The sequence below is a fragment of the Hyla sarda genome, chromosome 1, assembly GCF_029499605.1.
Source record: "Hyla sarda isolate aHylSar1 chromosome 1, aHylSar1.hap1, whole genome shotgun sequence".
NCBI lineage: Eukaryota > Metazoa > Chordata > Amphibia > Anura > Hylidae > Hyla > Hyla sarda.
The window spans coordinates 205616446-205688534 of NC_079189.1; positions in this window are offsets into that span (position 1 = coordinate 205616446).

The window sequence follows — 72089 nt, forward strand, 5'->3', positions numbered from 1 at the left end:
ACGGGGATCCAATAAGGAGCACACACTGGCCCTATAAGTCTCAGCCAGTGCTGGGGTGTGGCTCCTAGAGGCCGGAGGGGAAACTGCAGCACTGGCAAAAGCAGCAGGGGAGAATATAGAGGAGGAAGACCAGGGTGCACAGCAGAGACACGGCACAGAGAATGTCGTCAGTTGCAGGAAAGAAACAGTTTGTCGGTGCTTGCAAATCAACAGCATTTCGGTTGTAATCATATTGACCTACAGAATGAATGGTCATTTTATCATTAAAGAGCACTGCGTAGAAGAAACCTTCCCCACACCCCCACCCAAATGTGCAAAACTGAATTTTTATTCAATTTCATCCCACAAATAATATTTTCTGTTTCACCATAAATATTGTGGTAAAATGATTAGTGTCATTATAAAGGACAATTGGTTCCGCACAAAATAAGCTCTAATGTGGCTCTAGAGATTGAAAATGTGACGAATTATGACTTTAAAAAATTAAAAACACAAAAGTGAAAAATTGCTGCATTCTTAAGGGGTTAATGTCTTACAAAGAATTGCAAGCTGTTTAAGTGCTTATATAGAGAATGTGTTTGTGTATGGAGTTTGCATAGAGAATGGGTTGTATGACATACGTGCCAATTGGAAGCTAAAATTCTGGCACCCCTTAAAATCTGCCCCCGTATTTCTGAATATTGTAAACCTTTTCTTCCTTTTGTAGTGGGTGCAATTTTAGCAGCTATAGATCTAATATACAGTACAATCTAAGAGCCACCTAGGCTTTACAGAACTGCATATACCGTGCTCCCTATCTGTTCTACTCTCTGTGATTCAGTCATAAAGTAAAAATTGAAAATTAAAGTAAGAATTTATTTTGTTTTAAGGACATTTTACCATTGTGTCCTGATACAATTTTCAGCTGGAGATGCGATTTAATAGCATGTTTTCATTCATTCATTTGAAAGCTAATTCAGACAGACGGGAGTGAGCGCTGTGCCCGCAGCAGCTTTGGACATGGCTGGCCTCCTGGAACCAGGTGACAGAGCTGTGTAAGAAGTTCTCACCTTGTCCCGACTGGCCTGCAGCTCCTTACTCTTCTGCTCCTCCTCGTTCCCCCACCACAAGACTCTGCCAGCGTGAAGTGAGGGTGAAAGAGGTCCCTCCCCCCAAGCAGGCTTCAGTGATGTCACGCCTGCTGGGGCATGCCCACATCCTCCTGCCGGCAGCTCACACTATGTAAGCAAGAAGATAGGTAAGAAAAAAGGGCAGGAGGGATGTTAGGTGTAGTTAGGGAACATAGCCTGAGTTAGTTTAGAAAAGTTTATTTAGTAACAGGTACTCTTTAAATAGAACTTTTTCAGTTAGCTACTTTTAGGAAGAAAACTTAAACCAATGTGTTTGGTATGAAACACTACAGCATGAAGACAAAAGGTTCCCTTTTCCCAAAAAAATGGATTATAAATTATGAGTGAATGATATTGCACTACTTTCTGGAACCAATTTAGTATAAATTACATCCAAGGTTATATTCACTCCTTACACAGAAAATTGGTTTATATCATTGATAGACTGAAGGAAATGTTTATACAAATAGTTACTTTAAGCACAAGCTAGATAGCATATGTGCCGATCTTCAAATTCAATTCTGTCTGTCTCTGGGAACAGTCCATTTATTGTCGTCATTAAAGTGAACATTTCCCAGAGAAGTGAACAGGTTCTGTCATAGCCATAATCATACCTGATTGTGGCAATAATGCAGACAGTCAGTTGGCCAGGTGGCTGTGACATTACAGAATGAAATCTCTTTGTAGGATATACAAGTCACTGAGTTTTTCATTGAAACATGGCCTTAGTCTAGGCACACTTTGCAGTGTAAGGCAGGTGATGCATCAATGTTACTAACTATGAAATCTTTAAAAATAAAAAGTACATATCAAGTCACACTGAATGTCAAGCTCAGAGTTAGCAGGCCTTCTTTATTATCTCTAATTCTACAAAGGACTGTATTTTAACTCTGTACACTTTATGGGAAAAATTATGTTTTCTTTTTTTCTGTAGGTCAAAATGATCAAACTGATACCCATGTTTACATGCTTTTTACATGTTTTAAAGGGGAACTCCGGCTCTAATACATCTTAGCCCTATGCAAAGGATAGGGGATAAGATATCTGATCATGGGGGTCCTGCCGCTGGGGACCTCCAAAATCTGTAATTCAGCTCCCACCTTTGTGAGCTCTGAACAGCGCTGGAGGCTCCGAGTGCTCAGCGTGATGACCACGGGGCAGGATTATCGTGACGTCACAGCTCTCCATGTGATGCCCCGCTCCCTCAATGCAAGTCTATGGGAGCAGCATGAGGGCCATGCCAACTGAGGGTTGAGTCTGAGGAACCTACCAACTGTTGACTGGGGGTGTCGGATGTCACTTGGGATGAAGTGAATGACCAAGTGAACCAATCAATCACGGCTGCTGGGTTGCTGGTCGAGACACGAACGCTAGCTGACACCGGGAGCTCAGACCTCTCGTTGCGACTCCTGCTGCCACGTGACCCTACTCTGCTGCGACCTCTGCATGCGCCTGATGTATTTATGCTTCTGCCACTCCTCTGTGCACGGCCTGGCACTTCTCTGCCTGACATACTTGTAGAACAGTGGTGTGCGTATATATTTTACTTTTTATAGAGCACTACACCCCTATGTGGCTGCAACAGAAACTTGTGGAACACACAATGTGTTTGTGTTTATATCCCTGCTTTTACACTAACAGGCCACTATACGCTTGAAACAGAAAACATGTACAACAGCAGAGTGCATACATATTTCACTTTTATTTTAGAGAAATACACCCAAGTATGGTTGCACCAGAAATAAACATAACAATCTAGTGCTTTTACACTTACTGACCCCTATTAGCTTTAACCAAAAAAAAAACGTAGAACTGCGGAGTGCGTATATTTTTCACTTTTTTACAGTAATACACACCAGTACGGTTGAAACAGAAAAAAGCATACTATCTCTTTCTCTTTCTGAACTCTGCCTGTCTGCACTATGGTTGCTTGCAATCTTTGAATGGGGAGTGCTTCCTGTGATCACTGATGATCTCAATTGGCAGACTATGAAATTACTTCTGAACTCCCCCAGCCTGCCTGCCTGCAGTGATGCGGTCTTGAAGTCAATGGATTTCCCCAGTGCTGATCTGTATTGTCAGTAACGCTGATTAGTGACCACACAGTGTCTGCTCTCTCTCGCAAGAACAAATGCAGGCTTGAGGCGAATGGATTAGTCACTAGACAGATCTCTATTGTCAGTCAGTAACAGTCTCTGCTCTCTCAGCAAAATGTTTCTGTAATTGCTGTCAAATACATAGGGCTGTGACATCACAGGGCTGGTTGGCTGCTGATAGGCTGCATGCCACCATGTGTTTCAGGGTGATCCCGCCTATCAGCCTTCCTGCCTTCCCAGAGTTCCTTGCCCCATATCCTCAAATGTGCAGCCGCCATTTTAGCCCCCCCGGCCCACACAAAATGTAGTAAATTAAGCGATTTGTTGTCACAAAGCGCGTAAAAATTCGGATTAATTCCGAATCAAATTTTTCATACTCAGCACAATACCAACCAAACAGCAACAGCCTGATGTTACCAGGGTGGGCGAGGACCATTGTTACTGGCCCTCCCCAGCCTAAATAACGCCAGCCTGTTACCGCCTAGGTCCAGGAGCGCCATTTTTGACGCTCCGGGCCTGTTGGTACCGGCTCTTCCCGGCACCCCTGTGGCGGTGGGTACCGGGGTAATAATTGGGGGTTAGCGCTAGCTGTTTTTGTGGCTAGCACTAAGCCCTGGCCTAGCTTCCACTACTAACCCTGAAATTCAATTAAAAAAAAAAAAAACACAACACATTGGAAAAATTATTTTATTTAAAAAAACACTCCCCCACAGCCCTCGTTAACCATTTTATTAAAGGGAAAAAATAATAATTTGCCGTAATCCATCGAATCCGCAGTAATCCTCTGCATACACGGATCTGAAACGAGAAGAAAAAAAACACAAAAAATTGGTTATGACATTTTTGGCGCTGTCCGCTGGGGAGAGCACCCATGATGCAATGTCTACCCAAACAGGGAGCCACCAATTGGTGCAAAACTACAACTCCCAGCATGCCCAGACAGCCTTTGGCTGTCTGGGCATGCTGGGAGTTGTAGTTTAGCAACAGTTGGAGTCTCCCTGTCTGGGTAGACACTGCCAGAAGGGTCTGTTCACATTATACAAAACGTACAATGTGTACAGAGCTTCAGATAAACTAGCCTTGTTCCCTTCTGTAGCTCCGCCCCCTAATCACGTCATCACTAGGGGGCGGAGCTACACGGACCGGCCCGGGACTCGAGGGAAGTAAGCTGGACTTCGTCTTCTGTATACACTGTATACAGCTATCTATAGATAGCTGTATATATTGTATACTGCCCAAAGGGTTAACCTACACTGTTCAGCAGTGTAAGTTAACTCTTCCCTTGCTGGGCTTGCGCATAGCGCACAGCTCAGCAAGGGGTTAAGTGAGACAGCAATGTGTATACTGTATACACATTGCAGGCTCACTGTAAGTTCTTGCTGGGCAGTAGATTTACGATGTATACCTATGGCTCAGCGTCAGCTGTTCTCCCGGCTCTGTAGCCCTGAGAACAGCTGATCCCGACATTCACATCAGGAAGATCGCAGCGGGTGTCAGGAGAAGTGACATCCCTGGGATCTGTTCCTTACTACAAGTACTACCACTCCCAACATGGAGTACACTCTGCTCCATGCTGGGAGCTGTAGTACCTGCATTAATAGACATATCGCAGCAAGTGTAACTTCTGACACCCGCTGCAATCTGTCTATTAATGCAGATACTACAGCTCCCAGCATGGAGCAGAGTGTACTCCATGTTGGGAGTGGTAGTACTTGTAGTAAAGGAAAGATCACTGCGGGTATCACTCCTGACAGCCGATGCGATCCTCCAGTATAATGTATGGATGCGGCGGCCGTTCTCCTATGGTCCCCTGCACAGCGGTATATATACACATATTCCTATTTCTCACAGAGAGCTGTGATTGGCTGGAACCATCTGGCCAATCACAGCTCTGCAGGAAATATGAATATGTGTATATATACGTGAGTGCAGGGGAGGGGACCATAGAAGAACGGCCGCTGCATCTATATATTATAAAAGAGGATCGCAAAGGACCCCGGCAATCTGTCAATTAGTACAGATAACTACTACTCCCATCATGGAAGAGTGTGTTCCATGCTGGGAGTAGTAGTACTACCTAAAAAATGTTTTATAAAAAAGTGAAAAACGCACACACTACATTTTTACTATTGTCGGCTACATTTTTAGTGCTTTACCCGCTCACATAAATTGATCCCTGTTTAAAAATGAATAAACATTTCATAATAAAAAAGATACATTTCGTTAGATACAGTTTTTTCCATCACTACTGTATCTTTTTCATTATGATTTTTTTATGGTACCCTACGAAATTTTAATAAAAAAGGTATGGCCATAATTTTTTAGGATCGCTAAAGTCCACAAAAAAATAAAAAATTTACTGAATGTACCCGAATACCGAATGTATCCGAAAAAAATCAACCCGAATACCGAATGTATCCGAAAAATCTAACCCGAAAATATTGCCGAACCGAAATTTTTTCCAAAACGAAAAAACGAAACGAAATGAAACGAAAATTTTTCTAGTGCACAAGTCTAGAAAATAGCTCTACTGTAGACATTCTTTGATACATCTGGGCCATAGGGAGGACAGGATGAGGACAGGATTTTGAGATAGCACATACATATAGGATAACTGTCAAATAAGTCTTTAGCTGACAATAGCTGTAGGTATCCCAACTTTACTGTTAACAGGCACATTTAACTAAACTAAGAGAGATAGTAACATTATATGTCCCAGAAAACAAAGGATCAGGTTTGAAGCATTTTTAAATCGAAAAGTATAGTATAAACAGATTGTAATAGTGCACCCTGAGGCATACCTCAACAAACATGAACAACTAAATGTGGAAAAACTCTTCAAAAACTTGAAAATATGTCTTGTGCTTCATATTTTATTGATAATACTTTGTAAGAATGAAGAAGAAATAAGTGTTGAGTTAGTTTTCCCTTCATCTTAAAATCAATAGCTGTCACTGTAGCTAATAACAGCACTTTCTCACCATGCCCTCAAACTTAGCTTTCAGCTTTCTGCAAAGCAGTGATTACCCAACTTTACGGAAAAAATGTAAAAAGAAGTTAAGATCCTATTCTGGAATGTCCTTTCAGTGCTATGGTGACATTCCATGCCCAGCAGTTCACAAAAAGAAGAATAACCCCTTATTACTGCAGCCAATGTTGGCAATCCCCCCCCACAACCTTTTTAATGCTATTAAATTAGCTATATAAACAACTTATCTTCTTATTTTGGAGTACAAATAACTTATTGATTAACATTTACTAACTTTTTTTTAGGCAAATCAAAAAACATTCTTATGTGGGAATAATAGCATTTTTTTATGCTTTACTACTTATTTTTTATGTTATATTCTGACTTTTTTTTGTAGGACAAGCATTTACTTTTATTGGTACCATATTGGGCACCAAAAGTCAATTGGCACTGTTTCTGGTTCAAAAACCATGGAGTTAAAGGACTTATCAAAGATAAGGTGACTTTACTTATTACCTGTCAGCATGTGTTGGTGGTAAATTACCATGTCCTGTGTCCCGCATGACACTGCTGGCTTGTTTGTGTGAACTATTTCCCGTTTTTGTGCCCTTCCTCCAACTATGATCCCCAGGATTCCTTTTTTCTAGGTGGTAGGGGACTTATCTCACTCCCAGACATCAACTACCCCACACATTACAGCACAGCAAGGCTCCCTTCCATGTGTTCTTTTCTTGAAACTAGAATCCCCTGCAGTCCTGTGGAGAATGATTTCCCTCTCACCCAGCAGTTGCTCGACCCATTGAAGCACAGATATGCTCCCTTTCAACACCTGACTAGTAATGCATGTTGCCTCTGGCCACACTGCAACCCCGAAAAGGCCCAAGACAACACTTATTTTGTAGGCTGCTAAAAATGTACATCACTTTATAATTGTGAGACCAGTCATCAAACACAGGAACGGACACTATATTATGAACTACACTAACTTTGCAGCCCTGTATCACAGTCAAATAAATAAAACAGAATACCCCTTTAATAGTTGTGTGAACCATGCACTTACATTCCTTCACTGAACTTTCTTCTAAGCTAGTTTAAAGCCTTTGATCTGGTCATTAATCACTTTAGAAAATCCTGCAGGCTGGAGACCAACGCATCTGATAGATTTCACTCTGAATGGGACAAAGCAGCTAATACTACATGTTAAACCATGTAGGATGCTGCAGAAAAACTGAGCAAATAATGTAATCAAGATTAGAATGTGAGATATCTTAATCTCTTATATAATGCAAAGCAATACTTCTGAAAGACATACTACCACTGATAGGGCCTAATAGTTATAATAAGATGTTGGCCCTAACATCCACCCATTGTTAGGCCACATACAGTAGCAACTGTAGGGGTGTAAGAGGAGCCTCTTGTCTGTAAAACACTTAAAAAGCCAACATCAGCTTTCATCATAGCATCTAAGGTTTTAAATGAAGTTAAGGGGTTTTCACAAGATATAAACTCTTTTCAATGTGTCTATTTAGGGTATATGAACATCAAAGAATTAGATAAACAAATTGAGACCCTCTCTCTATGAACCAGGGTAGACTGATGCACACCATGAGTAGCTCTAAACCTGGGTGTAACCAGTCCCGTTCAAGCATCAGGTTAGCTACTACTTTAAATGTTCACCAATACTTCATGTTATTTGCAAGTAAAAGCTGAAACATGAGGGTAACAACATGAAAAAGATTGGGGGTACTCCGGCGCTAAGACCAAAGGATAGGGGATAAGATGCCTGATCGTGGGGGTCCCGCTGCTGGTGACCCCCGTGATCTTGCATGCAGCACCCTGTTAGAATCAGTCTCCGGAGCACGTACGCTCCGGGTCTGATTACTGGCGATCACGGGGGCCGGAGCATTGTGACGTCATGGCCTTGCCCCATGTGATGACACGCTCCGCCCCCTCAATGCAAGCCTATGTCAGGGGGCGTGTCACAATACTATAAAATCATTGTTAATTCTTGTCAGTAACCTTACAAAAATTGCACTTTTCTTAAAGAAAATCTTAAAGCGGACTTTATTTTTAAATAGAGGAAGAGTTGCATAAAAATAATAAAAATAATAATAATTATTATTAACCCCACCAGAACCAAGGGAGTACAGTTACTCTCTCGCGTCCTGGCACTTATGGACCCTGTACGCTTTTGGCGTTTCCGTCCACCACCGGTAACCGGCGGTGAACGTAATGGGATGCCTGCTGAAATCATTCAGCAGGCATCCCGTGCAAACCCCTAGGGTTGGAAAAAAGGGTGACTGGTGCTGTCTGAGACAGTACCAGTCACCCTTGCCCAGCAGGAGTGAAGTGGCACAGGTGTCACCTCACGATCGTGTGATCGGTCAGCCAAGAACGGCCAACCAATCATGGGACCTGTTCGGTGGCAATCGGCGGCAGGTGAGGTCCCTTACCTGTTCCGACGGGTGGCAGGGGTCCCTGAAGGAGGCGACGAGGGTCCCTGGCAGTGGTGGCATCGATGAGGGTCCCGGGTGGTGATGGCAGCAGCGGAAGCATATAGCAGGAGGTAAGCGCTGTTTGCCTCCTGGTGTTGCTTAGCAACAACTCCCAGCATGCACAGGCAGGGCATGCTGGGAGTTGTAGTTATGCAACAGCTGGTGGCACAACTACAACTTCCAGCATACCCCTTGGCTGTCTGTGCATGCAGGGAGATGTAGTTATGCAACAGCTGGAGGCACATTTTTTCTATGAAAAAGTGTGCCTCCAGCTCTTGCATAACTACAACTCTCAGGATGCCCTTCAGCTGTCAATGTATGCAGAGAGTTGTAGTTTTGCAACAGCTGAAGGCACACTGGTTGTGAAACACTGACAGTTTGTTACCTAATTCCCTAATTTAGGCCTCAAATGCGCATGGCGCTCTCTCACTTCGGAGTCCTGTTGTATTTCATGGCAACAGTTTAGGGCCATATATGGGGTATTTCTGTATTCGGTAGAAATTATGTTACAAATTTTGGGGGGCTTTTTGAACAGATTTTTTTGAACAGTGGTCCGAGAAAATGAAAAATAAATTTTTTCATTTGCACAGCCCACTGTTCCAAAGATCTGTCAAATGCCAGTGGGGTGTAAATGCTCACTGCACCCCTTATTACATTCCGTGAGGGGTTTTAATTTCTGAAATGGGGTCACATGTGAGGGGTTTCACTGTTCTGGCAGCATGGGGACTTTGTAAACGCACATGCCTCCCCCCCTTCCATTCCAACCAAATTCTGTCTCCAAAAGCCCAATGGCACTCCTTCTTTTCTGAGCCCTACAGTGGGCCCGCAGAGCACTTTACATCCACCTATGGGGAATTTTCATACTCAGAAGAAATGGGGTTACAAATTTTGGGGGCTTTTTCTCCTACTACCCCTTGTTAAAATGAAAAATTTGGGGTAACACCAACATTTCAGTAATGAAAAATCTAATTTTTAAATTGCACGTAAAATGTGTCAAACACCTGTGGGGTGTAAAGGCTCAATGTATCCCTTGTTACGTTCCTTGAGGGGTGTAGTTTCCCATGGGGGCTTCCTAAATGCGACATGCCCCCCAAAAAACGATTTCAGCAAAATTCGATCTCCAAAATCCCATTGTCGGAGCCCTCTAGTTCACCCAAAGAGCACTTTACATCCACATGTGAGGTTTTGCCTCACTCGAGAGAAATGGGGTTACAAATTTTAGGGATATTTTCTCCTATTACCCCTTGTGAAAATGAAAAACTTGGGGTAACACCAGCTTTTTAGTGAAAAAAATCTAATTTTTCATTTTCACAGTGTGTCAATCACCTGTGGGGTGTTAAAGCTCCCTATACCCCTTATTACATTTCTTGAGGGGTTTAGTTTCCCAAATAGTGTACTCCTTCCCTTCTGAGCCCTGTAGTGCACTCGCAGAGCACTTTACATTCATATATGAGGTATTTCCTTACTCGAGAAATATTAGGTTACATTTTCTCCTTTAACCCCTTGTAAAAATGAAAACAAAAATGGGTCTACAAGAACATATTAGTGGCAAAAATTAAGATTTTGAATTTTCTCCTCCACTTTGCTGCTATCCCTGTAAAACTCCTAAAGGATTAACAAACTTTCTGATTGTAATTTTGAATACATTGAGGGGTGCAGTTTTCATAATGGTATCCATTATGGCGTATTTCTAACATAAAGACCCTCAAATTTACTTCAAAGTGGAACTGGTCCCTGAAAAATTCTGATTTTGAAATTTTCATTGAAAATTGCTGCTAAACTTTGAAGCCTGCTGATGTCTTCAAAAAGTAAAAACATGTAAACTTTACGATGCAAACATAAATTAGACATATTGTATATGTGAATCAATATATTATTTATTTGGTATGTCTATTTTCCTTACAAGCAGAGAGCTTCATAGTTAGAAAAATGCAAACTTTTCAAATTTTTCATTACATTTTGGAATTTTTCACCAAGAAATGATGCAAGTATCAATGAAAATCTATGACTAACATAAAGTAGAATATATCACGAAAACAAACGACCTAGGAATCAAATTCATAAGTAAAAGCATCCCAGAGTTTTTAATGCTTAAAGTGACAGTGGTCAGATTTGCAAAAAATGCTCTGGTCCTTAGGGTCAAAATGTGCTTGGTCCTTAAGGGGCTAATAATAATAATAATAATAATAATAATAATAATCACCTACCCAATCCCCTATAGGTGCCATTCTGATGGCACCTGTTCCCCACTGCGCATAGCAACTCATCACTTTGTCTGATGTGCCAAGCCTGCAGGAAATGCCCAACCTGCCAAGTAACTAACTGATTGGGCATTTCCTACACAGTTGACTTATCGGAAGATGTGGTGAGAAGGGATGAGTAGTAGGGACTAGGCCATCAGAATGGCAGCTATAGTGGATCAGATATGTGATCATGCTTTCTTTTTATTTCCATAGCACCCTTACTCTCTTAAAAAACAAAATCCACTCAGGAATAACCCTTTAGGGTGCATTCACACCTGCAGGATCTGCTGCATATTTTGTGCAGCTTATTTTTTTACCCTTTTACTATAATGCGTAGAAAATCACCTGTACAATATATTCAGCAAAAATATGTGGGTGATCCTGTACATGTGAATGTACCCTTACATTTTTTTTTGTATGAAATGTCTCATTTTCTAAGGTCAGAAGAATTAACCATTACATTACAGAAGTAGTTTCATTTTACTGTTTCTCCTTGATCGTTTTGCATTTAGAATAAACTACTATTTAGAAGCAAGTAACAAGAATTCATGAATGAGAAAATGTAATTGATTTATTTGTTGGTTTTAAAAGGAAACAGATGGCAATACTTCTTTGCTGACTATGTTGAAAAAAAATGGTAAAAACAATATCGGTGTTGTGTTCTTTTTAATAGATACATGTTTGTTGAGAAAGTGAGTGTAACACCAACATAGCAGCCTTGAGGAAAACAGAATCATAATATGCTTTTTATTATACAGTATACTGGAAGAAAAAATATGAAGTATCCAAATTACATGCTCTGATATTGAAATGCTAAATATATTCATTAAAAGCTATGAATTGAAGCCATACAATTCTCTGGTTTTAGACGGTATTTGCTAATACAATGGAATTTTGAAAATTTACGTTGTGATTTAACCCCTTAAGGACTCTTAACCCCTTAGGGAAATTTTTCGGTACAAACGACACCTTATCTTTATTTTGTTGGTCCATACAGTTAAAATGATACCCTACTTATATAGGTTTGATTTTTTCATACTTCTAAAAAAATCTTAACTACATGCAGGAAAATGTATACGTTTAAAATTGTCATCTTCTGACCCCTGTAACTTTTTTGTTTTAAACGTATGGCCCGATATGAGGGCTCATTCTTTTGCGCCGTGATCTGAAGTTTTTATTGGTACCATTTTTGTATTGATCTGACTTTTTTATTTCTTTTTTATTCCTTTTTTCATTATATAAAAAGTGACAAAAAGACGATACTTTGGAATTTTTTTGCGCATACAGCATTGACTGTGTGGATTAATTAATGACATATTTTTATAGTTCATACATTTCCGCATGCCGCAATACCACATATGTTTATTTTTATTAACACAGTTTTTTTAAATGGGTAAAGGGGATGGCTCTTACTTTTATTAGGGAAGGGGTTAAATGATCTTTATTAACTTTTTTTCACACTTTAATTTTTCAGTGTTATAGCTCCCCTAGTGGCTATTTCACTGCACATAACGATCTCATGCACAGATCATTGACATGCATCAACACGACAAAGATCAGTGTTATCGGCGGTCGATTGCCCAAGCCTGGATTTCAGGCTTGGAGCAATCAAATGCTGATTGGACGCGGCGGAGGCAGGTAAGGCATGCCTCCACTCGCGTTCTAGCTGATCGGTACATCGGGGTTTCACCGCGATGGTACCGATCAGCCCGACTGAGCTGCCGGGAAGCTTTCACTTTCATTTTGGTTGCGGCAATCAACTTTGAACACCGCGTCTAAAGGGTTAATAGTGTGCGGCACAACGATCGGTTCCTCGCGCTATTAGCCCATTGTCCCAGCTTTCATTAGTTGCTGGGATCAACCCCACATTATATACAGGGACCGGTATATTAAAAAATCGGAATAATAAAGCAAAATAATACCTTTTAAAACACATCCCAGACCCTACTTGGCACCAAGAACCCTGCCTTTTACAGTCATGGCCGTAAATGTTGGCACCCCTGAAATTTTTCAAGAAAAGGAAATATTTTTCACAGAAAAGGAATGCAGTAACACGTTTTGCTATATACATGTTTATTCCCTCTGCATGTATTGGAACTAAACCAAAAAAGGGTGGAAAAAAAGCAAATTATACATAATGCTACATCAAACTCCAAAAATGGTCTGGACAAAATTATTGCCACCCTTAACTTAAAATTTGGTTGCACACCCTTTGGAAAAAAATAACTGAAATCAGTCACTTCCTATAACCAACAATAAGCTTCTTACACCTCTCAGCTGGAATGTTGGACAGCTCTTCCTTTGCAAACTGCTCCAGGGCTCTCTTATTGGTAGGGTGCCTTTTCCCAACAGCAATTTTAAGATCTCTCCACAGGTGTTAAATGGGATTAGGGATCTGGACTCATTGCTGGCCACTCAGAACTCTCCAGCACTTTGTTGCCATCCATTTCTGGGTGCTTTTTGACATATGTTTGGGATCATTGTCCAGCTGGAAGACCCAAGATCTTAGACGCAAACCCAGCTTTCTTACACTGGGCTGTACAATGCGACCCAAAATCCGTTGGTAATCCTCGAATTTCATGATGCCTTGCACACATTCAAGGCACCGAGTGCCAGAGGCAGCAAAACAACCCCAAAACATCATTGAACTTCCACCATATTTCACTGTAGGAACTATGTTCTTTTCTTTGTAGGCCTCATTCCATTTTCGGTAAACAGTAGAATGATGTGCTTTACCAAAAAGCTCTATCTTGGTCTCATCTGACCACAAGACGTTTTCCCAGAAGGATTTAGGCTTACTCAAGTTCATTTTGGCAAAATGTAGTCTTACTTTTATATGTCTCTGTGTCAGCAGTGGGGTCCTCCTGGGTATCCAGCCATAGCGTTTCATTTCATTTAAATGTTGTCGGATAGTTCCCACTGACACTGATGCTCCCTGAGCCTGCAGGACAGCTTTAATATCTTTGGAACTTGTTTGGGGCTGCTTATCCACCATCTGGACTATCCTGCGTTGACACCTTTCATCAATTTTTCTCTTCTGTCCACGCCCAGGGAGATTAGCTACAGTGCCATAGGTTGCAAACTTCTTGATAATGTTGCTCACTGTGGACAAAGGCAAATCTAAATCTCTGGAGATGGACTTGTAACCTTAAGATTGTTTTTCCACAGTTCTGGTTCTCAAGTCCTCAGACAATTCTCTTCTCCTCTTTTTGTTGTCAATGCTTAGTGTGGCATACACAGACACAAAATGCAAAGACTAAGTGAACTCCTCTCCTTTTTATCTGCTTTCAGGTGTGAATTTTATATTGCCCACACCTGTTACTTGCCCCAGGTGAGTTTAAAGCAGCATCACATGCTTGAAACAATCTTATTTTTCCACAAGGGTGCCAATAATTTTGTCCAGCCAGTTTTTGGAGTTTGGTGTGACATTATGTCCAATTTGCTTTTTTCCCCTCCCTTTTTTAGTTTAGTTCCAATACAAACAAAGGGAATAAACATGTGTATAGCAAAACATGTGTTACTGCAATCCTTTTCTGTGAGAAATACTTCATTTTCTAGAAAAATTTCAGGGGTGCCAACATTTACAGCCATGACTGTATAACACAGCAGCAATACCATAAATGTTTCTCAGTGTCTCCTCTCCTGGTAAGCAGCCCAGGAGACTATGTTCACACTTGCGAATGTCTGCACAGAAAATCTAAGTAGGGACATACTGGAGACTGCGGATACTGAAATTCGAATTTCCGTGCCAGAAATATCTGGTGCGGAAATTCTGCCATGTGCACAGCGTAGCAGAATCCTGTTGAATTCAATAGGACATTGCTACTTCAGAATCTATCTCTTCAGTATATTTGGATTATTACAGGTGAACCAGTTGTCAGTTTCGCTGAGCAGGGCGGGGTGTGACAACCACAGCTGCCTGAAGCCTAAAACAGCCAGCGTTCTGACCATAAATGCTAGCCTGGAAATCGCTATGCTTTGGATTGGGGATAAGATGTCTAGGGGCAGAGTACACCTTTAAGCCTTTAAGGCATTTGCTAGATTAATTTAGAGGAAATCTGAAGCTTTTTTGGATACATACTATATGACAGACATAATAATTTTGGCAATTCCAAAATATGTCAAGTATTTTCCCTTCATTGAATTTCCCCAGTTCCTTTTTACATGTGATATCAAGATTTTTGCTAAAACCAACTTTACATCCGTTATACTGTATGTACACAACCCCTCTTTTCAGTCAAAGCCACACAGCAAAGTCAGAGAAGAGGAAGGCTAGCAAACTTTGCCTGGAAATGGCCCAGGAAGAAAAAGGGTTGAGTTTGAAGGTGTGTCTGGATGGTAAACAAGAAAACTAAGAGATGTCCATGCTTGTTGGTTGAACAATCATGGTGGTCTGTCTAAGCCATCCAGAACCTGTCTGCTATGTGAGCACGTCCTCCTATAACCACTGCTTCAAATGTCTCCTAACAAAACAATTCAGCTTGGCAAGTAATTCATTGGATTTACCATTCTGTTTCTCTCAGTGCAGTGATGTTTCCCCTCCAAAAATATGTCAATTGGGAAAAATGTCTTAAAGTGTTTCTATAGAGGCATGTCTAGCAGATAACAATCTCTCACCAAGAAGCACACAACCCATAACTAATCTTTGAGAGACTTTTTATAGGGCAGCACTTTTATGCCCTCTTGTGGCAAGACCACAGTGTCTAAACATTTACATATCTGTTTGATACAACTGCATGCCGCGTTTTGCAAAAATCCGGTATTTTATTTATTTTGTCAGTGAGTGTATTGTTACTTTTTATACTAATACTTATATAATAATTATCATCATTGCCTTAGCAAATATTAGGCTGTAAAGGTAATAATTGTGCTTTGTCAATTTTAAAAACTGCAGCAAAAATTGTTACGCACTGCAACATAGATAAATATGTAAGTGCTGTATATGAAATCGCTACCAATAATAATACTTTGTTATATTATGGCTAAGCACAGACCGATATTGATACATTTTTGCACATGACAAACTCCCTGCGAGTAACTAATGCTTTTAATTACTACGGTTATATAAACTACAGTAACATGGAAAAATCAATTATATGAAGTTAAATGGCCAATCTGGTAATAATCTCATAGGTCTAATGATCTATAGCTGTAATTATAACTTTAACATGGTGCTAAAGTGTAAGTAAGTAAAGCAAATTGTATAGAAGCAAGTAATGGCTACACAATTCTTGCCTCACCTAAAAGGCCAGTGATGGGGATTTACTGTCATATTGATTTTACATGATGATTTCCAATGTCTTGAATGACATTACAAATCATTTGCAAAGTTTCTCAATAATTGGGTACTGTATTTAAGATGAACTAAAGTCTATCATATGATTTATTATTCATTTTGTTAAAACAAAGCTAACAGAAATATTGTATTATATTATGTACAATATATAAATAGGAAATGGTACATATGCAGTTTTTTATCTGATATGGCGGGATATTTTAATCCCTGCAATATTTCTCAGCCCTGCATGTGAATGCATTTCTCATGTATCACTGGTGTAGGTACTCTTGGTTTTTTTTTTGTTTTGTTTTTGCTGCTTTGTTTGAGTGAAACATTGACAACTAAACTATTGGGCCTGCCCAGCTGTACTGGTTCTAGGTTGGTAACCCTGTCTGTATCTCCACTTATTGTGGAAATCCTGCTGACTAAACCAATTGTGATTTTAAGGATTAGAGTAAAACAAACGTGCCCCTCCCCTGGCCATGTGCTTTCTTTCTTAGAGTCCCCAAAATGGCCACTGACCATCTGAAACTGAATCAGGAAGCACAGGCAAAATTTATAGCGCCAAAATCTGTTTGTAAACACCCAGAAACACTGATTAAGTTTTGTACAACTATGAAATAATTGTACCAGGCATTTTGGCAGAAATGTCTTGTACCAGCAGCGTATCCCCACCAAATTAACAATCACTCGGTAACCAAAGTTAATAACATTTAATAAAACATGAATTAGCTAAACCACAATAAAACATACATACTAGCATTAATACAATAGTACATACTCTATGTTTAGCAAACTAGCATGGATCTACCTGAGTGATATATAAATATTTAGTGGACAAATGATACAGCAATATACTTATCCATCCCAGGCTATGGTGAGGAGGAGCAGAAGATGCTCCCTCTTGCAAGAAGTTCCAAAGAGACCAAAAAAAGCCCTTTACCAGACTATTATCCCCTAATGTCCTGTCTAGGGTTTAGACTCCTCCTACTTTCCTCACATAAAGCAGGCAAACAGGTTTCTTTGGCCATACCGACTGTAGCTGTGCTTGAAACTAAGCTTTAGACTGCGGGGGCAGGGAAATGTATACTAAATGGTTATTAGGGTGTAAAAACTAAACTTTTTATGTCCTTAACACCAGTGCTATGGAGTTATGGACATAAAACTTTATCCTCGGTGTAACATAAGCTCTTGGCTGCCACCAACGTGCAAAGCATCCCACTACTTACCTCACTCAATTCCTGCCATCTACTGCCTATACAACCGTGCCCCACCTGTTCTCTGGTGTCGGAGCAACATAATTGTTTCTACTGCAAAGGTTCTTGTCTGCTGAGTTTCTGTTTTCATGACCTATTCTGCTACCTGAATCTGCCTCTGTCTGATCCTGCTTGTACCTTCCTGATTCTGTCCATCACCTTAACAATAGACCAAGCCTGTGCATAATAAGCTAGCTGAACACCACATGGCTGCTTCTAAGCTACTCAGCTCTGCTACTAACACCAAGTTATCTCTGCTATATTGTAGTCTTATTGCTGCACTATACTATCTACAGTGTCAGCCTGCCCCTCTTGCTTGTATCCCCAGTGCTCCAGGGCATTCTGGCCTGCCTTTGGAGATTAAGTCATTTTTTTATATCCAGGAGTGGGATAAAGGTTGAAAACCAGGGAAATACTTAGGCTTGGCTACATATTTTGCCCAAAGCCAACTGGGATTTTGGGCTTTACACTGGATCATTTTCCTGAGAGTCCTAATTTCCAGCTATAAAATAGAATAAAATGTGAGAGGGTTCCCCTTCCCTCAAGAAACCATAGAGTGATTATTCCTGCTGGGCACAGTTATAGATTGTGGGTAGTAATTGTTACTTGTGACAGACTGTGTGGTGTATTAGACTTAAATGCATCAGACTTAAATGTACGTCCTGGTGAGCTGGTACTTAAAGCACCAGGATGTACATTTACATCCTATGCATAACCGCGAGCATCGGAGCGATGCTAGGATCATGTGCGGCAGGTCCCAGCTGCTGATAGCAGCCAAGGACCCGCCGGTAATGGCAGACGTCCGCGATCGCCGTAATCAATACATGATTGCGGTCACTAAAATGGATGATAGTATCGCCCGCAGCACTGCCGCAGCGATCAGATAATCCAGAATGGCAGACGGAGGTCCCCTCACCTGCCACCGCTGCCTTCCACGGGTCTTCTGCTCTGGTCATTTTCCCTATTTCACCCCCAAAAAGTGTAAAAAAAAGTATTTTATATACACATTTGGTATGGCCACGTGTGTAAATATCCGAACTATTAAAATTAAATGTTAATGATACCGTACGGTGAACGGCGTGAACGTAAAAAAAAAAAAAAAAAAAAAAAAGGCCAAAATAGCTGCTTTTTTACAACATTTTATTCCCAATTTTTTTTTTTATAAAAAATTTATTGAAAGTTTTATATGAGCAAATATGGTATCAATAAAAAGTAGAGATCACAGCGCAAAAAATGAGCCCTCATACTGCCGCTTATACGGAAAAATGAAAAAGTTATAGGTCTTCAAAATAGGGGGATTTTAAATGTACTAATTTGGTTAAAATGTTTGCAATTTTTTTAAAGCTCAGCAGTCATAGAAAATTATGTTATTATAGGTATCATTTTAATCCTTGTTGACCCAAAGAATAAAGAACACATGTTATTTTTACCTTAAATTGTACGGCGTGAAAACTAAACCTTCCAAAATTTGCTAAATTGTGGTTTTCTTTTTAATTTCCCCACACAAATAGTATTTTTTTTGGTTGCGCCACACATTTTATAGTAAAGTGAGTGATGACATTACAACGGACAACTGGTCGTGCAAAAAACAAGCCCTCATACTAGTCTGTGGATGAAAATATAAAAGAGTTGTGATTTTTTGAAGGTGAAGAGGAAAAAAAGAAAACTTTAAAATAAAATTGTCCTTAAAGGGGTACTTCCATGGAAAACTTTTTTGTTTTTTTTAAATCAACTAGTGCCAGAAAATTACAACAGGTTTGTAAATTACTTCTATTAAAAAATCTTAATCCTTACAGTACTTTTTAGGGGCTATATACTACAAAGGAAATGCTTATCTTTTTAGATTTCTCTGATGTCATGACCACAGTGCTCTCTGCTGACCTCTGCTGTCCATTTTAGGAACTGTCCAGAGCAGCATATTTTTTCTCCTGCCCTGGACAATTCCTAAAATGGACAGCAGAGGTCTGCAGAGAGCACTGTGGTCATGACATCAGATAAATCTAAAAATATAAGCATTTCCTCTGTAGTGTACAGCCCTTAAAAAGTACTGAAAGGATTAAGATGTTTTTAATAGAAGTAATTTACAAATCTGTTTAACTTTCTGGCACCAGTTGATTTAAAAAAATAAATAAAAAAGTTTTCCACGGGAGTACCCCTTTAAGTGGTTAAGGTGGTTTCAAGAATCATGGAAAACCAGCAACATGGGAACTGTGCACTGTTAACTGCTGGGTCTAGAGCTTGTTTTGCCCATATCCTCTGTCTTGCATACTCTGAGCCCCTACATTGGCTGTGTTGTCAATTAGGCCATCATTGCTGGAACCTTCTAATTCAGAGAAATACTAAGCTGAAGGGAAGCCTGTGGAAGAGGGTGAACCATTATCCTCTTCTCAGATCATGATGTTAAAGGTTTGTTGAGAGATACGTTTTTGAAAAAATATAAGTTGAAAGATAAGTTGATGTAAAAACTATAGAGTATAGAATAGTATATTTGTTTGTATTGTGATGACCAATAAGCACCTTGGCTTTATTCCAGAGAAGTAAAACAAATTTTTGGTTTCTGCAACTGAATTTGGTCTTTAGCACGATATTAAAGGGGAAGAGCCTTTAAAATTGTATACATATTGTAATTCAAGGTCACAAAGTGCAGTCATGATACACAAAATTAGTTAATACTGAAGTGCTTAAATATTTTAAACACATCATTACTAATTTTGTGATTCTGAAAAATATTTCTATTTATTTCCTCCCACATTCTTCCACATTAAAGGTCTCATGTTATCCTTAAAGGGAAACTGACACACTGTTCACCCACACTAAACCCAATACACTGGGTTATTGTGGGGGTGTTCAGCAATAAAGCAAGGGGTCACTTATGTTAATCGGTCCCTTTCTGGTATCCTCATTGCTACAGGGCTGCTGTGAGCAATAAAGGCTGAGAGTCAGATTGCCAAGCTCCCCTGCCTCCTCTATACACAGTGCTATGCCAGCCCTTGATATGAATTTTCTAATTTCTTCACTCTCATGTCCTTGTGATATGAGAATCTACACGGTAGCAGTGCAGGTTTTCAGGTCACAAGGATGTGAGAGTGAAGAAATAAGAATATTTATCAGATGGGTAGGAACAGAGCTGAATATAGCGGTGCAGGGGAGCTTGGTGAGCCGACTCTCCGCCTCCATTGTGCACACCGCAGTATCAGTGTTATATTACATAAAAGTGACCCCTCATTTTATTGCTGTTCACTCGCATTAAACCCAGTGTATTGAGTTAACAGCTTGTCCATTTCCCTTTAACTCTCTCTACACTTAGTGAAACTTCTAGCAATCTCATTGCATCTCCCTTCTGGGAGGAAGCCCCTGCATGGGATTATCTGGCCTCCTTCCACAGCTGCCTAATAGATGGGAATTATGACTTCATTGGGGTGGGGGTCTGCATCACATCTGCAACATACTGGCGCACTTCAACAGCAAGATCACAGTGCAATATTTTCAATTTAGGTAACTAGTAACATATGTAAAAATCATTTTTCCATATCAAAAATGTCCATAGCCCTTAAAGTGCATTTGTATGAATCAAGTAATGTATGGATAAGCAAAACATTCAGTATAGTGCAGTCTCTTACCCATTTTAGTAGGGGACCTGAACATCTTCTGATCACTCATATAACACACTGTAATACTTCTGTACTACCACTGTAATCTGCTGAATTCTATTAGTTTGTGCCTCTGGTTGGGCCTTATGGCTGTATAACAATGGAAAACCTGGGGGGATCAATAAGCCATCGGCTTCAATGACATCATTTTATCACTCCACTTGTGGGTGACAGAGGGTTTAAATGTCTAGGACTAAATTTATATGGAATGCTATTGCAGAAAAGTATCAGCTGTAACACAGCTCAACTCCTAGCCTTACTTCTTTGTGCCAGCACCATAAGGCCAAGTTCACATGTCAGAATTTTCGTGCCGGATTCCGCATTGAAATTTGATACAGAGATTTTGCTGCAGCAGAGTCTCAATGAATTCAACAGGATTCTTCTGTTCATTCTTTCTACAGACTCCGCACAGAATGCATAGCCATGTATGAGATGGTGCATCCCTGTGCGGTCCTAGCACCAGCATATTTACACCAGTGTCTGCAGTTTGCAAAATGTTGCATGGAGATTCTCCGTGTGGATATTCTGCCATGTGAACATTGCCTAAATGTACAACAGAAGGCACCAAGAGGTAAAAAGAGTAATAACAGAATCTAAAATAAGTCGGATATATTTAGATAATGTTGTCTACATTTTTGATGAGCTGGTGAATTTAAACATGTCACAGCTCATAAAAAAGTTCTGTTTAATATCACATTGTTTACAGTCTGATTTATTTTTATTTTCTAAACATGATACAGATGCTGTGTATATATTATAGATTTAAACCCTTTCTACAATTTTTCAAAACTAAGAGATATAACAACTCAGGTAAAGAAACAATTTAATCAAATGTGTTATGAGTGCAGTGAAGTGTGTGACCATCGTAATTGTTCTATAAAATAGGAATAAGTTCAGGCTGAGAAAAAAAAAATGTCTTCTGAATCAAAATATATCTACAGTAATGTGTGATGCATCAACTATTACAGCAAATTGACTAAGTGTATAAATCTTTTCATACAAAACCATTGCTAGCTAAAGCTATTAATTCCAATAGGTACAATATACAAGAAAACATAAGTTCATAGAAAATATATAATGGCGAGAATAACACAGTCTAAATTACTTTTCTCGATGGACCCATTAACAGAATTATTCTGTATTTCTTGGTAGCTATTTGAAAATAGATCACTCATAGCTGTTATAGCTCTATAAATGGAAACCATCATACTAATGTGAACAGAGCCTTAGTTAGTATTCCTTTTTTTTAACAAAAAAACACCTTACAAAAAGTGTAAAATTGCACTGCTACTTGCCTTAATTTGAAGTTCCAATTTTGTATCAGTGATTTATACCATAAAATTCTGTTATTAATATTCAGATGTACACAAGGTACATAACCTGATGAAATTAGTTTCTATAGAGTCAACTGTCAAATGTACGATCAGATTCAATGGTCACTTCAGATTGTACAGGTGCAGGAATTCCTGTTACAAGTGTAAGTGGGAGAACTTGCACAATTCGTCGCTGACTAACTACTTTTTTGCCCCACTGAATATATCAGGAAATACTCCAGACAGATTATTCTGATATAAGGATAAAATTCCAAAAGAGCTTTAATACAAAACTGCTGAGAACTTTTAATGTCCAAGGATGACATTTATTTGAACTACAGTAATTGATAACAGATCTCAAGAGCAAATGTACCATAATGTATCTCAAATTATATTTACTCTATGTATAAACATTAGGTTCTCAAATATATTTTTTGTATTGCCATGTACTGGCCTATAAGTCATAGCCTGTTCTACAACAAAAAAGTGAAAAAATACTTTGGCAAATTAAAATCTGAACTAATATTTTCATTTAAATTGATTTAGTTATTTACATCACAGGGAACCATACATTAAACCTTTAATCCCTTAACGACCAAGGACATATGTTTACGTCCTTGGCCGGCTCACCGATATAAAGAGGGGTCACGCGGTGACCCCGTGTTCTATCGGGTTGGTCCCGGCATCAGATATCTGATGCCGGGACCCGGAGCTAATAGCACACGGCAGCGATCGCGGAGCCGCGCGCTATTAACCCTTTAGACGCGTGTCTAAATCGAAAGTGAAAGCTGCCCGACTGCAAAAAAAAAAAGTTTAAAAAAAAGTTAATAGATGCGATTTAACCCTTTCCTTAATAAAAGTTCAAATCACCCCCCTTTTCCCATATAAAAAAAAAAAACACGATGTTAATAAAAATAAACATATGTGGTATTGCCGGGTGCATTAATGTCCAAACTATACAAATATATCATTAATTAAACCGCACGGTATGTTTGGTCGCTTTTTATATCATGAAAAAATAAATAAAAAGCGATCAAAAAGTCCGATCAATACAAAAAAGGTATTGCTAAAAACGTCAGATCACTGCAAAAAATGAGCCCTCATACTGCCCCATATGCGGAAAAATAAAAAAGTTATATGGGTCAGAAGATTACAATTTTAAACATATACATTTTTCTGCATGTAGTTATGATTTTTTACAGAAGTACGACAAAATCAAACCTATATAAGTAGGGTATAATTTTAATCGTATGGACTTACAGAATAAAGATAAGGTGTCATTTTTACCGAAAAATTTACTGCGTAGAAACGGAAGCCCCCAAAAGTTACAAAATTGCGTTTTTTTTCTTCAATTTCGTTACACAATAATTTTTTTTTCTGTTTCGTCGTAGATTTTTGGGTAAAATGACTAATGTCACTGCAAAGTAGAATTGGTGGTGCAAAATATAAGCCATCATATGGATTTTTAGGTGCAAAATTGAAAGGGTTATGATTTTTAAAAGGTGAGGAGGAAAAACGAAAGTGCAAGAATAGAAAAACCTGTGGTCCTTAAGGGGTTAAGGACACGCACCATAAATGTACGGCACTGCAGAGAAATACTTTGAGCACAGCACCATCCATTTACGACTTGGCTGTGCAGCTCCTGCGCTCGCTTCATGCATGGCGGGTCCTGGCAGCTGTCAGCAGCTGCAGACCCGCCGATAATGGCAGACATCAGCGATCGTGCTGATGTCCGCCATTAACCCCTCAATACAGATTACGGCTTCTGTGGCAGTACAGCACTTGAAATGGCTGATCTGATTGCCCGCGGCACTCACCCCGTATCCCCTCACCTGCCTCCGTCCGTCTTCCGGGGTCTTCTGCACTTATCTGCCTTCCAGCAGACCAGAGAGGAAGATAATACTGATCAGTGCTATGCCTATGCAGAGCATTGAACAGTATTAGCAATCTTATGATTGCTATAAATAGTCCCGAATATATTTGGTATTGCCACGTGCATAAATGTTCAAATATAATGTTAATGATCCCCTACGGTGAACGTAAAAAAAAAAAAGTACAAAGTTTCAGCTTTTTGGTCACATCACACTGCAAAAAAACTCTTGCCTGAATACGGAAAAATGAGAAAGTTAGAGGTGGTCAAAATAGGGCAATTCTAAAAGTACTGATTTTGTAAAAAAAAGTTCAAGATTTTTTTAAAACAGTACAATAATAGAAATGTATGTAACCATGGTTATCATTTTAATCGTATTGACCCAGAGAATACAGAAAACATGCTATTTTTACTGTAAAGTTTACAGCGTGAAAACGAAACAACACCCCCCTCCTCCCCCCCACACACACACATAATTTGCTAAATTGGGATTTTTGGTTAAATCTCCTTACACAAAAATATTTTTGGGGGTTTACCATACATTTTAGGGTAAAATGAGTGAGGTCATTACAAATTACAACTGTTCAAGCAAAAAACAAGCCCTCATATGGGTCTGTGAATTGAAATATGAAAGTGTTTTGGGTAGTAAAAAAGTTAGGGGCCTTTTTGGAACCTGGCTTTAAATCTGACATCTGCAAGCTTGTTAACCATTTCCAATGGCAACCATTGGAACTCTAAATGAAGAAAGGAAGGAAATGCACATAAAATAAAATATGCCAGTAAGTTTTAGGAATTTAGCGTATAGGTGACTAAATTATTTAAGTATTACGTTTAGATTTACCCAACTTCAGCAGATGTATTGCTATCTACAAAACAAAATTGTGCTAACATTCAAAAGTGTTGGTTGGGTTAAAAAATGCCTATAAAATACAACACTAAACTGAATTTAATTAAAATATGCTTGAATTTTACTTATAGATATTTATTACATACAGTACAAAATATGATTGGAATAAATTCAATTTCCAGTTTGACATTTGATTTCCACTGTGTTACATAATCTGTGGCAGAATAATTCAGCAGAGAAAATCTCTTGCTATAAGTCCTGTTTATGATTACCATATAGATGGAAATATAGTACTATGGAACATCCTTTGAAATCAAAATCAATCTGATATGTGCATCATGTCTACTATAGCAATGGTGCATTTCTAATGAATGCGTGTTCCCCACGAGAATTTACCAAAAAAAAAATAAAGTTTATAATAAAAGTTATTCTAGTACACTTAAATATGTTGGACAAACAATGGAGCAGAAAGTTTGGCTTACTGCTACCTTCTATACAAACCCTCAGACTAATAATTTCACACACATTCTTAAGGACACCTATTTAAAGTTGTTGCCCAGCAGAATAAATTTTTTTTTATCTGATCGGAATCCAAATACTGTGTATACTCTCTGTTTGTGGAGATGACACCCAAAGTTGAGATCAGTGGGAAACCAGTGCGAAGTGAAATGGCAGCATCTGGCTACCTAAAAGGTGAGCAACGCTTTTTTTCTCTTTACATTAGCACTGCCAGATTCAAAACATTTTTATATGTTGTACATCTTAGCAAAACATTATTTTAATATACTTCATAAAACAGTATTTTCATAAACTTCATAAAAAATTTTATCTCCTTTTTATATAAATCATAGCATCACTAAGGGCCCCTATAGTGTTCAGAACATAATCATGTCCGACTGCAGCATCAACTTTGTCCAAGCTGAAGCAGAGACATGGAAAAAGTTCAGAAAGTGATGGTGGAAGTAGCACTCCTCTGTGCTCACTCCTGTCCTATCGAACTGCAGCATGAAAACAGAGAGGTAGGGGTTACAGAGCAGTTTACAGTGATTGTATTAAGAGACCTAGCACAGCAGTGTACGGAATGAAAAATCAAGTGAGCAGTAGGAAAAAAAAGTATTTGTGAGAGAAATATAGGTGCTAGACACATATAAATTGTATGTAATTGATCAAGATTAGGTACTGAGTAACATATAATCATATGTATTTTGTGTGATATGACAAGTTCTCTTTAAGTTTTTTTTTTTTTTTTTTTGATCTCTCAGTGTCTTTTGACAACACACAACTGGGTTAATGAATCATGATCATCCCAGATAGCAGAGGTTATGATCTAGGAATAAACAATAAAATAATTAACTTAAAACCAGTTGCATTATCAATAAGTATTAAAACTTTCAATAGAGAACGAAAATAAAATGGCAACTCACCGGTCCAATCTTTATAAGATCAATACCTTTATTTAAAAGTTGATGAAATCCAAAGTGCAAACAGGATGTTACAGACAAACGATTTGAGGTAACTTCTCAGGTGACGGTGCTGTTTTGCGCCATAGAACTTCTATCGGCCTGCGTCATGATGTATTAGAAAAGCCTATAAACCCTGTTTCTAGAGTATTACCAAGATTACATGACAACATACATAAAGAAAAACCATTACTAAAAACATGAAAAGGGGGATATTTTTTAAAAACTGCCAAGAGGAAAAGTCGACCAGTTGGCCATATCAACCAATCATATCACTTCTTTCAATTTTCAGAGGGTTTTTTGAAAGTGAAAGAAGCAAGCTGATTGGTTGCTATGGGCAACTGGTTGAGGCTTCCAGCCTAGGAATCCACCTAGCTTCTTTGAGAAGAATATGATGCAGATCATATCCATTGCATGAAGTCTCTACTCGCTCTAGGGCAGTAAATAAGAAGCCAGTAGAATCTCTTGCAATAAGTAGTATCATTACTATGTACTTCATTCATATGAATGAAGCATCTGGCTTCAATGTCCATACACAACAAGCTGATGTGTTTACAAATGCAATTAAATAAAGGTCATTTAGTTTTTCCTACATTTATAGACTAGAGCATATACTATAGATCTGCATGTGATAAATCGATGAATATTAACAGTGTATCCTGCCAAAAAGTTAGCATTAAAGGGGTACTCCGGTGAAAAACTTTTTTCTTTTAAATCAACTGGTGGCAGAAAGTTAAACATATTTGTAAATGACTTCTATTAAAAAATCTTAATCCTTCCTGTACTTATTAGCTACTGAATACTACAGAGGAAATTATTTTCTTTTTGGAATGCTCTCTGATGACATCACGAGCACAGTTCTCTCTGCTGACGTTATTATAATAATAATAATGCTTTATTTATTGTTGTCCTTAGTGGGATTTGATCCCAAGTCCCCAGTACTGCAAGGCAGCAGCAGTAACCACTGAGCCACCATGCTGCCCTTAGCATATGTCTGCTATTCATGGTTGCTAAAATGGACAAAGATGTCAGCAGAGAGCACTGTGCTCGTGATGTCATCAGTGTTCCAAAAAGAAAGGAATTTCCTCTGGAGCATTCAGCAGCTAATAAGTACTGGAAGGATTAAGATTTTTTAATAGAAGTAATTTACAAATATGTTTAACTTTCTGCCACCAGTTGATTTAAAATAAAAAAGGTTTTCACCGGAGTACCCCTTTAAGTCCACAAAAGAAACAAGAACCGCACTGGAAGTTCCCTTTAGGTCTCAATCCAGATAGCCCATTGTTTTTCTTTTTCTCACTCAGAGGCTGACATTTATTATTGTCTTTAGACAGTTTTTTGTGTCTACAAAGGGCACAAAAAAGGCGCAAGCAGGGTTTATTTGTGCCTTTTTTGCGCCTTTTGGTTTACACATTTCTGCTGATTTTGAGGTGCAATCCACTGATTTTGGAAATAAACATGATATGGAAGGGTTTTATGAACTGCGCCTTTTTGTGAAAAGGCACAAAAAAGGCGCAAACCCATTGAAAAGTCTCTAAAACTACACCAGGAAAGCTTAGCTTTTTGGTGTATGTGAAGAGAGAGAAATTTTAGAAAATGTGACCTGCACAAAATGTATCAAATGCTCGGTGACCATTTAATAAATGTGGTGCTCCTACACGTTACCAGCACACATAAAAAAGTGTAGAAAAATGCTTCACTTACACCTACAATGATAAATGCCGGCCAGAATTCTTTGTTGTTTCTGCAAAAAACTTCTGATGGCAGTGTTCGTTTTATAGGTCACTATAGGTTCATTAATAGTATATTCTCTGATATCCTCATTCTCTTGTAAGATGTATTAATTATTGAGGATGACATTATTAACAATATTATTACTTGGAGTATTATTAAAGGAAAAAATACATTGACTTGTTAACCTTTTTTTTTTTCTTTTTAAAAATATTGTCCCTCAGAATTAGATTAACTTTTTTTCCTAGCATCCTGTACTACCTTTATGGGATTCCCTCTCTGTAGTAACCACAATTTTAATTCATCTGCTTGTTTGGAGAAAATAGAATAATCACTATTGATGCTTTTCAATCTAAGTATTTGACTATAGGGTATACTAGATTTTACTTGTGTAGGATGGGACGACTCAAAAGTAGAGAATTTTTAGCAACTGGTTTTCTATACCCTGATGTTGTTATAGTGTCATTAATTATATCAATTTGAACATCAAGAAATTCTAGATGCTGCCCCCCAAATTGAAAGGTCAACCACATTTTAACTGTGTTGTTCATATTTAGGCAGGATACAAACTATAAGAACTCACTTTCTGACCCCTCCCATATGACAAATAAATCATCCACATATCATAAATATAATTCAATGTTATGAATGAAGGGGATCTGGGATGTGAAAACTAATTTGTTTTCCAGTTTGGCGAGGAATATGTTAGCATACAAACAGGATGCCAGGGACCCCACAGCGGTCCTGTCTAATTGCCTGTTCCAATCCCCACCATACTGGAATGTATTTTTCTCAAGAATTAACATAAGGGAATTAGCAACAAAGTGAATGAAATTAGTAGACTTATCAGTCTTATTCAACAAATCACGGACAGCTTGTACACCCACACCATGAGGGATGCAGGTGTACAGGCTCTCGACACCTATCGATGTAAGTTTGTATCCTGGCTGCCAGCAAAAATCTTTTAGTACAGAAATCAAATCGCCTGTATGTCATAAATATGAGGGCAAATCCTTTATTAAGGGGGAAATAAGCCAATCAACATAGCTAGATAAAATTTTTGTAGGGGACCCTATGCCAGTTAAGATCGGGCGACTCGGGGAATGCTGTACTGTTTTGTGAACCTTTGGCAGTGTATACCAGGAAGGGGCTTTAGAATTTTTGGGCAATAATTTCTCAGTTGTCTTCTCATCAAGTACTCCTTTAATCACACATGACCTTAATAATGACCTTAACTTATCCATTATGCGATTCATAAGGTTAGATTTAAATTTCTCTTAAACCGTCACATTGCATAACTGATTCTCCACTTCTAAATCATAATCTTTTTTGGCCCAAATGACCACTGACCCTCCTTTATCAGCCTCAGTTACAATAACATCTCAGACTTAATTCAACAAGGGCTTTGCTTTTGTCAAGTGAGATATTATACTGTGGTTTAGGATAGATTAGTGCCTTTCAAAACCGCTTTCTGGAACACATCAATGACACCAACTGGAGCCACGGGTGGGCAAAAAGTAGAGGGATTACCCCTTTAAACTCCCCTATTACATCCCTATTAGCTACAGGGATCGGAATTTCAGCAAGATCTAACAGTGTCATTAACCCTTCTGTCTCCTTTGTCTCAAATTCAGTGGAAACTATAAAGCCCAGAGATCCAATTATACACAATCTCTCTCCTTCCTTAATATCCCTATTCTGATTCTTAACATTACTGATAGCAAAATATTTTTTAAAATTAATCTTTCTACAACTCCCAGCATGCCAAGACAGCTGTTTGCTGTGTGGGCATGCTGGGATTTGTAGTTTTGCAACAGCTGGAGGGCTACAGTTTGGAGATCACTGTGCAGTGATCTCTAAACTGTAACCCTCTAGATCTTGCAAAACTACAACTCCCAGGATGCCCAGACAGCTGTTTGCTGTCTGGGCATGCTAGATTTGTAGTTTTGCAACATCTGGAGGGCCACAGTTTGGAGATTACTGTGCAGTGGTCTCCAAACTGTAGCCCTACAGATGTTGCAAAAGTGCAGATCCCAGCATGCCCAAACAGTTGTTTCGGCATACTTGGAGTTGTAGTTGCATAGCTCCAGCTGTTGCATAACTACATCTCCCAGCATGCCCTTTGGCGATCAGTACATGCTGGAAGTTGTAGTTTTGCAACAGCTGGAGGTACTGGTTGGAAAATACTGAGTTAGGTAACAGAACCTAACTGAAGGTTTTCCAACCAGTGTGCCTCCAGCTGTTGCAAAAGTAAAACTCCCAGCATACATGGTCTGTCAGTACATGCTGGGAGTTGTAGTTTTGTAACAGCTGGAGGTTCCCCTCCCCCCCATGTAAATGTACAGGGTACTTTCACACGGACGAGTTTAAATTAAGTTTTCTGCTTCAAGTTTGGGCTGCGGCAAACTCATAGCGGGAAACTCACCGTAACCCGCCAGTGCGAATGTACCCTAAAAACACTATACTACACTAACACATAATAAAGGGTAAAACACTACATATACACCCCCTTACACTCCCCCCCCCCCCAATAAAAAGGAAAAACATATTTTACGGCAGTGTTTCCAAACTGGAGCCCCCAGCTGTTGCAAAACAACAACTCCCAGCATTTCCGGACAGCCACTGACTGTCCAGGCATGCTGGAAGTTTAGCAACAGCTGGAGGCACCCTGTTTGGGAATCACTGGCCCTATGTCCACCCCTATGCAATCCCTAATGTAGTCCTCAAATGTGCATGGCACTCTCTCACTTCGGAGCCCTGTCGTATTTCAAGGAATCAGTTTAGGGCCACAAGTGGGGTATTTCGGGAGAAATTGCACTACAAATTTTTTGGGGATTTTTCTCTATTTACCCCTTATGAAAAGGAAAAGTTGGGGGCTACACCAGCCTGTAAGTGTACAACAATCAACATTTTTACACTAACATGCTGATGTTGCCCCATACTTTTTATTTTTACAAGCGGAGAAAGCAAAAAAAAGACCCCCAAAATTTGTAACACAATATCTCCTGAGTACGGAAATACCCCGTATAAATGCTCTGCGGACGCACAACAAGGCTCAGGAGAGAGAGCGCACTATGTACATTTGAGGCCTAAATTGGTGATTTGCACAAGCGTGGCTGATTTTACAGCGGTTCTGATAGAAACGCAAAAAAATGAATACCCACATGTGACACCATTTTGGAAACTACACCCCTCACGGAATGTAACAAGGGGTATAGTGAGCTTTAAAATTCCCGAGAGCCTGCCGGAGATCACCAGCAGGTACGCTCTCCCTCCCCGCTATCTGCCCTGGACACGGAACTGCACACACAGGAAGAGGACTTCCCGGCACTGCAATCGGAGTGCGGGCAGCGGGGCCTGCACGCCACAGTGAATAGTCGCGTAGCCTCCAGCACTTCTGAAGGGGCCCGAGACAGACGCCTGGGATCCTGTAATGGCGGTTTCCCTCACCTATGCTGCAATGGCCTCCTCACAGCCTTCTCCAGCTCCCAGAACTGCTATTTTCTCTGCTGATCTCCTCTCACCAAGGAGGGCAGTATTAACACCTACATCCTGCACTCCCCCTCCTGATACTTTGGGGGATCCTCCAATGCCGTCCTCCTGCAAGGCATCCATTTTGCCTCCAACTGCCTCCCCATGCTCGGTATTGACGGTACCTGGTTCGCCAGCACAAGTGGTCATGGACTGGCCATCAGCAATGGACTCAGGTGACTTCCAACATGAAAAGAGTTCACATGATTCCACAGAGGGCAGCAACACCCCGAGATTATGGGAATATAGTCTCCCTGCCAAAAAAAAGCTCTTCAAGATACCTAAGAAGCATGCTGCACTTATGGATACTGATTGCCTCCGGTCCTCTTCTGATGACTCACAGGATAGGGTAAGGGGTGCTCCTGACGCTCTACCACCCACAAGTCACAAGATTCTCATGAAGTATTTAGTGAGTCTGTTCGGGTGACTCCTGATTCCCATCTGCCCTCCCTAGAAATGGCTGTTAACACCCTCAAGAACTTTCTGGCGTTCTTACCTTCTAAAAATGATCTACTTTCTAAGGCATCTGACTTGAAATTAGCGTGACAACAGGATCTCAAGTCGGTCAAAGCGGAGGTCTCTAAGTTACAGTCTCGAGTACAGAACCTTGAAGGCTTTCGCTCCTCAGTGACCTTCCAAGTTCAGGCGCTATAGACACCATAAAATCCCTCTCCCTACAGCAGGCTGCGACCGTCGAGCACCTGGATGACATTGACAATCCAAACCATAGGAACAACATTAGAATCAAGAGACTCCCAGAATTTGTTCCTCCCCAAGATATTGCCAGTACTGTGCAAAGACTTTTTAATGAGGTGCTCCAGAAACCTCCTGACAGTCCCCTAGAATTGGATCGTGCACACAGGGCCCTCAAGGCGAAAAATCCGGACCCTAAACGACCAAGAGACATCATACGTCGAGTACATCATTTCCAACAAAAAGAAGAAATAATGCGCAAAGCGGGCGCACTAAAGTCCCTCTCCTATAATGGGACTGCAGTTCAACTTTTCCCGGACCTTTCACTAGGCACTCTGAAGCTGGGGGCTGCTCTTCGGCCTCTACTACAAATGCTACAAAACATTCAAATCAATTATAGACGGGGGTACCCGTTCTCCCTTGTAGCAAAGTATGGGACTACTGCTGCTACTCTCCACCGTCCGGAGGATCTACCGGCATTCCTGATGGCTTTCTGCCTTCGTTCTGTATTGCTGCCCGATTGGGATCTTTTATTTCAACTGCATCCGCTTTTACCCCCGATGACCCCTCAGCATCGTCATGCTAGGCAGACATCTGACCGACCTCTGAATCCAAGAGAAAAACCTGACTTACTCCTGGACTCTAAGTATATTTCTACTCCCACATTGGTCTTTCCCGTGAGGAGTCCCTCTGAAGGGCCTTTTTCCTCGGGACTTCCTTCTGTGAAACCACCTAGTCCACATCCTAGTTTGGGTTTAGCCTCTACCATAACTCAAAGTACCTGATAATGTTACACACTGCTAGCCGTTGCTCTTCTGTCTCCGATCTGGCACTGTTATTTTCTTACCATTAGTCTCATACATGTCTATATGCAACTTATTTACTGTTTATCTCCCACTGTTTACTGCTTCGTTTTGCCTCCCGCCCATTAGCAGACATAGGGCATTTTTGCTTGAGTAGTTAATCTTCAGCCCATCATGACCCGCACCTCTCACCCTATCTGGATTTAGAGGCTCCTTTAGCTTCCATATGGCCCTCACCTTGTAAATGCAGTTTTCTAACGTTATTTGTATGGTTCTGCTCGCCATGGAAATACTCCTTTCCTGGAGCTCCTTCAACGTATAACCACATTATATCGCAGGTCGGACTGGATCCGACGCTGAGTCAGGCCATTATGGCCACTTCTTTTAGTCCCTCTGCTCCCATGTCTATGTGTTTGCTTTTTCCTCTCTTTTCTCGTCTTCTATTTTTTTTTACTTTTTCTCTTTTTTTTTCTTTCAGGCTTCTACTCCTATTTTCACCTCAACTTCATGGGCTGGGCAGTCTGGAGACCTCCAGATCATTTGGTGAGTGTAGTCCCGTATTTCCCACTACCATCGCAGCTGACATTAAACTGGCCTCGCTCAATGTGAAGGGATTCAATAACCCAGAAAAAAGAGCACAGACCCTCTACTCCCTGCATAGACAGAAAGTGCATGTCCTGGCATTACAGGAGAACCACTTTAAATTGGGACATCTCCCACGTATTAGTGACAGATATTATTCACAATGGTTGTATAGTGTTAATCCTGAGGCAAGGACGAAAGGGGTCTCCCTGGAGTTTCATCAGACGTTTCCAATCAACATAATTTCTTTGTCCATAGATCCCAATGCAAGGTATGTGTTCGCCAATTATGAACACTCGGGTCAACGTATAACCATAGCTTCCATCTATGTGCCCAATCAGGGACAAATCCCTTTCCAACTAAAGACCCTTGACAGTCTAGCATCCTTTGCAACGGGCCCTATTTTCCTCTGTGAGGACTTCAATCTCCCACTTTTCCCCTTTATTGACACGACATCTGGTCACTCCTATATATCTCACAGCAAACTCTGTGCCCGAGGCTTAAGCTACACTCCCTCCAACTCAGGAATGTCTGGAGGGCTCACCACCCCCAAGGCAGTGATTACACTTTCTACTCCCACCCCTAACAGTCATATAATAGAATAGACTATATTTTTTGTCCGCACCACCTACTACCTTCTGTTCTATCCACTAACATAGGAGTAGTTAGCCTCTCAGACCATGCCCCTGTGTTTTGCATATTTACTCTCCCTTCTTTTTCCAAGACCCATTCAATGTGGAGATTTAATGAGTCTCTCCTCATGGACACCCTTTGCCTCCAGGAGCTTCAGGGCTCCATATCTCACTTTCATTAAGACCACCAATCTGATTCTTCATCAACCATGGTGAAATGGGAAGCCCTCAAATGCATATTAAGAGGGGTTTTGATGAAGCATGGATCGTGGCTAAAGAGGGAAGCAGCGGCTAAGCTGTCCAGCCTTCTGCAATCGCTGCAGACACTAGAGACTCAACACAAACAATCTCAACTAGACGGAGTGTTCCGTAAACTTAGAGCACTTAGATAAAAGCAATCGCTATTACAAACAGGTCACTGGTAGGTTGTTTTTTGAGTGGGGGGAATAAATTGTCTTGCTTACTGGCTAACGTGCTTAGATTGAAGAAATCCTCACTCTTTGAACCGGCGATACGCTCCGAGTGTCGTACTCCTTCCAATGGCAGTTGAAATCGTTGACATACCTGGGTATCCAGGTACTGGCTAATCCAGCCAATACGTTTCATCTGAACTTCTCCCCTCTCCTACGTACCTTGAAATCCGACTTAACCAAATGGGAACAAAACAATGTCTGATGGTAAGGCAGAATAAATGTTTTCAAAATGAATGTGCTCCCATGCCTTCTTTATCTTTTTGGGGGTGAACCTACCCACATACCTCGTTCATTTTTTCGCGAGGTCTCCTCCCTGCAGACAGACTACATTTAGGCACATAATCATCCTAGACTGGCTAGATCCATTCTTATCAGATGTAAGGTAGTAGGGGGTCTAGCCCTCCCTGATATTATCTCATATTACCTTGTTGCGGTCCTGACCAGAGTATTAGATTCATTTTATAGCTTCGAGAGTAAATAATGGGTATCCTTGGAATGTGAAATATCTGGCAAGGACCTCAGAGCTATACTATGGACAGTTACACATCCCCCACTCCCCCACATCCCCCATAACAACTGGCCAATTATTGACTCCATATCTCTTGCTCGGTCAGCCTACTTGAGGCGCTCTTCCTAAGTCTCTCAAGATGGCCCTCTTATCCCCCTTTTTGGTAATAAGGCATTCCCTCTGGCCCTGCAGTCTCCCACTTTCCTGTCCTTTCACTGTTCCGAGGGGATGGTCTTTTACTCCTACCTGACTGAGACGGGAGTGAAACCCTTGGGAGAACTGACTAACGTTTCCCCCCCTACATCAGCACATTACTTTCAATATACGCAACGTTGTCACTTCTATCACACTCACAAACACTCCCTGTCTCTCCATCGGCCTCTGACCGGATTTGAGCGCCTCTGTACCTCGTCCTCAGCCCTTAGAAGAATGATCAGCTCCTTATATGCCCTTTTCTTAAATGACTTTGCCTCTCTCCCTCTTTATTTCCATACCTCTTGGGAGCATGAACTGGGATGTGCACTACCTGACGGCGAGTGGTGGAGAGCGCTCTCTCTATGTCACAGGACGACTATCTCATGTACAGCGCAAGAGACCACTTATAAAGGTATTAACTAGATGTATAGAGTACCTGCTTTATTATCTCGTATTTACCCCAGGGCCTAGGATGTGTATTGGAGATGTGGAGAGGTGAGGGACACAATGACCCATATTTGGCTCACATGTTCGGTACTTGAGTCGTACTTTGTCTGCTCCAGTAAGGAGGGAGGGAGGAGTACAGGGCAGGCCAGACAGGTACTAGTGGTGGGGGACTCAATTATTAGGGGGACAGACAGGGCAATCTGTCACAAAGACCGGGATCGCCGAACAGTGTGCTGTCTGCCTGGCGCACGAGTTCGGCACATCGCGGATCGGGTTGACAGGTTGTTGGGCGGGGCTGGAGAGGATCCAGCAGTCATGGTACATATTGGCACCAATGACAAAGTAAGAGGTAGGTGGAGTGTCCTTAAAAATGATTTCAGGGACTTAGGCCGCAAGCTTAAGGCAAGGACCTCCAAGGTAGTCTTTTCTGAAATACTACCAGTACCACGAGCCGCACCAGAGAGGCAGCGGGAGATCAGGGAGGTAAACAAGTGGCTCAGAAGCTGGTGTAGGAAGGAAGGGTTTGGGTTCATGGAGAACTGGGCTGACTTCGCTGTCGGTTACCGGCTCTACCGTAGGGACGGGCTGCACCTCAATGGGGAGGGTGCAGCTTTGCTTGGGGAGAAGATGGCTAGAAGGGTGGAGGAGTGTTTAAACTAGGGACTTGGGGGGAGGGAACCTACAGCAAAGAGGGGGAAGATAGTGTAGATAGAGAGGTGGGAATTATAAATGTACCTGGGGGTGGAGCGGAGGGAGGGGTTAGAATAGTTAATAGGAATAGGCTTCATAGGAAAATAAAACTTACACCCTTGAATCCCATTAACCCCAATAACATAAAGGATGGAAATGTAAAGTGTATGTTCACAAATGCCAGAAGCCTAGCAAATAAAATGGGGGAGCTTGAGGCCTTGATACTGGAGGAACATATTGATATAGTTGGGGTCACTGAGACATGGCTGGACTCCTCGCATGACTGGGCTGTCAATCTGCAGGGGTTTACATTGTTTCGCAAGGATAGAATGAACAGAAAAGGTGGTGGAGTCTGTCTGTATGTAAGAAGTGGTATGAAAGTCAGTGTGAACGATGCCATAGTGTGTGATGATTCTGAGGATGTGGAATCATTGTGGGTAGAATTACAAAAGGAGGGAAATACTGAAAAAATAATATTTGGGGTAATCTACAGACCCCATAATATCACTGAAGAGATAGAAGTTCGGCTTCATAAACAAATAGAGAGGGCCGCCCGGGCAGGTACAGTGGTAATAATGGGAGATTTTAACTATCCAGATATAGATTGGGGTCCGGGGTTGGCTAAAACTACAAAGGGGCGACAATTCCTAAATTTATTGCAGGATAATTTTATGGGCCAGTTTGTGGAGGACCCAACAAGAAGTGATGCCTTGTTGGATCTGATCATTTCCAACAACGCAGAGCTGGTTGGTAATGTAACTGTGCGGGAAAACCTTGGTAATAGCGACCACAATATAGTTACTTTTGACTTAAAATGTAGAAAACAAAGACAGGCGGGGAAGGCAAAAACATATAACTTTAAAAAGGCAAATTTCCCTGGGCTGAGGGCTGCACTACAGGACATAGACTGGGGGGAGGTGTTCTCAAATACTGATACAGAAGGTAAATGGGACATCTTTAAATCAACTCTAAATAACTATACAGCTAAATATATACCAAAGGGGAACAAATATAAACGATTGAAACTAAATCCTACATGGCTGACACATGATGTTAAAAGAGCAATAAACAACAAAAAAATAGCCTTCAAAAAATACAAATCTGATGGGTCAGCGATAACATTTAAACAGTACAAAGAGCTTAATAAAATCTGTAAAAATGTAATAAAAACAGCAAAAATTCAAAATGAGAGACAGGTGGCCAAAGAAAGCAAAACTAATCCTAAATATTTTTTTAGATATATAAATGCAAAAAAACCAAGGACAGAGCATGTAGGACCCCTTAATAATGACAATGGGGAGGTTGTCACGGGCGATCAAGAGAAGGCGGAGCTACTGAATGGGTTCTTTAGTTCTGTATACACTATGGAAGAAGGAGCTGACATTGGCCAGGTCAGTGCTGGTAACACATCATGTAATGTACTGAACTGGCTTAATGTAGAGATGGTACAACGTAAGTTAAGTGATATAAATGTAAGCAAATCCCCAGGACCGGATGGACTACACCCAAGAGTTCTTAGAGAGGTAAGTTCAGTAATATCTGTACCCCTGTTCATGATATTTAGAGATTCTCTGGTGTCTGGTATTGTGCCAAGGGACTGGCGCAAGGCGAATGTGGTGCCAATCTTCAAAAAGGGCTCTAGGTCTTCCCCAGGAAACTATAGACCGGTAAGTTTAACGTGCATTGTGGGTAAATTGTTTGAAGGACTTATAAGGGATTACATACAGGAATACATAGGGGATAATTGTATTATAAGTGATAGCCAGCATGGGTTTACTAAGGATAGAAGTTGTCAAACCAATCTAATTTGCTTTTATGAAGAGGTGAGTAGAAGCCTTGATAGAGGAATGGCTGTGGATATAGTGTTTCTGGATTTTGCTAAAGCATTTGATACTGTCCCTCATAGACGTCTGACAGGTAAGTTAAGGTCTTTGGGTTTGGAAATTTTAGTTTGTAACTGGATTGAACACTGGCTCATGGATCGTACCCAGAGAGTGGTGGTAAATGATTCGTACTCTGATTGGTCCCCGGTTATTAGTGGTGTACCCCAAGGTTCAGTACTGGGCCCGCTGTTGTTTAATTTATTTATCAATGATATAGAGGATGGTATTAACAGCTCTGTTTCTATCTTTGCAGATGACACCAAGCTTTGTAGCACAGTACAGTCTATAGAGGATGTGCATAAGTTACAAGATGACTTGGATAGACTGAGTGTCTGGGCATCCACTTGGCAAATGAGGTTCAATGTGGATAAATGTAAAGTTATGCATCTGGGTACTAATAACCTGCATGCATCGTATGTCTTAGGGGGGATTAAACTGGCAGAGTCACTGGTAGAGAAGGATCTGGGTGTACTTGTAGATCACAGACTACAGAATAGCATGCAATGTCAGGCTGCTGCTTCCAAAGCCGGCAGGATATTGTCATGTATCAAAAGAGGCATGGACTCAAGGGACAGGGACATAATACTCCCCCTTTATAAAGCATTGGTACGGCCTCACCTGGAATATGCTGTTCAGTTTTGGTCACCTGTGCATAAAAGGGACACTGCGGAGTTGGAAAGGGTGCAGAGACGCGCGACTAAACTAATATGGGGCATGGAACATCTTAGCTATGAGGAGCGATTAAAGGAGTTACAATTGTTTAGTCTTGAGAAGAGACGTTTAAGGGGGGATATGATAAACGTATATAAGTATATTAATGGCCCATACAAAAAATATGGAGAAAAACTGTTCCAGGTTAAACCCCCCCAAAGGACGAGGGGGCACTCCCTCCGTCTGGAGAAAAAAAAGTTTAGACTCATGGGGCGACGCGCCTTCTTTACCGTGAGGACTGTGAATTTATGGAACGGTCTACCTCAGGAACTGGTCACAGCAGGAACAATTAACAGCTTTAAAACAGGATTAGATACATTCCTGGAACAAAATAAGATTAATGCTTATGAAGAAATATAAAATCTCATCCCTTCCCCAATATCGCGCCACACCCCTACCCCTTAATTTCCTGGTTGAACTTGATGGACATATGTCTTTTTTCGACCGTACTAACTATGTAACTATGTAACTATGTATGACTCACTTAATTTCATGTCTCGCCTAATCTCCCACATGCTCTTAAAAACCCCTGAACTTACTCTCCTGTCCATCCTCTACCTTTCCCTGCCTAAATCTTCGGCCCTTCTACTATACTTTATGCTAATAGCGGCCCGAACTGTGATTCCGAGATTGTGGTGGTCTACCCAACCCCCTACCTTTCCGTCTTTGCTTCAGGAACTTTCCTGTATATGCAGAATGGAGGAGTTACTTGCTGAGTCGAATCGGCAGATTTTGATTCCTTACACTTGGGATCTTAGTACTGTGAATTAGGCCCTACTTCTTGACATCTCCCTCATTTTCGCTGCTGTCCCCGATCTGGAGGTGGCTGGTATTGGCTCAGTTTGCAAGGTATGTACTCTCTTTTCCTGCCTGCTCTCACTCTTCTGTCCTCTTTCTTTTCTATGCTATGATTTCTCCTAAATATCTAGTTTCCTTATTGTTCTTTTTTTTGTCCCTTCTATGTACCTCTCTCCCTCTTGGTACGATTGGACTAAACACACGGTCCTTCACTATCGACCTTCCTCGTTCCTCTTTTCAATTGTCTTTTGATCAGTCAATGACAACCACTGTTTGATATAGGAATTCTTACTCGTTTTCTGCATTATCATTGTGCATTATCCACCTATAGTTGTTACACCTGCTTGTGCTATGACCCAGAAAGAGTATCCTTTACATGTATGGAGAGAGTTGCTTTCCTATTTTTGCTTTATACTTGTTTTCCTGTATCGTTTGTTGAAAAACAATAAAGATTTTACTTAGAAAAAATAAAATCTGCCACATCCAGATGCTCTACGGCAGTGATTCTAATAGCGATGCCTGTAATCTGCATGTCATACTGAATAACAGTATTATATCACAAACCAAGCACACTCCCTATGCGTGTTAGGACAGGCAAAGTGTTCTACACCTCTGTTGAGCCTCTCTGTAGGCCAGAAATAGCTGTTTTTAATAGCTATTCGCAGCAAATAAATTCAGACCAATCCTCATTTTGTCGTAAAATTCGTTGAAACGGTCAAATCAAATTTTTCTAAAATTTGCTCTTCTCTATTCATAACTGTCATAATATTGTTTTTTTTTACATCTTTGTAGACCATAAATAATAATTCATAATTGAGTTTTTACCCTAACAGCTAAAGAAGTGACTTTCAATTCTAACACTTTAATACTGAGTAGCTGCAAAAAGTCCCTTTGCTTATAGGATGCAAAGAAGTTACCCACGTCCGCCCGCCTAGCACTAATAGCTGTCTCCAGAGGAAGAGCCATCACATCCATTTCTATAATGTGAATAATCCACAAGCAGTGTGCTCAGAACCAAAGCAAACAAGTCTTAGAAATACATATCCACACAAGAGGACTTGGCACCACTGCAAAACAGGGATCACCTCTAAGGCTATTTCCTTTTGCTCACTTTCAATAAACTGCAGATATAGCAGTAAAACTTCCAATAGAGAATGAGAATAAAAGGGCAACCCACTAGTCCAAGTTTCATAAGATCAGTACCTTAATTCAAAAGCAGATAAAATCCAGAGTGCAAACAGGACAGGAGAGATAAATGATGCGGGGTAACCTCGGGTGACGGTGCCATTTTGCACCATAGTGCTTCTACTTGCCTGCGTCCTGACATATTAGACACACCTATAAACCTTGTTACTAGGGTGTAACCAAGGTTACATGTCAACATACATAATGAAAAACCATTACTAAAAACATGTCTAAAAACAAAGTGTGCAGAGGAACTATAACAAAGCATTCATTTCAGGTCAATCATTGTGACCCCATTGGTCCCTTTGCTTCCAGCCTCAGGATCCACCTAACTTCTTTTTTGAGAATAATTTGATGCTGATCACATCCATTACTTGAAGACTCTACTCGCTCCAGGGCAGTGAATATGAAGCCAGTAGAATCATTACTATGTGCTTCATTCATATCTTGTATGAAGCATCTGTGTTCACGAATGCGATGAAATAAAGATCCTTTTTGTTTTTCCTATATAAATTGGTTACATTTACAGACTAGAGCATATACTGTATACATAGATCTGCATGTGATAAATTGATGAATATTAAAAGTGTATCCTACCAAAGTTATATGTTTAAGTTAACTCCATGCCCTGTCCCATAGACTTTCAATGAGGGGGCATGGCATGACGTCTCGAGGGGCATGGCAGGGATGTCACGAACCTGCCACTCGCACCCTGCAATCTAAACTAACACCAGGTGCTGCACGAAGTTGCGGGAGTCCTTTGGTTGTACCCCTTTAAACATATGTACAAAAGTTTTTTATTTTATTTTTTCTTGTTTTTTTTTATGACAGTAAGCTTTAAGACTTATAATTATACTTTCTGACTGATTTGCAAGACCACCGGAGGCACACCTTTAGCAGGGATACATAGCACACCTATTACTGAGGTCAGAAAGGAAAAAAAGACCACAACTCAGCATGTGGTTTAAAAGCAAACTATGGCTTTATATAGCAAGATATGATTAAGCTTTTCCAGAGACTAAAAGGATAAACTGTAGCTTTTTATTTGTATTAATGTATATAAAAAATATTGTATTTGCATTCTGGAGATTGCTGCCCTATAAACCTAATGATATGATATGATTCTATAGAACATTTACATTATGCAAATTATTTTTACTTTTTAACTTGTTACAGCTGTTAGGTATTTAAAAGTGTCTTCAATTATAATTCTAGATATGTGAAGGGTACCATTGTGCCTCTGTAACAGATGCTACACTTTCTACAATGAATATGTTTAACTATTGAATGATATGCATGTTTGATTCTCCTTGGCACATATATGAGAGAATAAAACAGGATTTCATTGAGATGCCTAATCAATATCAGGTTATATATGAATAAAATAGGGAAAGGCATTTACTCAGAAGACGATATGCCTTCAAAATCTATCAAAACAGGAACACGGTCAACAGCATAAACCTTTTGTTGTCAAAATTGGTGACAATCCAGCAGAATAATTAATTTCCACCAGGAGAGAATTGCAGATGGTATGGAATGTCCAGAACTGGCTCCTTCAGCTCAGATGATGGATTAGTATCTATTTGCATTCTATGAGTACTGGCAATATAATCATCAGATTGTAAATCAGCTCACTAGCTTCAAAGTATGTTGTTACTATAACAAAGAGAACACAATTTGTTGTTGTAAATCAACAAATAATACAAATAATATAAAGGATAAAAAAAAAAAAAAAAAGTTTGTTGTAAAATGTCATAAACCACATTATCCATTTTAACCACACCATTCCCATGGATTAACCCCTTAAGGGTTTTTCAGTTTTTGCACTTTCATTTTTTCCTCCTTACCTTTTAAAAATCATAACCACTTCAATCTTCCATCTAAAAATCCATATTATAACCTTATTTTTTGCGTCACCAATTCTACTTTGCAGTGACATTAGTCATTTTACATAAAAATTCACGGCAAAATGGAAATAAAAATCATTGTGCCACAAAATCGAAGAAAAAAAGCCATTTTGTAAATTTTGGGGGCTTCAGTTTCTACGCAGTGGATATTTCGGTAAAAATGACACCTTATCATTATTCTTTAGGTCCATACGGTTAAAATGATACCCTACTTATATAAGTTTGATTTTGTCGTACTTCTGAAAAAAATCATAACTACATGCATTAAAATTTCTACGTTTAAAAATGTCATCTTCTGACCCCTATAACTTTTTATTTTTCCACGTACAGGGCGGTATGAGGACTCATTTTTTGTGCCGTGATCTGAAGTTTTTATCGGTATGATTTTTGTTTTGATCTGACTTTTTGATCTCTTTTTATTCATTTTTTAATGGTATAAAAAGTGACCAAAATTACGCTTTTTTGGACTTTGGAACTTTTTTGCGCGTGCGCCATTGACCTTGCGATTTAATTAATGATATATTTTTAGAGTTCGGACATTTATGCATGCGGCGATACCACATATGTTTATTTTTTTTATTTACACTGTTTTTTTTTTTTTATGGGAAAAGGGGGGTGATTCAAACTTTTATTAGGGAAGGGGTTAAATGACCTTTATTAACACTTTTTTTTTTACTTTTTTTTTTTGCAGTGTTCTAGGCCCCATAGGGACCTATAACACTGCACACACTGATCTCTCATGCTGATCACTGGCGTGTATTAACACGCCTGTAATCAGTGTTATTGGCGCTTGACTGCTCCTGCCTGGATCTCAGTCAGTCATTCGTCGATCGGACACCGAGGATGCAGGTAAGGGCCCTCCCGGTGTCCTGTAAGCTGTTCGGGACGCCGCGATTTCACCGTGGCGATTCCGAACAGCCCGACTGAGCAGCCTGGATACTTTCACTTCAGACGTGGCGGGCAGTTTTGATCGCCGCATCTGAAGGGTTAATACAGGGCATCACTGCGATCGGTGATGTCCTGTATTAGCTGCGGGTCCCAGCCGTTGATAGCCGCCAGGACTGACCCGATATGACGTGGGGACACCGCGTTACCCCGAGGCATATTGCGGGAGCCGTCGGAGGACGTAAATATACGTCCTGCGTTGTTACAACACAATAGAAAAAGAAGTTGGGTAGATGATGTTGGCCTCTTTTTAGAGTACCAATAGAAATAGCCCTGGATTATTGCTTAATGCTCTTTATGTAAAGGCAAAAGACTATCTTTGTTATTCTTGATACATTGTGTATATAATTGTTTTAGGGAAAATTCCAGGGGCAGCAGATATGGGAAAGAAAATGAGTACTTAATGCAGAGTGGAAACGCATGGTCAGATGAGAAAAGTGCTATAGATGAAGACAAATAGGTACAGTTGTCCAAAATACTGAAGGATCATCTATGTCTGTTTGTTTCCACCTGTATATATGTTTCTAAGATTTGAATACATGCAAAAGAGGTGTATGTAGGACTGTGGAAAGGAACCAGGTGACTTGATACACCCTTTTTGACTTGGTTTCAGCATTTAATCTGTGTTTTTCCCTGCAGACTGACTGGTTAGTTTCTAAGCATCTGTGTGAGGTTGGGTCTTAGTTGAGCTATCAGGCAGGTTGTGAGGAAAGACCACTCTATAGTTATCATTGCATCGAAGACTAAATAAGGACTCATTGCTGATTACAGCGCCCTCCAGATAGCTCTCCAGTCCAGCCTCTATTGCCATCTAGCTCTACACCATGATAACCTTTGACTATGTTAGTGTTAGGTCAATGAAACATCTGGAGCTGGATGTCTAGCTTGTAGTCCAATGACGTGCAAGCGGCTTCTGATGGATTGTGCTTGTCTTGATACCTTATGCTTGGCATGTGATGAACAGTGCTAACATTGCTGTCTGTGTGGCGATCTGCTAGGGAGGTTAACTAAGGTCTTTTAGTTCAAGGATTCTGCCCCTCTTAGTTTGTGGCACATGATAATTTGCTTGTCAATAGATAGAAAGCATCACAGAATCATTTCACATTAACTTGATCTGATTTCTTTTCAAAACATTTTACTACCAACATTTAAGTACAATGTTGGTACAACAGTAAAATGGTGTGTATCTAAGACAATCAATCTGATTTCTGAGAATCTATGTGGCTGAAAAAAAAATTGATTTCAATCTTGCTTTTATATCCTAATGTTACAATACTTAAAATGGTATTCCTTGGAGGACTATATATATATATATATATATATATATATATATATATATATATATATATATATGTGTGTGTGTATATATATATATATATATATATATATATATATATATATATATTGTGACGATCCGTCTTGGGGATTAGCTCTGGGATCGTCCTGGACCACGCCACAGGATGCGTTTCTTCTCAATAAACCAGCAAACAAACGCTTATAATGCAAATCTGGCACCTTGCCAGTTTTATTAGACAGGTTGCAGGGTAAGAAATAAACAAAAAGCAGGAACAAAACAAAATCCTAGACCGTCTGGTCACTGACTAAACAGACCAGCTTGTCCTGACTAACAACCGCTGAGCTTCCCTCAGCCGGTTAAACATATGTCCCCTGCAACCTTCTACTCACAATGTCACTCTCTTTGAGCCACTCAGCTCGGGCTGTGTACTCCTCAGCAGCCTCTGTCTCTTCCCTACAGCCCACATGCTGTCTCCTAGGAAGAGCCACAACTATTCTGTCTCTTTTCCTTTTAAAACACACACTTTCCCTTCCTGATACCTCATTAATCAGGCCACAGGTGGAGCATTCTGCAGAGATAGCAAGGGAAATACACCCTTTCCTTGCCACACTGCCACATATCCCCCCCCCCCCCCTCTGCTCAGACCACCGGGAGGGAGCACTTGTATTCAAAAGGCAGAGTCCAACTGCCTTTCCTTTCCCTTGAACAGCTACGTCCAACAGGTTTTGAGGCAATTGGCTTCCTTCATCAGTAGATTTTATCTGCACCACTTCAATGGTGCATCCTTCTTTCATTCGCACTTTCATCAGCCACCGAGCACAAGACTTTTGGTCACCTTTGACAAATTCCTTGTAAAAAGCTCCATTCATGTCACACCTTTCCAACACCAGGTTCTTCATCTTGGTATGTGCAGTGCTCTGGACACTAGGTGCGGACAAGGCAGATGCTCTAAGCCATTGTCTTCTTCTGTCACTGGTATGACCATTGCACGAACTTTGCTGGTGGCCAACCGAGCCTGTATCACCCATTTGCAGGTCTTCTAAGTCATCCTCCACAATTTCAGGAGGCTTCCCTTTAATGCACCTGTCCATCTTCTCCTTGAGACGGACTCTTCTCCAAATTCTACTTCTGCGGACTTTCTTCCAGTGTTTTCTAATCCAGTGCCTCTCAGGGTTTCCACCACGACCCAGTCTTCTATCACAGTTACCTCTTTTTAAGGACTCTGCTTTCTTATTAGCCCTTTCTTTAGGGACACCGACTTTCACAGGCTCATTTTTAGGCTGAGAACTCTTGGCTCCTTTAGCCATTTTTTCACCTGCACCTTCAGATGTGTCACGGACTTTACTTGCAGCTTCTACAGTTATCTCTGGTTTAACTTCTACCTCAGAGAACTTCTCTGCCTCAGAATTTTCACCATGCAATGTCAATAGCTCTGCAGCTTCAGAGGACTTCCCATATGGTTTCACCTCAGTCTCAGCTTCAGAGGACCTTTCATATGGCTTCTTCTCATGGTCTTCAGACTCTACTGTTTCTTGCGTCCATTGTTCAGACTCCGCCTTTTTTAGAGAAAGCATCCCTGTCTCCAGTAGCTTTTGCCCCACAAGCAGTTTTCCTTCTTTTACACGGACGGCTGTGGCTTTGGCCTCAGTTTACATCTGAGACACTTTTAACCTCTCGTTAGCCAGTTCTACTATAGCTTGGTCACGACTTTCTTTTAGGACCTTCATGTCCCCTTCCAGCTTTAAACATTTCTGCTGCTCACTCTTGAGCTTAGCAGAGTTCTTCTTCTCACTTTCCAGCAATTCTGTCAAGTTTTTGACAGTATCCTCCAGGGACAGCAGTTGTTCTCTCATCTGCTCATTGTCTTTATTCAGTTGCGCCATTTTGGACACTTTCTGCTCATAGACTTTTAGCTGAGCCTCTTGTTCAGAGAGCTGAGTACCCAGTGAATCCAAGGCAGCTGCGCGAGACTTAATATGCGTTTCGTTCTGCGCCTCCAGGCTCTGCACCTTATGAGCCATTACCACTTTCTCCTTCTCCAACTCTTCCATGGCTACCAACCTAGCCTTGTGATCACTTTGTAGAGCCAGATATGCCCCACACAGGACATTCACTTCTTCATCCTTGAATGAGATCTGCTTGGCCAGAATCTCCAATTCTCTCTCCTTGCTGGTCATAAGACCCTGGGAGCGGGACAGTTCATCCTGCAGAGCCGCCAACTCACTTTTGTGGCGCTCCATATCTTTCTGCAGCTGAAGCGTCGCTTCCTGCTCTTTATTCAAGTCTGCAAGCGTTTTTTCTTTCTCCTCTGTCAGGTGATGAACTACTTCTTCCTTTTGAGACAATTTAGCAGAAACCATCTGTAAGGTTTCTTCAAGGTTCTGGATCTGCTCCTTTTTTTTACCAAGACCAGCGCGTTTTTTCCGAGATCTCTTACTTACAGCGGTCTCCTTACTCTCACTGCTGGACCTTGTGACATTCTCTTGTCCTCTGACAGTCACCTGTGCTTGGCCTGTCTCTTCCTTCAAGCCAACTCGTTCAGACTCTTTTCCACCTTTAGGAGTAGTCTCCCCCTTTTCAAGGGTCTTGGTCACTTGGGCTTCAGGGTAGTTCCTGGACAGTCTCTCTGGACTGTCTCTCTGCTCACTGGCAGACTTCTCTTTCACTTCAACACTGTCTCTCTGCTGCCCAGCAGAAAGGTCTAGGGCTCCTGGGTCTGCAACAACATCTGGTCCAGTGGTTCGACCTTCCTGGTCACGATCCATCTCTGGTCCAGACATCACATCTCCTTCACTCAGGACTCTGTCTGTGACAGTAAGCGCAGCACCCAGCTCCACATGTACTCTCTTCAGTACTTCTGCATTATCCACAGACATCTCTGTAGCTTCTTTTCCAGTCACCTCTTCCAGATGACCGCGCAACTCTAGCTCCAACTTGGGCTCATCTTCAGATGGCAGATGGAACCCATGTTCCTGTACCTGATCCGTTTCTGGTTTCACTGAAGATTTTGTTTCAGTCAGAGGCACACTTGTCACTTGAGTCGCTGGATCCTCTTGGACTTGACTCATGGTCTGGTCTTCAGCTCCCCCAGCAGTCTGGCAGACCCCTATCTGACCTACATCTAGTGACTGCTGACACTCCCCGTCCTCAGCCTCTGCTGAGTAACTCTCCACTAGTGTGTGGTGCAAGTCAAGTGTTGTGGGCCCATCAGGTGTACCTGCTCTAGTTACCCGACAGTCTTCCCATAATTGCTGAAAAAATTTAAAATCCGTCCCCAGTACTACATCATACTCCAAGGAGGGCTCTATTGAAACCTTGTGACCTATAGTACCATAGGGAGTAGAAATACAGACATTAACCATTTTATAACCCCAAATACCAGCCTGCATAGACACTATAGCGGGGTCTGGCTTTCTCCTGCTGGACTTTACCAGACTTATTACACATCTAGGGTCTAACAAAACCGTCATCTTTTTACCTTCTATTTCCAGCTCACACAGGTTTTCTTTTGTCCTGTCAGAGGTGGCAGCAGTACTCTTTACATCTGAACACATCAACATAAGTTTTTCAACAAAAACATTATCAGATTGCACATGTTCAAAATTTACAGGACAGTTCATAGCACTAGGACCTAACTCAGGCAAAGTGTGTTTTGTTACATTTTCTCCCAGTCCTGCATTTAACATTTTCTGTTCACCAGATTTTTTCAATCCGATCTGCACAGTGTGAACAGTCCCATCAGTCTTCATGAGGGGTTCTCCACCCTCACATGATTTTGCAACTGGACATAGGTTGGTACCACCTTGAACACTGTTCACACAGTCAACTAGGGAAACACCACCCTCCGACTCAGCCTTTTTATGCACAGTCCCATCATTCTTATGTACAGTCTCATAGTCTCTAAACATGGCCCCCATAACCCCTGGAACAGTCTTACCAGAATCTCTTGCCGTCCAGTGAGTTAAGGGCTGGTGCTGGACACCTCTCACCAGCTTCTCTGCTGCAGAACATCGCTCCACTTGCTCTTTAAGTAGCTCTGCAACCTTAAACCCAGCATCACTGTTAGGCTGCAGTGCACACTGTAGTCTTGCAGCTTGGCTTACTCCCACTTTTTGGGCATCTCCTCCAATGAATCCAAACACCAAGTTTCCCCAGTGTGTCTTGGGCCATGCCTCATGTGTAGCAATCCTTTCAAACTCTGCAAAGCTTGCTTCCTCTTGCGCTGCAGCCGTCTGCAACAAAGCACTTATCAGGACATCCATCTTGCAACACTTCAAACCTTGCAAACACAGTACAGTCCTCTGCCGAAATGTTAGCCGCTTGCCAACAAAATTTTTCCGTTGCCCCTAGCAACGCCTTTATACACAGTCTCAAAACGTAATCTGCACTCTGCAGGTGGCCCGTTCACCTGTCTCCTTACTTGAGAAAGAGTGCCCACTCGCTTGATGCGATCTGTTGCCCCTAGCAACAACTTCACCACAGGCGCAGTCCTGCTCTTGTACTCCACAGCTGGGCTCGTCCCACTGTCTCCTCTCTGAGAAAGAGTACACCCTTGCACCATGCACGGTAGTTTTCTCTTGGCAACAACTTCACTGCAACTCGACCACTGGTTGCTCCTAGCAACGTGTATGCCCGCATCCTCCACCAAAATGTGACGATCCGTCTTGGGGATTAGCTCTGGGATCGTCCTGGACCACGCCACAGGATGCGTTTCTTCTCAATAAACCAGCAAACAAACGCTTATAATGCAAATCTGGCACCTTGCCAGTTTTATTAGACAGGTTGCAGGGTAAGAAATAAACAAAAAGCAGGAACAAAACAAAATCCTAGACCGTCTGGTCACTGACTAAACAGACCAGCTTGTCCTGACTAACACCCGCTGAGCTTCCCTCAGCCGGTTAAACATATGTCCCCTGCAACCTTCTACTCACAATGTCACTCTCTTTGAGCCACTCAGCTCGGGCTGTGTACTCCTCAGCAGCCTCTGTCTCTTCCCTACAGCCCACATGCTGTCTCCTAGGAAGAGCCCCAACTATTCTGTCTCTTTTCCTTTTAAAACACACACTTTCCCTTCCTGATACCTCATTAATCAGGCCACAGGTGGAGCATTCTGCAGAGATAGCAAGGGAAATACACCCTTTCCTTGCCACACTGCCACAATATATATATATATGTGTGTATATATATATATATATATATATATATATATATATATATATATATATACATAGTGATATAGCGGCACTGTGAAGGATTAGCAATCCAATGGAAATATGGCGGGTGCTCTATCTCCTAAAGAGACCCGACCAAATCCTTACTTCAATCGAAACTCCACACAAAAATATGGTAAAGATGGCACTCAAGCGATCCAATAGTGAATAAAGTGATTTATTGGGTGAATAAATCCCTTTCTTCACTATTAGATCGCTGGAGTGCCATATATTGAAATGTAAGTAGTTAATTTGTTTTCCCTTAGTCTGACAGCAGCACAATGATGGGGTGTATCTCCGCCCCTGTGAGCTGCAGGACCCAGGAATTTTTAATGAAAGAAAATAAAAATACACGCCCCTCTGGGCATAAAAGCCCCCTCAGGACAGCCCTCCCTCGAGTTTATTATATAGTACAACTTAGATACAAAATATATATATATATATATATATATATATATATATATATATATATATATACATTTGGGAGGGAGCCTTGTGCTGATGTCCGACTAAGGGAAAACAAATTAACTACTTAAATTTCAATTTCCCTGTCGTCTGACCAGCAGCACAATGATGGGGATTTACATAGTACCCAAAGGGGTGGGAATTAAATATTAACAGCATTAATAATAGATCATGTAAAGGCAAAGTCAGGAGAAGAGGCACAGTCCCTCTTATAATGCTTGAAAAACGTAGATGGAGTGCTCCAAGAGGCACTCTGACAAATATGCTCTAAGGGAACTGACCCTCGCTCAGCTTTAGAGGTGGATAGAGCTCTAGTAGAGTGGGCTGTGAACCTTGGAGGTTCTAGGTCAGCCAAGGTATAAGCATCCTTGATGCATTCACAAATCCATCGCCCCAATGTGGGCTTAGAGGCTTTTTTCCCCTTATTTGAGCCCTGAAATAGAACAAATAAGTTCTCATCTTTACAAAAGGGAGCAGTTCTTTCAATATAAACCTGAAGAGGTCTCACAAGGTCAAGGTTGTTAAGATGACATTCCTCACCTAAGGAGGTATCAGGGACATATCTTGGTAGAGAAATCAACTGATTTCTGTTAGAGAAGGATGAGACTTTAGGGGCAAAATCAGGTAAGTACCTCAAAAGGACCTTGTCCGGAAGGAACGTTGTGTAGGGTTCAGCCGAGGAAAGGGCTTGCAGTTCTCCAAGTCTCTTGGCAGTGGTGATTGCAAGAAGGAAACAGACCTTCATAGAGAGAAATTTGAGTCCTATATCCTGTAGGGGTTAAAAGGGAGAAAAACAAACATGTTTAAGAACAAGTCCCAAGTCCCAAGAGGCAACGGGCTTGACCATTCTAAGATGCAGTCTAGATACAGCCTTAATAAAGCTTCCTACTTCAGGAATCTGGTAGAGCTTTTTTCCCAAGAAAGCTGACATAGCAGTAACTTGAACCTTTAGGGTATTAGGTGAAATACCCTTGTCAAAACCATCCTGAAGAAACTCCAGAATCTGCGGTATTGTGGGAGATGAAGAATCCAGCTGCCTAGCAGCACACCAAGCAGTAATTATCTTCTTTACTCTGGCATATGCTTTATTGGTAGCCACACTCCTAGAGTGGGAAAGTGTTTCCAATATACGGTCCAAAAAACCCTTGGCTTTTAAAATGGACCTGTCAACCTCCAAGCTGTTAGGCTGAGGGACGTTAGGTTGTGGCATAGTTGGTTGCCCTGGGCAACCAGATTGTGCCCCAGAGGGAGTCTCCAGAATGTCCCCTGGCTCATTATTATGAGAAGGGAGAACCAGGATCTCTTCGGCCAGAATGGAATTATTGCTATCTCCGAGGCCTGATCCTGTCTGACCTTCATCAATACCCTGGGTATCATTGAGGTTGGCGGAAAGATGTATGCCAGCCTGAAGTCCCATCGAATGGACATTGCGTCCACAGCCCAAGGTTGGTCCTCCGAGTATAGGGAACAAAACTGGGGTAGTTTGTTGTTGAATCTGGTCGCCATAAGGTCGATCTCCGGTAGACCCCAAAGTTGGCATAACTGCTTAAAAATTTGAGGGCATAGGGACCATTCGCCTGGAATTGAAGTTAGCCGGCTTAGGCGATCCGCCAAAGTATTCTGGACTCCTCTGATATGGATTGCGGATAACCTTGTTATCCTTGTTTCCGCCCAATTGAAGATCTTCCCCACTTCCTGAAGAAGCGACTGAGATCTGGTACCTCCTTGCTTGTTGATGTAGAACACGGACGCCATATTGTCAGATTGCACGCGGACCGCTGTTTTCGGTCAGGAGATGTTCGAACCTCTTGAGGGCATAGAAAATTGCTCTCAGTTCTCTGGCATTGGAAGACAGGCTCATCTCTTCTGGACTCCAAGTTCCTGAGATTGTGACATCTGACATCTGAGCTCCCCATCCTGAGCCGGAGGCATCGGTAGTAACAATTGTCCAAACTGGATCCTCCAGAGACATCCCATCTCTAAGGTTGGCCCACCAATGGAGAGATTGTCTGGTGACAGTTGAGAGAACATGTAAGGAGTCCAACCCTGAGATAGTTTGGTTCCAGATATGCCATAGGGCCCAAGGAACTGCTTCCGCTGCTGATGACAACAACCCCAGGAATCTCATTAGAGTTCTGAGGGGGACCTGGCGAGGAGTTCTTAGGAACCGATATCCTCTTAGGATACGATCCTTCCGTGGTACAGAGAGATACAACTTCATTTCCATCGAGTCTATGAGGAATCTGAGGAATTGTTTGGTTGTGGTCGGGGTCAAATCTGATTTGTCCCAATTGACCAACCAGCCGAAGCTCTGGAGTAAATCTAGAGTAATCTGAACATGCTCTAGGAGAATCAGTTCTGTTCTGGCTATTAAGAGCCAGTCGTCCAGGTATGGGATAACTCTTATCCCTGACATCCTGAGAACCGCCATCATACCTTGGTGAATACGAATGGAGCAGAGGTGATCCCGAATGGAAGGACCTTGAATTGCGGATGGAACAGAATCCATTGGATCCTGACCGCAATCCTGAGAAACTTCCTGAAATCCTGATGGATTGGAATATGGAAGTAGGCATCCTTTAAGTCCAGGGATGCCATGCACTCTCCTCTGTTAAGCAGAGATCTGACTGATCTGATAGTCTCCATTTTGAACTTTCTTCTTTGAAAGTGGCGGTTCAAATACCTTAAGTCTATTATAAGACGGTGTTTTCCTGAAGGCTTGGGTACAAGGAAAACTGGAGAGTATACACCTCGGCCTTCCTCCGAGGGGGGAACAGGCTCCAGTGCGGCCAAAGAAATTAGCTCTAGAATAGCGCTTTCTAAAAGAACTTGCTTTGGTTCCTGAAGAATAGTGGATATCAGAAACTTTTCTGAGGGCAGAGTAGTTAGGGGAAGAGAATAACAGTTTTTTTATCATCTCTAACATCCAAGGATGCTTGATCCTTTGTGCCCAGACTGGTAAAAATAAAGCAAGTCGGCCGCCTACTGGAGTAACGACCCCGTCAAAAGGGTTGCTTCTTATGTTCAGAAGCCCCCTTGTCCTGATTACCCTTTCTGGTCCTAGACCCCCTGCCATGGGTAGAATATCTATTCTGTCTACCCCTTCTGGGAGGAGAATACTTCCTAGAGTATCTCTTAGACGAGTTAGGGGTGAGGGGCAAGGATTTCCCTCTCCTATCCGACAACTCTTCCATAAAAGTATCCAACTCTGAGCCAAAAAGTTTACCAGGGGTAAAGAGCATATTGCAGAGTTGGGTTTTGGAATAATTATCTCACGGCCATGGACGGAGCCAAAGGGCTCTTCTGCCCGCAGTGGAAAGCCCCATAGTTTTTGCACCAAACTTTACTTGTTGGGATGAGGAGTCACACAAAAAATCGATTCCCAAGTTAATCTTCACAAAGGAAGCCAGCAAGTCCTCCCTAGGAACTCCAGAAGATATTTCTTCCTGAAGGCTATTTAGCCAGGTTCTTAAGGCCACTGCTACACTGTTAGAGACCACCGCTACTGAGGCTTGACTGGCTCCTGCAAATGTAAGTGCCCTTAAATGCAATCTCCATCCTCCTGTCAAGCGGATCCTTCAGGTTTGAGCCATCTTCTGCGGGGAGCACCGTACGTTTGGACATTTTAGCTATGGCCATGTCCACTTTGGGAGGATTCAACCACACCTTACATTGCGATTGATCAAGAGGGTACATAATTGTGTACCGCTTAGAGATTACCGGTGCCTTATCTGGATTCTCCCATTCCGCCGTCATGAGTGCGGACAGGACATCATCCATTTGAAAGAATCTAAAGACCCTAGAGGTAGATGGGTCATCCTCTTTAGGCTTAGGCTGCGATTCAGCCTGAATAAATTTTAATAGTTTCTGTGTCTTTTCTGGTGGAAAGAAACTTTTTGAAGTGTCCTCAATCATGTCCTCATCCAAGGAGTCGACCAGGGTCTCCCTGTCTTCACCTTCATCCACCTCCATGGGGGCAGGAGAAGGATGGCTGTAGCGAGAGCGCTTTCTGGGGATGGAAAGAGACTCCTTAAGGTCCCTGATGGATCCCGCGACAAAATCCTTTACCCAGACGTACACATCGCGGATATCCAGTTCCCCAGGCGAGGGAAGAGCAGGAAGTGGCCGACAAGATGCACAAGCAGTGAATTCACTATCATCAGGCAAAGGTGTGTTACACTTTCTGCAGGAAAGGTGACATGTCTTTTCTAGTGATTTGCGGGACCTAGACCCACCCGAATCTCCTGAAGACATCTAAGAGAGAATTTTTTTTTCTCTAGTTAGTAAAAGAAAGACATAACAAAACCCCCTAAAAAAGTGGGGTTTAGAACCCTAGAGGAAATAGGGGACACATCATGGTAACCACAAGAATAAGGATACAGAAGCACTCTGACAACAAAAAGCACAGGCAAAATGTGTCAGGGGAAGGCTGCAGACTCCGAAGAGACTGAGCTCCGGCCTGCCTGCCTGCAGGAGCGATTATGTGACTATCACATCCCCGCCCACCAGTTTGGTAAGAGAACGCGTGAGCGGCGCGCACACTCCTAAGAGGGAGGCAGAGGCTACTCATGCACGCGGCTCCTGGATGCCGCCTGGAGCCAGACTTGCCAATTCGCACTAAGGTAAGCCGGACGGCAGGTAGGTAATATGAAAAAAAGATCGAGAACATAGTTCCCAGCAATAAGATGAATCCCAAGTATTCTCCTCCTGAAAAGACTGAAGGGGAGAAGGGAAAAGTTATGGACAGATATGCTGTCCGCCTAGGTCCTGCTCACAGGACAGAAAAACTCGAGGGGGGGCTGTCCTGAGGGGGCTTTTATGCCCAGAGGGGCGTGTATTTTTATTTTCTTTCATAAAAAATTCCTGGGTCCTGCAGCTCACAGGGGCGGAGATACACCCCATCATTGTGCTGCTGGTCAGACGACAGGGAATTAACTCATATTTGTGTAGAATATATATATATATATATATATATATATATATATATATATAGTAGTTAGGAGTAGCCGTATTAGTCCAGTGATGCAAAAAGCACAATCATCGGTAGTTGCAGTATCTTGTAATACCTTTTTTATTGGACTAACAATATTTTGTAGAGACAAGCTTTCGGGATTCCTCCCTTTATCAAGTCAAAAGCATTTCTGAGCTCACAAGGAGAAAACACATGTTCTATCTCACGAAATATGCAGGGGTTAAAACAACATATGTGGAGAATGGACATTAAGTTGGGCCATAAATTGTATAGCTATAGGAATATAGACTACAGATAAGGATGAGGGGGGGCTGGAGAGCAGAGGTGAGAACGGTGAATACGCTGTCTTCCCTCTCCCTGCTCTAACACCATTACACCCCTGCTCCCCCTCCCCTCCCCAGTCTATGGCTCTGTAGTAAAATTGTCCTTTCTCCTCTGTCCAGCGTATTCACCGTTCTCACCTCTGCTCTCCAGCCCGCCCCCCCCCCCTCATCCTTATCTGTAGTCTATCATCCTATAGCTATACAATTTATGGCCCAACTTAATGTCCACTCTCCACATATGTTGTTTTACCCCTGCATATTTTGTGAGATAGAACATGTGTTTTCTCCTTGTGAGCTCAGAAATGCTTATGACTTAATAAAGGGAGGAATCTCCAAAGCCACCACAATGCCTAGATATGTTCCCTCTAAATGATTCTGTCTGAGATGCATGACTTCTGTGGCCCCTGTTGACTTTTCTGGCTGCTTAATATTCTTTGCCATCCTTCCTTCCCCTTGCCTAAATTTCCCAGCAATTATTGCAGCTTTGCTCTGCCAGCCAACTCCCTCTCTGAGAGCAGTCCCCTGCCTCCTTCTCTGTGAGCAGAGAGAAGTTCATTGTGTGATTGGTTGAGACCATACACACCTCCCAGCTCTCAGCACTAAAGGGAGCATCACTCATCAGTGTAGGGCAGAAAGCATGTGGTCTGTGTCTCTTAGGAGGGTTGGGGCTGCTTTCAGAGAGGGACTTGGACAGAGACCGAGTGGGTGGCTGCATGATGTCATTCCCTTACTTCATGGATGTAAGTGACAACCAAAGAGGGGAAACTGCTCTACATATCAAATTAATGATATTTAGATAATTAAATAGGTTGATGAGAGGGAAAGGATAGGCTATGGGTTTAATTCCCCAGAGTACCCCTTTAACAAACCTATGCAAGCCATTAGCAAACCCATTTTTCAAGGCTTTTATAGGATCCTCTACACTCTGAGAATAACATACTGACCTTTGTCATCTGTTATTTGGATTGTAACAGAGAGTATTTAAAGGGGTACTCTGGTGCTTAGACATCTTATCCCCTATCCAAAGAATAGGGGATAAGATGCCTGATCGCGGGAGTCCCACCACTGGGGACCCCTGTGATCTTGCACGCGGCACCCCGTTTGTAATCAGTCCCCGATGCGTGTTCGCTCCGGGTCTGATTACCGGCGACCACAGGGCCGATGGCGTTTGACGTCATGCTCCGCGCCTCAATGCAAGCCCACGGGAGGGGGCGTGATAGCTGTCACGCCCCCTCCCATAGGCTTGCATTGAGGGGCAGAGCGTGACATCACACAGGGGCGGGGGCGTGACGTCACACGCCGCCCACCCTGTGGTCGCCGAAATCATTCCCGGAGCGAACACGCTCCAGGGACTGATTACAAACGGGGTGCCGTGTGCAAGATCACGGGGGTCCCCAGCGGCAGGACTCCTGTGATCGGGCATCTTATCCCCTATCCTTTGGATAGGGGATAAGATGTCTAAGCACCGGAAGAACCCCTTTAATTCCGCAGGTAACAGAGAGATAGTCCCCACTACTGTCAGTAGCTGGGACCAGTGGCTAATGCCGGACATCAACGATCTGGGTGATGTCTGGCATTTAATCGTTAGCTGCCGCTATCAAAGTTGTTTGCAGCATCTAAAATGTAAAAAATGTCATCCCAGCTTCTTAGCGGAACTGATCGTGACACCCATGGGGTCCCGATCAGCTGAGAGGATCAGGGAAATGGATATCCTTGCCATTATATTAGTGCTCTAATGCTGCAGGAAGCCATGGCAGCCTGTGGTAATGGAGCGCGGATAACTCTGATCATACATACTGTTATATTCAAGTATGCAATCTAAAGATTACATGTATTAGTCCTCTATGGTTTCTAAAAAAAGATTAAACATTTTTTTTAAATAAATGTGAATTAACCCCCTCCCTAATAAAAGTTTTCACCCCACCCCCTTTCCCATGTTTTTAAAAACAAAATTATGTAAACAAAAATAAACATAAACATATGTGGTATCCCTGCTGCGTAAATGTCCAAACTATTAAAATATAACATTAATTAACTGCACAGTCAATGGCGTACATGTAAAAATAAATACTTTTTGAACTGCATATTTTTGATCACTTCATATAACCTAAAAAATTCTAAAAAGTGATCAAAAAGTCCCATCAAAACCAAAAAGGTACTGATAAAAACTACAAATCCTACAGTTACAAAATGGCGTTTTGTTTTCTTTTCACTTTTGCCCTACAATTTTTTTTTCTTTGCTTGAGATTTTATGGTTAAATGATTGATTGTTTGGCTGAAGCATCTGTAGTATTTGGGCAAAAAAAGTTCAATTATTTGTACAGAGACTATGCTTATTTGGGAGAATTGGTGAGAACCTTGGAGCATTGAGAGATAATAAGACAGATCAGCTTATACACTGCCACACACATTCTCCTCTCACCTGTACCTGCTCTAAACGCTCAAGGTTAGCGGGGCTCATGAATGTTGCAAGCAGAATGTTTTGGTCCAAAAACTGGATTCAAGGCATATATACTGCACATTGCACAGGAAACACATTTGATAACATTGTTCAATGAAAGGGGTTTTCAAGGTAAAACAGATTGATAACTCACCGGACATGCCCTGACATGTACACAGTGAACAGAACCAGATGCTGTTTGCTTTATACACTGTGTAGTGACCATGCCAGGCAGAGGTAGCTCTCCCATTAGGCCTCATAGCCGCCTAACTCCCCCCCCCCCCCATGTGTGAGTGGTGATGAGTACAATGTACACATTGCCACTCTTCAGTGCTTTGTCCAGGATGCATTTCAGTATAGGCGAATCTAACAGAGGTGCATATAGCTAAATGCGGCACTCTGCTGTTTGACAGAGCGAATTGCCATTGGCTTCCCATTCTGTCAATCTCTCTTGTGGCCGCTCGCATTACGCATTCAGCCATGAGAGAGGATGAACGTCCTTCCTCTGAGCTCCGGCGCATGAGTGACGCATGAGTGAAGAGGAGAAGACAGAAGTGGCCATGCTGCAGACTACGCAAAAGCCAGGTTAGTATCTTTGTTTTTTTCTTTAATAACTACAGGGGGCTGCTGCCGTTTTTAATTACTGGAGGGGGCTGTTGCTGCTTTTAATAACCACAGGGGACTGCTGCTGTTTTTAATAACTACAGGGGTTGCTGCTGTTTTTAATAACTAAAGGGGGCTGCAGCTTTTAAAAACTACAAGGGGCTGCGGCTGTTTTTAATAACTAGAAGGGGCTGCTGCTGTTTGTATGACTACAGGAGGCCGCTGCTGATTTTAATAACTACAGGGGCTGCTGCTGTTTTTAATAACTAGAGGTGGCTGCCGCTGCTACTTTTAATTGCTAGAGTGGGCTGCTGCTGTTTATATGACTACTGTAGGCTGCTGCTGTTTTTAATAACTACAGGGGGCTGCTGCTGTTTTTAAAAACTAGAGGGGGTGCTGCTGCTTTTAATAACTATAGGGGGCTGCTGCTGCTTTTAATAACTACAGGGGGCTGCTACTGTTTCTAACCCCTTAAAGACACAGCCCATTTTGGACTTAAGGACACAGCCAATTTTATGTTTGTATTTTCATTTTTTCTTCTAAAAAATCATAACTCTTTTATATTTTCATCCACATACCAATATGAGGGCTTGTTTTTTGAGTGACCAGTTGTCCTTTGTAATGACCTCACTCATATTACCATTAAATGCAAACCAAAAAAATATTATTTGTGTGGGGAAATTGAAAAGAAAATAGCAATTTTGCAAATTTTGGAAGGTTTTGTTTTCACGCTGTATACTTTATGGTAAAAATGACATGTTTTCTTTATTCTGTGGGTCGACAAGATTAAAATGATAGCCATGACTACATCCTTTTCTATTATTGTACTGCTTAAAAAAGATCGATAACTTGACGATCGATAACTTTCTAATTTTTCGTATACGGGGCAGTATGAGGGCTATTTTTTTTGAGCCGTGATCTGTACTTTTTATCGATACAACATTTGCGTATATGAAACTTTTTTAAAAGTGCTTTTTATTAACTTTTTTTTATCAGCATAGCACTGATCAGTGTTATCGGCGATCTTCTGCTCTGGTCTGCTTGATCTCATACGAGAGCAGAAGACCCCTGAAGACAAATGGAGACAGGTGAGGGGACCTCCAGCTGCCATTTTAGATGATCGGATCCCTGCATTGCTGCACGATCACTGATGTCCGCCATTACCGGTGGGTCCCTGGCTGCTGATAGCAGCCAGGACCTGCTGTGTATGATGTGAGCACCGGTCCGGTGCTCGTGTCATGTACAGGACATAAATGTACGTCCTGGTGCATTATGTACCACCGCATCAGGACATACATTTACATCCTGTGTCGTTAAGGGGTTAATAATGACAGGGGGCTTCTACTGCTTTTAATAACTACAGGGGGCGTCTACTGTTTTTAATGGCCAAATGGGACTGCTGCTGTATTTAATAACTTCAGGGGGCCGCTGCTGTTTTTACCATTTAAAGGGGGCTGTTGCTGTTTTGCTACCTAGAGGGGGCTGCTGCTCTTTTTACTACCTTAAGGAAGCTGCTGCTGTTTTACTACCTAAAGGGGGCTGCTGTTTTACTACCTAAAGATGGTTGTTGCTGTTTTTACCACCTAAAGGGGGCTGCTGTTTTACTACCTAAAGGGGGTTGTTGCTGTTTTTACCACCTAAAGGGGGCTGCTGTTTTACTACCTAAAATGGGTTGTTGCTTTTTTTACCACCTAAAGGGGGCTGCTGCTATTTTTACCATTTAAAGGGGGCTGTTGCTCTTTTTGCTACCTAGAGGGGGCTGCTGCTGTTTTTACTACCAAAAGGGGGCTGCTGCTGTTTTACTACCAAAAGGGGGCTGCTGTTTTACTAAATAAAGAGGGTTGTTGCTATTTTTACCACCTAAAGGGGGCTGCTGTTTAACTACCTAAAGAGGGTTGTTGCTGTTATTACCACCTAAAGGGGGCTGCTTCTGTTTTTAATAACTACAGGGGCTGCTGCTGCTTTTAATAACTAGAGGGGCTGCTGATGCTTTTAAATAACTACAGGGGACTTCTGTTTTTAATAAATAGAGGGGGCTGCTGATGTTTTTACTACCTAAAGGGGGCTGCTGCTTTTTACTACCTAAAGGGGGCTGCTGCTGTTTTACTACCTAAAGGGGGTTCCTGCAGTTTTTAGCACCTAAAGGGGGCTGCTGCTGTTTTTCATCTAAAGGGGGCTGCTGCTGTTTTTACTACCTAAAGGGGGATACTGCTTTTACTACCTAAAGGGAGTGGCTGCTGTTTTCACCACCTAAAGGGGGCTGCTGCTGTTTTCCTACCTAAAGGGTCTACTGCTGTTTTACTACCTAAAGGGGGCTGCTGCTGTTTTACTACCTAAAGGGAGCTGCTTCTGTTTTTATCACCTAAAGGGGGGTTGCGGCTGCCTTTACTACCTAAAGGGGGTAAATGCAGTTTTTAGTACCTGAAGGGGGTTGCTGCTGCTTTTGCTACCTAAAGTGGTCTGCTGCTGCTGCCTTTACTACCTAAAAGGGGCTGTTGCTACCACTTAAAGGGGTTTCCTATTACTACCAAGTAAAAGAGGGTGCATATTACTACCATCTAACGGAGGCTTCTATTACTACCACCTAAAGGGGGCTACTATTACTACCACCTAAAGGGGGCTATTATTACTACCACCTAAAGGAGGCTTCTATTACTACCTAAAGGAGGCTGCTGCTACTATCTAAAGGGGGCCAGTGCTCCCACTATATATGGGGGACTGCAGCTATCTACAGGGGGACATATCAAAATTGAAACGGTTATGATTTTTAAAAGGTAAGGAGGAAAAAACTAAAAAGTGCAAAAACCCTCCGTCCCCAAGGGGTTAATTTAGTATGTTCTTATGTTAAATAATGCTTTTATCTACAACTTACATTACCACAAACTATCAGATCTCACTTCATAAAAAAAAAAAAAATGTAATAAATAAATACATCTGTAGTGGCTGTTAGAGATGAGCGAACTTACAGTAAATTCGATTCGTCACAAACTTCTCGGCTCGACAGTTGATGACTTATCCTGCATAAATTAGTTCAGCTTTCAGGTGCTCCGGTGGGCTGGAAAAGGTGGATACAGTCCTAGGAAAGAGTCTCCTAAGACTGTATCCACCTTTTCCAGCCCACGGGAGCACCTTAAAGCTAAAATAATTTATGCAGGAAAAGTCATCAACTGCCGAGCCGAGAAGTTCGTGACAAATTGAATTTACTGTAAGTTGGCTCATCTCTAGTGGCTGTGTAACTTATAGAACTGGAAAATAAATTAACATAGTAAAAAAAAAAATAAAGAAAGAAACTGAATGAAGCTAGTAGTCTTTTCTTAGTAAAAACCCTCTGTAAAGAACTCAATACTCATATGTTTGCATATTAGTTCTTATTAGCAATGTAGTCAAATGACAAATTTAACTTTGCTATGTCAGTATAATGTCAAACTCATTATAGAGTATGAAGATGAATTTGTGCCCGAGTAAAATTAATTGGACCGTCTCTATTTATAGCAATAAAAGCTGCGATATGGTCAGTAACAACAATTGTTTGTTTGTTTGTTGACTTCAGTTTAGAACATATCTTCATTTATGAAATGAATTTGTCGCACTCTGGTCTTTCACTGAGAAGAATGAAAGTTCTCATGCCTGATTTAGACAAATGTTTTGGTTTAAATTAGGTTCTATTAGTCTCATTTCTTTGAGTAAGTTGATGTGGTTTCCCACTGTGACGGAGTTCTTACATAGAAAATTATATTGCTTACAATTACAAGGCCCAAATTTTGTGCAGCAATGAAAAGCTACAATTCATGAAATGTAATTAAAATATTCACTTTCCAGAGGAAATCCCTTGTTTTTCTAAAGCCATATTAACATGAATAATTTATTTGTATTAATTGCAAATTGGTACATGGAAGAAAAAATTAGCATGAAACTAAGCATTGAAAATGACATGGAAATACATTAGACATTATTTTGGGCCTCTTTTTACACACGTGGAGTTCCCTATTGCTGTAAAAATATCAAACCCATGCAACATATTTTTCTTTTATAGGTGGACAGATTTTACTATTTACTGTTTATTTTATCCTGTATATCATTTTATTATGTTACTGTGATAGTGTGAGTCAAAAGGGCCCTGTGTCTCGCCCACTAAACCTTGTTTTCAACTGTTAATAAATTACATATTCTTATAAAAATTCTATAATGCTACTATGCATTTGGTATGTTTATCAGAAGCGACCGACCAATAGCAGATTGGGGAGTTCTGCCCACCCACAGTAGTCCGGGCAGAACGGGGGAACCGATGGTGATCGGCGTCGGAGGCCCACTTACCATCGGCGATCGGCAGCGGGCGGCAGAGGACGGCGAAGCGGCTCCCTGGTGCGGCGATGACGTGCGGCTCCCTGGTGTGGCAATCCTACGGAAGCCGGTGATTAGTTGCCTAGCAACATCCGGAGGTGTACAGTTTTGAGACCACTATACAGTGGTCTCTAAACTGTAGCCCTCCAGATGTTGCAAAACCTACAACTCCCAGCATGCCCAGACAGCTGTTTGCTGTTTGGGCATGCTGGGATTTGCAGTTTTGCAACAGTTGGAGGGCTACAGTTTGGAGATCACTGTGCAGTGGACTCTAAACTGTGGCCCTCTAGATCTTGCAAAACTACAACTCCCAGCATGCCCACACAGCAGTTTGTTGTCTGGGCATGCTGGGATTTGTAGTTTTGCAACATCTGGAGGGCCACAGTTTGGAGATCACTGTGCAGTGGACTCTAAACTGTGGCCCTTCAGATCTTGCAAAACTACAACTCCCAGCATGTCCAAACAGCTGTTTCGCTAGTTGCGTACCTCCAGCTGTTGCATAACTACATCTCCCAGCATGCCCTTCGGCGATCAGTACATGCTGGGAGTTGTAGTTTTACAACAGCTGGAGGCTCACTGGTCGGAAAATACTGAGTAAGGTAACAGAACCCAACTGAAGGTTTTCCAATCAGTGTGCCTCCAGCTGTTGCAAAAGTACAACTCCCAGCATGCATGGTCTGTCAGTGCATGCTGGTAGTTGTAGTTTTGCAACAGCAGGATGTTTGCCCCCCCCCCCCCCCCCATGTGAATGTACAGGGTCCATTCACACGGGTGGGTTTAAAGTCTTAGCAGTGGCAAATTTTCTGCCACAGCGCAAACTCCTAGTGGGAAACTCACCGTCACCCCCCCCCCCCCCCAGTGAGAATGTACCTGAAAAACACTACACTAACACATAATAATGGGTAAAACACTACATATACACCCCCTTACACTGCCCGACCCCCCCCAATAAAAATGAAAAACATATCATACGGCATTGTTTTCAAAACGGAGCCTCCAGCTTTTGCAAAACAACAACTCCCAGCATTTCCGGACAGCCACTGACTCCCTGTTTGGGAATCACTGGTGTAGAATACCCCTATGTCCACCCTTATGCAATCCCTAATTTAGCCCTCTAATGTGCATGGCGCTCTCTCACTTCGGAGCCATGTCTTATTTCAAGTTGGATGAGAAAATGAAAAAAAAAATATCACTAAAATGCAAGTGTTACCCAAAATTTTTCATTTTTATAAGGAAAAATAGAAAAAAGACCCCCAAAATTTGTAACCCCATATGTGGATGTAAAGTGCTCTGCAGATGCACTACAATGCTCAGAAGAGAAGGAGCGCCATTGGGCTTTTGGAGAGAAAATGTGTCCAGAATTGAAGGTCAAGTGTGTCTACAAAGCCCCCATAGTGCGAGAACAATGGAACCCCCCCCCCCACATGTGACCCCATTTTGGAAACTACACCCTTCACGTAATGTAATAAGGGGTGCAGTGAGCATTTACACCCCACAAGTGTCTGACAGATTTTTGGAACAGTGATCCATGAGAATGAAAAATTACATTTTTCATTTGCACAGCCCACTGTACCAAAGATCTGTTAAACATCAATGGTGTGTAAATACCCACTGCACCCTTTATTAAATTCTGTGAGGGGTGTAGTTTCCAAAATGGAGTCAAATGTGGGGGGTCCACTGTTCTGGCACAATAGGGGGCTTTGTAAACACACATGGCCCCTGACTTTCATTCCAAATAAATTCTAGCTCCAAAACCTCAATGGCGCTCCTCCTCATATGAGCATTGTAGTGTGCCAGCAGAGCACTTGATGTCCAAACATGGGGCATTTCCATACTCAGAAGAAATGGGGTTGAAAATTTTAGGGTTCATTTTCTCCTATTACCCCTTGTAAAAATGTAAAATTTGGGGAAAAGCCAGCATTTTAGTGAATTTTTTTTTTATTTTCATTTACAACTTTAACAAAAAGTTGTCAAACACCTGTGGGGTGTTAAGGCTCACTGTTCCCCTTGTTACATTCCTTGAGGGGTGTAGTTTTCTGATTTCACCTGCTCTGATCTGTCCATTAATGCAGGTACTACAGGGACTAATTATCGGGAGCGATATTATTCAGTATATATTTTCACTTTACTTTTTTAGCCCCATTTATTTAATTTTATTTAAATTTTTCGGGCATTTAGATGTGCTGCCATGAATAATTGCGGGTGTCAGAGATGAGACGAGGACAGGGGCATCAGTAATATGTATAAAACAGTAAGCAAAAAAAAAGGCTGACAGTTTTCTTAATTTACCAAAAATCCCAAAATTTACAGAGGTCTTCTATCAGAAATGAAAGATACTTCAAATAGTTTTTTGCGGAGGCAGATGGCCAGAACAATAATGTATGTATGTATTAAAAGGAAAACTGTCAGCTTTCTCCCCCCGCGCTAACCAGCAGTACTGGCTGGTACTGCGGGGGACGCTGATCAGTTTGATCCTTACCGTGTCCGGATCCGCCTCGTCGTTTGGCCGTACTCTTCTATTTTCAGGGATATTCAAATGAGGTGCTAACTGGCACTCTGACGTCAGTGTCGGGTCGTAGCGCCGCCCAGCTCATCAATATTCCTCCCCTCCCTCTGCCTCTCCCTCTTCTCCTCCTCTCTGTAATGAAGAGAAAGGGGAGGAATATTGATGAGCTGGGCGGCGCTGCGGCCCGGCACTGACATCAGAGTGCCAGTTAGCACCTCATTTGAATATACAGAAAATAGAAGATTAAGGCCGAACGGCTCAGTGGATCCGGGCACGGTTAGCATTAACGCGTCCTCCTCCCCCGCACTACCAGCCAGTACTGCTGGTCAGTGCGGGGGGGAAGAAACCTGACAGTTTTTCTTTAATGTAATTGGTAAAGACAATGTCATTATACAGTATGAGCTGGTTTTAATTGACAAACTACTGAAAAACTCTTCTTGCAATTCCAATGTCTTTGCTCTGTATGTGAAAAATATTTTATTTTTTATGTAGGGGATGATGGGAGTTGAAATTCGTGAATTCCAGTACAGTGGTTGCAGCGGGACCAGCAGGGAGTCTATGGCTGTCCTAGGGAAGAAATAAAGTTTTGAAATGTACAGTAGCTGCTCTAATTAGAGCCACTTAAGGTTAATTGAATAATGAGACCACATCCAATTAAGGTCAAATAAGTAAAAGAACATCAAAGGACTGTAGGTCAAGTGGTTTAACCTTAAAGGAGTAGTCCAGTGGTGATTCAGTGGTGAGCAACTTATCCCCTATCCTAAGGATAGGGGATAAGTTGCAGATCGCGGGGGGTCCGACCCCTGGGGCCCCCCGCGATCTCCTGTACGGAGCCCCGACAGCCCGCTGGAAGGGGGCGTGTCGACCTCCGCACGAGGCGGCGGCCGACACGCCGCCTCAATACAACTCTATGGCAGAGCCGAAGCGCTGCCTTCGGCAATCTCCGGCTCTGCCATAGAGATGTATTGAGGGGGTGTGTCGGCCGCCGCCTCGTGCGGGGGTCGACACCCGCTATCTCGGCGGAGAGCCGGGGCCCCGTACAGAGAGATCGCAGGGGGCCCCAGCGGTCGGACCCCCGCGATCTCAAACTTATCCCCTATCCTTAGGATAGGGGATAAGTTTTTCACCACTGGACTACCCCTTTAATTGGTTGTGGTTTTATTTTTCATTTAAGGTCTTTACCTCTTATTTTCTGTTCTTCATTCATCTGTCTGCTGTGTGTGAGTGAAAAAAAACAATATATATACATATATGATTCCACCCATGTACAGAAACTGAAGCAGGGCGCAGCACTCAAAAACAACTGATTTATTTTATCATGTGAGCATTACAACGCCTCCTGGAGCATTTATTGCTTGAAAATGGCTCTAGGAGGTTGAAACATTGTAATGCTCACATGAGAAAATAAATCACAGTTGTTTTTGAGTGCTGCACCCTACTTCGGTCTCTCTATCTCTCTCTCTCTCTCTCTCTCTCTCTATATATATATATATATATATATATATACCTATATCTATATCTATCTATCTATCTATCTATCTATCTATCTATCTATATATATATATATATATATATGGATAGCTATATGTATGTGTATATATATATATATATATATATATATATATATATATATATATATATACACAGTCATGGCCGTAAATGCTGGCACCCCTGAAATTTTTCTAGAAAATTAAGTATTTCTCACAGAAAAGGATTGCAGTTACACATGTTTTGCTATACACATATTTATTCCCTTTCTGTGTGATGGACAAAACCAAAAAAGGGAGGGAAAAAAGCTAATTGGACATAAACTCCAAAAATGGTCTGGACAAAATTATTGGCACCCTTTCAAAATTGGGAAAAATAAGATTGTTTCAAGCATGTGATGCTCCTTTAAACTTACCTAGGGCAAGTAACAGGTGTGGGCAATATAAAATCACACCTGAAAGCAATTAAAAGGAGAGAAGTTCACTTAGTCTTTGCCTCGTGTGTCTGTGAGTGTCACACTTCGCATGGACAATAGAAAGAGGAGAAAAATATCAACAATCTCAAGGTTAAGAGATCTAGATTTGCCTTTGTCCACGGTGCGCAACATTATCAAGAAGTTTGCAACCCATTGCACTGTAGCTAATCTCCCTGGATGTGGATGGAAGAGAAAAATTGATGAAATGTGTCAATACAGGATAGTCTGGATGGTGGATAAGCAGCCCCAAACAAGTTCCAAAGATATTCAAACTACACTGCAGGCTCAGGGAGCATCAGTGCCAGTGCGAACTATCCATTGCCTTTAAATGAAATGAAATGCTATGGCAGGAGACCCAGGAGGACCCCACTGCTGACACGGAGACATTAAAAAGCAAGACTACATTTTGCCAAAATGAACTTGAGTAAGCCAAAATCCTTCTTGGAAACGTCTTGTGGACAGATGAGACCAAGATAGAGCTTTTAGGTAAAGCACATCATTCTACTGTTTACCGAAAAGGGAATGAGGCCTACAAAGAAAAGAACACAGGCACCTACAATAAAATATGGTGGAAGTTCTATGATGTTTTGGGGTTGTTTTGCTGCCTCTGGCACTGGGTGCCTTAAATGTGTGCAAGGCATCATGAAATCTGAGGATTACCAACGGATTTTGGGTCGCACTGTACTGCCCAGTGTCAGAAAGCTGGGTGTGCATCCGAGATCTTGGGTCTTCCAGCAGGAAATTGACCTCAAACATACGTCAAAAATCACCCAGAAATGGATGGCAACAAAGTGCTGGAGAGTTCTGAAGTGGCAGCAATGAGTCCAGATCTAAATACCATTGAACACCTGTGGAGAGATGTTAAAATTGCTGTTGGGAAAAGGCCTCCTTTCAATAAGAGAGACCTGAAGCAGTTTGCAAAGGAAGAGTGGTCCAACATTCTAGCTGAGAGGTGTAAGAAGCTTATTGATAGTTATAGGAAGCCACTGATTTCAGTTATTTTTTCCAAAGCGTGTGCAACCAAATATTAAGTTAAGGGTGCCAATAATTTTGTCCAGACCAATTTTGGAGTTTGGTGGGACATTATGTCCAATTAGCTTTTTTTCCTCACTTTTTTGGTTTAGTTCTAGTGTTGGGTGCGAATATTCGCATTTCAAATTTTTATTGCAAATATTGCAAATTAGCGAATATTGCTAATATATTTGCTATATATTCTAAATTACGAATATTCACTTTTTTCCGCATATGCGCATATTCGCATATGCGAATAAGCGCATATGCACATATTCGCATATGTAAATATTCGCATATTCCTTCTTTTCACTTGTGAGACAACTAGAATGATGCAAATACACTTGTCAGAGGTTATCAACAACATCCCTAGCAACCAATAGTAAAGTTGCCCACCCCCTCACTGTTTTTTTCCTCGAATACGCGAATATGCGAATATTCACATATGCGAATATTCGCATTTGAGAATATTCGCATATGCAAATATAACGAATATGCGAAATTCGCGAATATAGGACGAATATTCATCTATATATTCGCAAAATATCACACATTTGAATATTGGCAATGCCGCTCATTGTTAACCAGACACAGCTTCGTATTTTAAGTAGTGGCTGTACCTGGTATTGCAACTCACTGATATTCATGGCCTAAGTATAAGCCATCATAACTAGTGTTAAAGGGGTACACCGGTGGTAAACAATTTATTTTAACCCCTTAAGGAAGCAGCCCTTTTTCACCTTAAGGACTGAGCCCTTTTTCGCAATTCTGCCCACCGTCGCTTTATGAATTAATAACTCGAAAACGCTTTTACCGAATATTCTGATTCTCAGATTGTTTTTTCATGACATATTCGATTTTATTTTGGTGGTAAATTTTTGGCGTTACTTGCATCCTTTTTGGTGAAAAATTCCAAAATGTCATGAAAATTTTGAAAATGTAGCATTTTTCTAACTTTGAAGCTCTCTACTTGTAAGGAAAATGGATATTTCCAATACATTTTATTTTTATTCACAAATACAATAAGTCCACTTTATGTTGGCATCATAAAATTGACATATTTTAACATTTTGAAAAAACTAGAGGGCTTCAAAGTAGAGCAGCAATTTTCAAAAATTTCATGAAAATGGCAAAATCTAAAGGGACAGATGTTACAGAACTACAACTCCCAGCATGCCTGGGCAGCCTAGGCATGCTGAGAGTTGTAGTTTGGCAACAACTGGAGGGCTATCATTTGGGCACCAATGTAACAGTGGTCTCCAAACTGTGACCCTCCAGATGTTGCAAAACTACAACTCCCAGCATGCCCAGACAGCCCCAAAGGTTGTCTGGGCATGCTGGGTGTTGCAGTTTGGCCTTCCCAGTTTGCCCCCCCCCACCGTCGTTTCCCTACCTGTGCCTGTCTCCAGCGATGATCCGGGGTCCCCACGCATCTTCTCCTCCAGGTATCGGCCTCCATTTTCTCCCCACGTTCCCCACGACATGGAGGGCTGCCATTGGTCAGACTCAGTTCTGACCAATGGCAGGGGATATGAGGAGATCGCAGAAATGCGACCTCGCTCCTAGCCCTCAGGATGTTACGGGCTGTCACTGACAGCTCCGATCATCCCTATTTTCCTGGTGATCAAGTCACCAAAGACCCGATCAGCCCGGAATAGCAGCCCGGAATCGCATGTTTGAATTGATTTTCTGCGATCGCCGACATGGGGTGATGTGCCGGGATGCCTGCTGAATGATTTCAGCAGGCATCCCGGTCCGGTCCCCAACCGGCTAGCGGCGGGGACCAGAATTCCCACTGGCCTATGCACAAGCCGCACGTCCTTAAGTTCTCGAGATGCAGGGCGTATGCATACGCCCGGCGTCCTGAAGAGGTAAAGAAGCATAAAAATGCCATAAAAGGATGAAAAAAACACCACAGGTGTCTGGCGTTTCATATTACTCTATTGACTCAAACTTGTTGATCTTCTGGCTCATCTCATGATGGCTCAGAGTCAAAGGCACTGGGAGGGCCTTTCGGTCATCTTTGGTCAAGCAGCAGATATTACTTTCTAAAAGCAGGCCATTGAGGAAACAAGCACCTCTACTGCTCCGCTCTTCCAATCAGCTGAAGTCAGGGAGCATTTGAGCAGACTTGCCTGCGTGCTGCACTTTTGCTCCTCTTAAAGTGACAGTGGTCTCCAGCCTAATCTGTCAGTGGCGGCGGGGGCACGCTATCTGGCCCGACTGAAGTGTGTAAAAAAAATGGGATGATGGCAACCGCAGAGCCCCTCTGTTTTCTGCCCCTGGCGGTGACCAGCGATTGCTGCTTTAAGACCTGCGGCTGCCAGTTGACGCTTTAAGATCTGTGGGCAGCGGTTGTGGCTTTAAAGGCTGCGGCCAGCGGTTGCTGCTTTAAGAGCTCCTAAAGGAGATCTGCAGCGGTATATATATATATATATATATATATATATATATATATATATATAACCCCGCAATCTCCTGTATGGGGCCCCGGCTCTGCCGTGTCTCTTCCCGTGCAGGAGGAATGTTGGCTGCAGCATGACGCCGTGCCCGACAGGCCCCCTCCATGTATCTCTCTCAGTGAGGTCGACGACACAAGTACTAGCCGACATTGCCTCGCGACATTGCCGGGTCCAGGCGGTCAAACCCCCTGCGATCA